This window comes from Malus sylvestris, chromosome 13 (assembly GCF_916048215.2).
Source record: "Malus sylvestris chromosome 13, drMalSylv7.2, whole genome shotgun sequence".
Classification (NCBI taxonomy): Eukaryota; Viridiplantae; Streptophyta; class Magnoliopsida; order Rosales; family Rosaceae; genus Malus; species Malus sylvestris.
In genome coordinates, this window is record NC_062272.1 from 16,541,229 (window position 1) to 16,613,015 (window position 71,787).

The 71,787-nt window shown below is 37.0% G+C and overlaps 5 protein-coding genes across 5 annotated transcripts; 3 read left to right on the plus strand and 2 right to left on the minus strand.

The window, feature by feature from the left end:
- Window positions 1-18,314: 18,314 nt before the first annotated feature.
- On the plus strand, window positions 18,315-23,506 carry LOC126594780 (protein tesmin/TSO1-like CXC 2). Its single transcript, XM_050261036.1, has 10 exons — window positions 18,315-18,708; window positions 19,818-19,978; window positions 20,062-20,797; window positions 21,071-21,555; window positions 21,679-21,756; window positions 22,088-22,268; window positions 22,351-22,446; window positions 22,522-22,588; window positions 22,725-22,881; window positions 22,963-23,506. The coding sequence occupies exons 1-10, from the start codon at window positions 18,658-18,660 to the stop codon at window positions 23,312-23,314; spliced, it is 2,364 nt and encodes a 787-aa protein (XP_050116993.1). The 5' UTR covers window positions 18,315-18,657; the 3' UTR covers window positions 23,315-23,506.
- A 5,926-nt stretch (window positions 23,507-29,432) lies between these two features.
- Window positions 29,433-37,911, plus strand: LOC126596001 (protein NETWORKED 1A-like). The gene is made up of 5 exons (XM_050262422.1): window positions 29,433-29,694; window positions 29,801-29,850; window positions 30,456-30,681; window positions 31,424-36,069; window positions 36,537-37,911. Exons 3-5 carry the CDS (start codon window positions 30,582-30,584, stop codon window positions 37,746-37,748), a joined length of 5,958 nt encoding a protein of 1,985 aa, XP_050118379.1. The 5' UTR covers window positions 29,433-29,694; window positions 29,801-29,850; window positions 30,456-30,581; the 3' UTR covers window positions 37,749-37,911.
- Window positions 37,912-38,847: 936 nt separating this feature from the next.
- LOC126596002 (40S ribosomal protein S3a-2-like) lies at window positions 38,848-41,404 on the minus strand. Its single transcript, XM_050262424.1, has 7 exons — window positions 41,253-41,404; window positions 41,088-41,135; window positions 40,824-40,929; window positions 40,063-40,200; window positions 39,786-39,971; window positions 39,361-39,561; window positions 38,848-39,062 (listed from the first exon to the last, which is right to left on the minus strand). Exons 1-7 carry the CDS (start codon window positions 41,261-41,263, stop codon window positions 38,973-38,975), a joined length of 780 nt encoding a protein of 259 aa, XP_050118381.1. The 5' UTR covers window positions 41,264-41,404; the 3' UTR covers window positions 38,848-38,972.
- Window positions 41,405-42,050: 646 nt separating this feature from the next.
- Window positions 42,051-47,368, plus strand: LOC126597021 (uncharacterized). Its single transcript, XM_050263770.1, has 8 exons — window positions 42,051-42,403; window positions 43,589-43,682; window positions 43,811-43,861; window positions 43,970-44,143; window positions 44,471-44,650; window positions 44,884-45,003; window positions 46,087-46,220; window positions 46,804-47,368. Exons 1-8 carry the CDS (start codon window positions 42,228-42,230, stop codon window positions 46,871-46,873), a joined length of 999 nt encoding a protein of 332 aa, XP_050119727.1. The 5' UTR covers window positions 42,051-42,227; the 3' UTR covers window positions 46,874-47,368.
- Window positions 47,369-47,700: 332 nt separating this feature from the next.
- Window positions 47,701-53,040, minus strand: LOC126597020 (sulfate transporter 3.1-like). Its single transcript, XM_050263769.1, has 12 exons — window positions 52,444-53,040; window positions 52,020-52,227; window positions 51,722-51,893; window positions 51,515-51,580; window positions 49,954-50,067; window positions 49,718-49,834; window positions 49,495-49,621; window positions 48,959-49,245; window positions 48,665-48,855; window positions 48,486-48,571; window positions 48,311-48,387; window positions 47,701-48,217 (listed from the first exon to the last, which is right to left on the minus strand). The coding sequence occupies exons 1-12, from the start codon at window positions 52,757-52,759 to the stop codon at window positions 48,029-48,031; spliced, it is 1,950 nt and encodes a 649-aa protein (XP_050119726.1). The 5' UTR covers window positions 52,760-53,040; the 3' UTR covers window positions 47,701-48,028.
- Between the last annotated feature and the right edge of the window lie 18,747 nt (window positions 53,041-71,787).

The following is a 71,787-nucleotide window of genomic DNA, read 5'->3' on the forward strand; positions in this document are numbered from 1 at the left end:
GGGTCTGCCACGCTTTTGTGTAGGGGCAGATGATTGGCTAGCCGCTAATGTACGTGGATCACCAGAATTGGCGTCCCGGGCTTCCAGGAGGGTAGTCCGTCGTACATTTGGTACATCCATCTTTGCAGGCGTATTCGCAGCTGGAATATGTGATCTTGTCACGCGCGCTAGATCGGTGAAAGCATCTGGCATGCTCTGAGCTATGCTCTGGAGATCTAATATGCGCTGCACTTCAGCTTCAGACTGAGCGGTGCGGGGATCTAAATGAGACAAAGTGGGAGTCGTCCACGATAATTCGCGTCGTTCATTAGGAACGTTGACGTTCTTATCTCCCCCTAACGACGGGAAGACTGTCTCATAGAAGTGACAATCCGCGAAACGAGCGGTAAACAGATCGCCTGTCAAAGGTTCTAAGTAACGAATAATCGAAGGAGAATCATATCCGACATAGATTCCCATCCTTCGCTGAGGCCCCATTTTTGTACGTAAGGGCGGCGAGATCGGCACATAGACCGCACAACCAAAAACGCGCAGATGCGATATGTCGGGTTCGCATCCGGTGACCAACTGAAGGGCACTAAATGGTTGTGTCGCAACAGGCCTCATGCGGACCAACTTTGCTGCGTGCAATATTGCATGGCCCCAAGCAGCGATCGGGAGCTTGGTACGTATGACCAACGATCGAGCAATCATTTGTAAACGCTTAATGAAAGCCGCTGCCAGGCCGTTCTGGGTGTGAACATGGGGTACAGGATGTTCAACTTCAACCCCAACCGACATGCAATAGTCATCAAAAGTTTTAGATGTGAATTCTCCAGCATTATCCAATCGAATAGATTTGATCGGATAATCAGGGTGGTGAGCCCTGAGCTTGATAACCTGAGCCAACAGTTTGGAGAATGCAGCGTTCCTTGTGGACAACAAGCACACGTGTGACCAATGTGTAGAAGCGTCAACCAAAACCATAAAATATCTAAATGGTCCGCAGGGAGGTTGAATCGGTCCACAAATGTCCCCCTGAATCCGTTGTAGAAAAATGGGAGGATTCGAACGAATCTTGTCATAAGAAGGCTTAGTAATAAGCTTTCCCATAGAACATGTTTGACATGCAATTTCATGGATCGAACCTAAGCTTCGGGTTAGTGGATGCCCGTGTGAAGTTTTGAGGATACGGCGCATCGCTATTCGTCCAGGATGTCCCAAACGATCATGCCAAAGTGTAATTTCGTGCGCGGTCCCTGTGGTAGGGCCGGCCACATAGTGGCATTCTATGGGGCGTATGGTCATAGTATACAGACCACTCGGGTTACGCTCCATCTTCTCTAGAATACGCTTCTGGCCATATTCGTAGGAAGTTACGCACAGAAATTCAACTCCGTTTTCTACGTGGGTTTCAGCGTGGTAATTGTTATCTCTAATGTCCTTGAAACTTAGTAACGTTCTTCCGGAACGTGGAGAATAGAGTGCCTCAGCAATGGTCAAGATTGTACCATTGGACAACATTATACGTGCCTTACCGTATCCTTCGATCAGGTTGGATGGGCCTGAGAGGGTTGTCAGAGGTGCATTCTTAGGTACGAAGTTAGTGAAATAGATGCGTTCACGCAAAACAGTATGCGTGGTTGCACTATCTGCCAGACAACTAACTTTCCCACTAGTCATACCTAGAATGAAAAATTAATTTGAATCGGTCACATGCATAAAAGTTTATAAAAACAAGTATCAATTCAAAATAATTTCATTTATTCAAGGAAAAAACTTAATATCCAAAATAAATCGCCAACTAATAATCCAAAACATAAAGGAAAATTGTTCAAAATCAACCAAAAAAACAAGGTGGGGTTCGGCCACAAGGTGGAATTCGGCCCCAATTGTCTTATTTTAACTGAAAAATAAGTCTATGTCTAAGATTCTAATCTTCCATAGGAGTGGTATCCTCCTGAAAATCAGAAACCTCCATCTTTGTAGTCTCCGGTTCGTCCACTTGCAGGAAGTTTGATTCAAACTTCGTACGACGAGAATGATATGCATCCACAACCTTCTTGGGAGCACGGTAAATACGGGACCAATGGTCATTTGAACCACAACGATAGCACATATCGTCATTCATTATGGCAGGTGCTTTGCCCTTATTCTTGAAGTTCGGGGCCTTGGGAGCGAGGTTTGGGCGCTTCTGGGCTTTGTTTCCTCCCTTGGATGGGCATTGGCTCTGTTGACCTTGGTGGGATGGCTTCTAGCCGCCCTTACCACGCCTCTTTTGGCGTTTTAGGTGCTGATTAGTGCTATAATGTGCTTCAGGCACGGCAGTAGCCCCAGTAGGTCGAGCTTGATGATTCTTCATCAACAGCTGGTTCTGCTTTTCAGCAAGAAGTAAAACAGAGATCAAATCCGAGAACTTAGTGAACTTCTGAGCTCTATATTGTTGCTGCAGGACAATATTAGAAGCAGAGAAGGTCGAGTAGGTCTTCTCCAGGAGATCCTCTTCAGTCAAAGTTTCATTGCAAAACTTGAGAAGTGATCGGATTCGACAAACTTCAGAATTATATTCATTCACAGACTTAAAGTCTTGGAAGCGCAAGTGCTGCCAGTCGTGTCTTGCTTCAGGCAAGAATATGTCCTTTTGGTGATCGAAACGATCAGCCAAAGCGACCCATAATGCACGTGGATCCTCCTCAGCAAGGTACTCAGTTTGTAGAGCGTCATGGATATGTCTTCGGATGAAGATCATAGTAGTGGCTTTTTCAGCCTCGCCAACAGGTTTATCTGTTGCTTCTTTAATAGCAGGACGCAAGTTCTTTGCAGTGAGGTGGAGCTTCACATCTTGAACCCACTTGAGGTAGTTCATTCCAGAAACCTCCAAAGCGGTGAAGTCGAGTTTGTTCAAGTTCGACATGGTCCTATCAAAATAGATGGACAAGATGTGGTTAGTGTAATGGAGAAAAATCAATCCATTCACATAGGAGTAGAACATACAGGTTCTAATAGACATGTATTGGTTTAATTTTGCATGAAAAACTTCGGGTTTTCATGGGTGATATGTTTAAGTGAAAACTTCGGGTTTTCTAACAAGGCATGTGTATAAGAAACTTCGGGTTTCAAAGTAATTATGAACTTCAGGTTCATATATTCCTGCAGGCAAACACAAATATATATGCAAACAAATATGCAAATAATATATGCAGAGATATTGTATAATGATAAGTGAATTAATTTATTTTTGGTCTTCGGGGCCAAATTAAAGTGTGGGTGAAAATATAAAAACCCATATTTAAAAAAATATTAAATAATAAAATCTCGGGGCCTAAAAGTATAAGCCAAGAACCCTCGGGTGGGATTACAGGCCCACGGGGTGAGAAGAGGGGAATGGGCTGCTGTGTGCAGCCCTAAAAATTTATTTATTTTTTTTTTTTTTTTCTTTTCGGGCCGTTCCAGGCGAGCCCAGAATTTTTTTTTTTTTGTTTTGTTTTGTAATTAGATGCATATATAATTCAATGAATCACATATTTACTTTGATGCATATGCAAATAATAGTTTCAATGCATGTACATATGTAGGATTCAATTCATGACAAATATCAAATTCACATAATTGTAGCAATTTTGATTATGAAGCATACACAATTTATGTAGAATCTAAAATACGTTAAACGTAAAGTTGGGTCATGCATCATGGTGAATGTTCATGCTATCAGGGCTTGCAAAATATCGAGTTAAAAACCGTTGTTTGGAAAGAACCTGATTGCGTGATGATATGGATGAACTGGTTTGATGCAGAAAAAAAATCTCCAACGTCAGATTCCTAAGCGCAGCGGTAGGAGCGTGCTGATAACGTGTTGTGGTCTATTTTATCTGACAGAGGGACTAGGGCCGGCGGCAGAGAGAGAGAGGAGAGAGATGTGTGTTTGTAGAATTGTAGGGGAATGTGTGTGTTGTTATCCCTCCTACATTGTGCCTTTATTTATAGTAGTAAAGGGAGAGAAGATATTTCTTCTCCTCCAAGTAATACAAGTTGTAATAGGAAAGGATAACTAGAATCAAATCTTATCTAGGATTTACACAATCATACTTAAACTAGGAATGTTTACAACATTACATATAAAATTATTATTCTTACTATCTTATTATACCACATTTAAAGTATCATCATATGTAGAGCTTAGGTGTACAACCCAGTTGTAAATTTTGTTTCTTTTATGCTTAAATCTCAATAATTATAATCTTTCCTTGTCATCTATCTTCCCCTCGTGGCAGACTCCACCCGACATGGTTTTTGGCGATCAAACATAAATCCAAGCCAAAAGCTTTTGCAATATGTCAGGAAAATTTTCATTCCTTGAGGATTAGAAAATTTTATGACGTTACAAACTACAATTCCGAAGGATTTAAAAAAAAAGTTGTTGTCTATGATTGGTATTTGTAATCAATCTTCTTCCTTTAGTAAAATTCCAGAAGTAGAAAAGAAATATTGTATACAATATTTCTTTTCCTATGTATCTTCAATGCCGATGAGATTAAAAACGCAAAGAAATCCAAAATTTGGCTACAAGGCGTAATTAAACGCATTGAAATTGAAAACTTGAATTTAGAGACAAAAAAGAATAATCACCATCAATTGCCGGTGGAAGGGAAGGGGCACCATCAGTTGCCGGAAAAGCAAGATGACGGTGGAGAGAGGAGAGGGAAAAGGAGGCAACGGCAAGGATAGTAAACGTGAACAATAAGGTTTCATCAACTTCCAAAAAAAAAAAAAAAACACTATTATGACAAATTAAATTAATGTGACTATTGGCCACAGGTGCTATATTAAGAGGGAGGGGATGAATTTAGCATCATAATGAGCTAGTAATAATGTTGTTCAATTTCGCATTTGGCGAGAATCGAACCTAAAATCTATCACTTACAAGTGAAGATAAATATCACTAGACCAAAGTACTAAGTGACGGAATTGTATATTTAGATGGTAAAAATAACATTACTCGGGTACATATTTAACAATTAAAACAATACACTATACAAGTGAGGATGAGACTAAGAGTTTGGATGACTTTGGTTGGGCTCAAGGAATGCTGCTAATATAGAACGAGTTCACTGCTATAATAACATCTCAATTTATAATAAAATGTCATGTTGAAAGACACTTCAACATGACTTTGTATGCTGGATCAAAACATGATGTTTGCTATTGTTGGCCCAAGCCTGCTTATAACTTGATGTCCGTGACCAATTAGTTTACAAGTAACTCTTAAAACATCTTCCAGGACATAGGAAAGAGAAAGAACACACCATCATACAAACAATTTCTCCAAAAAAAAATATTTAAGTAATTAGTGTATCTGTATATATAGGATAATTCTTTTTGGGTGGTGTTATGGCAACTCAAAATAGTGAAATTGCACTCCTCTTATTAAAAATTCGAAGAGATTCGAATACTAAGAAATTATAATGTTAACTAGCACTCCTCACATTAAGTAATAAGCATATATGATAATTTTCTATAGGGTGAAGTAGACTTGGCAGTTTCTGATACAAACACGGTGACACGATACGAAAATAACGGATTTCGGATCAACACGATAACTAATCAGGTCATTATCAGGTGACCCGTTAATAACGGATATACACGCAGGTAACACGTGGGTAACCTGTTTCGACTAGTTAAAAAAAATATTTTGATAATTTTAAAGTTTAATTACTAAAATATTGATTATAAAATACAATAGCCATATTAATATATTCAATATATTCTATATTAAATATATAGTTTTGTATTATTATTCTATATAAGTTTTTAAAAAAAAGTTTTAGTCATTATTTATTTTTATTATGAGAGTTCCTTATTATCATTATTAGGATAAATTTTACTTAACATGTTGTTGTCCAAAATTAAAATAAACTAGTATAGTATTTGTATATGCAAGAACTAAGAAAACATACATACAAGTATAAAAAATGTGAAAGAATATATAAACACTCGTGATTTATCATTATTCCTCCACTAACAGATAATGATTACACTTACATTATCGTTTAGATTTTTAAAATCCTCCAAACCCTCATTAATAATGTTTTTTATTTGAGGGCAAAATTAATAATAATTATTGTAGAAGTGTAAAAAGTGTAAAAAAAATATATACAACCACTCATAGTGACAAACTTTACAACTTTTATGAAGATGTCAGCTTCGAAACCCAACACTATAACCCATAAACCTTAAATTTAAATTTAAATGTTGATTGTCATTTAGCTTTATTCTTCTTACTGAATTTCATTTTCAAATTTTTTTTTTTTTTAAACATGATCATCTGGCGGATGTAAGAAGATGAACGGTCAGATCTTTGATATCACGTTTCGATATTTATGGTTAACTAAAATATGAGTCGATGTTATATAGTTTGTAGAAACTTTATAAACATCAAGCAATATTTTCACTAACGTAAAACTCTGAACATAATATCAACGATTCAAACTGTTTATCTTCTTCCATCCTCTAATAATCTGTTTCTCTCTCCCCACTCCCGTAACCCTCTCCTCTTCGGCAACACCACAACCGCCGACAACACTGCTACCGTAAGTCTACTTCTCCAAAAATTGAAAAGCTGGGATTGGGTCCATTGGGATTGGGATTTCAATATGAGTAGGCATTTTTTAATTTAATTGGAATTTGGATCAAGAACTGCATTTTCAGATTTGGGTTTTTTCTTCTTCTAGTTTTTGTTAAGGTTTCATGTTAATTGATGCTTAAACCTGCCAAATCTAAACCTAGTCCTTCCCAAATTTTACATTATTTCTTGTGCTAATTGTTATCTGGGATGGATTGGTATGTATGTAGTTTAATCCATTGGGAGGTATGTAATTCTAATGTGGGTTTTCGATTTGAATTCGACTGTAATTCTTGAGCTAATTGTTATTTGGTTTTCATTCTTCACGCAAGGCATTTTCTCATTCTTTTCATTTGAATGTCAATATTATACTGAAAATGATCCTTTTTAATCAAATAATTAGACTTTCTCTTATAATATATTTAGCATCAGTAACAAATTATAAGGGAAAAGTGAAGTACCTGTTGAGAATATCCAGAGAAGGCTCCAGGAAATTGCTCAGCCATGATATCCATGGCTGGATGAAATGCCACAACCTATTCATAATTTCATACCAAACAACGATTAGGATATAGTAGGACAAAGCTTAAGCAAACTGAGGTAGACTGTGAGTTCTTGAAGAAGTTCTGTGAAACACTAACAGATTAAACCAACCTTTGTACATGCATATGCCAACAACCACCCTCACTATGTGTCCATCTTGTGAAAGAATCGGATGTGCGGAAGAAAATGTGCAAGGTTCCAATGTTCTAATGTTCCAATGTCCTTAATTTTGCAAATCTTTTGAACATTTGATATTTTGTAATGTTCTAATATTTTTTTTATTATGCTCTTATTTTGGGTATGTAAATATATACTTAAAAGAAAATTGCTATTTTATGTTTTGGATGTGACAATATGGTATGTATATACTTATTTAGTATTATGTTTTTCATTTGATTATTTATTAGTTTAAAATATATTTTCCTTAACGGGTAACAGGTCGGGTCATATTACGTGTTAATATTATCAGGTCAATTTCGGGTCGGGTTATTTTACCCGTTTATTTTAACGGGTGTTACACCTAATTTACCCTATAAACTCATAACATTTCATATAGGTTGTGAATCTAACATCTAATTTACCCTCCAAAGTTAACTCCATACATTATTTCTTTATAAAAATTACCAATCTACTTTCCAATGTGTATCATATGCAAGTAACGTGACTCAAATTGACGGAAATTTGAATATAATATCAGTGATGTAATTGACAGATTTTATAATTGAATGACTAATTTTTCTGAAAAAAAAAATAGTTTCGGAACTTAATTTTCACTTAAGTGATCATTCAGAAACTAAATTGATAATTTACCTTTTTTTTTTAAGAGTGACAATAACAACTCTCTTCTTTTTATTGATAATTATTGCCAAGTTTCATTAATTAAACAAACACATAACATAAAATAGTACTTTTATTCACGAGTTCTTCTTACTTGATCCTCGCGATTGTTGGCCCTTGCCTCATCCTCTTCAGCTTTCGTTGGCATGAAATTGTAGTAGGATGTGGTCTTGATGTTATTAGGGTTCTTCTTATTTCCTGTCATTGCGATGAGAGAAGGTTGAATATTGAAAATCCAGATTGTGGTATGGATTTTATAATGATACATGCATGGTGCGTTATTAAAAAAGTTGTTAATCTTTATGTTAACCAAACCTGGAGCAATTTCGAGAAGACATGTAAAGGGAAGTTTTGTGGGTAAACTTATAAACTTTTCGTTACTTCCGCAGTTTCCAGATATTTATGATTTGTGATGGATTCTCATACAAAAACGAATTTAATTTGTTCACAAATGTTTACACTTATCACAATGTTCATATCACATTTATACCACCTCTAATACAGGTAGGGCCTACAAATACAAGTGGACCCCACCTCTATTAGTACAAATGTTGTAAGTGTAGTATTTTTTTGTTAATGAATTAGTTGCATGTATAAGGGTACGTATTTAACAACTAAAACAATACACTATACAAGTGAATGTGAGACTAAGAGTTCGAGTATAGTATCATTCCGATTTAATAACATAATGTTATGTTGAAAAAGACTTCAACATGACATTATCTATTGGATTAAAACATTAAAATATAAATTTTTATTATCCCAACTTTTTACATATGCATATAAAAACCTAATATCCCTCACATACATAAACTACTCATCTAGGCTCGCTCTATAATATTTTTAATAACTTGAACCAAGCATCTTTTAAGTTATTACTAAAAGATCATCTTACAAAATCGAAACACGTTTAGTTATCTAAATATGACCTGATAAAATATATATCATTTTACATTCTTATATTTATACCACTAGTGCTACAACATAGAAATATTTCTCTTCACTTGTAATTTTAGGTTCAAAACCAGTAAATAGCAAATTTGATATGTTTTAATGTTTAGTTTTTAGGATAAAATATTGTTGTATATAAAATTATTAGTTCTAAGATTAATTGGTAAGTTTACGATATAATCTTGATTTATCCCATAACTTGAAATAATTAAATAAATTTAATTAAATAATCACGTTTACTTTTTTTATTTATTATTACAAACAATATTACTATCTCAAATTACACTGAAAAGGAGAAGAATGATTTAAAGAATTGACCCAATGATTTAATAAGGAAGACTCAATTTTGCCACGAGAATCCACGACTTCTTACATTTACATTTTACTTTTAATAAAATGTATAATGGGGCATATAATTTATTGAAGGCCTAATCGGATAAATGGTCCCCGTGGTCATAGGGTATTCGGATGATAGCCCATGTGGTAAAAAAATTCGGATTTAAACCCCTGTGGTCTAAATCTGTTAGGATTTATGCCCTTCTGTTAAATAATGCTGACGTGGCTGCCACATATATGCCACGTGGTCTGCCACGTGGCAAAAATAATAATAATTTTTTTTTTAAAACCTGAATTTTTACAAAAAAAAAAAAAAAAAACCAGTTTTGCAAGGAGAAGAAGCAGAAGAAGGAAAAGGGAGAGGGAGGAGGGTCGCGCGGGGAGAGGGCTCCGGCGAGGGGGGGAGCTGGTCTCCGGCGGGAAGAAGAAGAAGAAGAAGAAGAAGAAGAAGAAGAAGAAGAAGGAAGAGGGAGAGGGAGGAGTCGCGCGGGGATACCGGCGGGAAGAAGAAGAAGAAGGAAGAAGGAGAGGGAGGAGGGTCGCGCGGGGAGAGGGCTCCGGCGGGGGGGAAGCTGGTCTCCGGCGGGAAGAAGAAGAAGAAGAAGTCCAGAGGGGGGGGAACGGGCGGAGGGCGGGGGGAGCTTCCGGGTTTTTATTTTTTATTTTTTTTTGTAAAAATTCAGGTTTTAAAAAAAAAATTAAAAATTATTATTTTTGCAACGTGGCAGACATTTGGCAGCCACGTGGCATATATGTGGTAGCCATGTCAACATTACTTAACAGAAGGGCATAAATCCTAACAGACTTAGACCACATGGGTTTAAATCCGAATTTTTTTACCACAGGGGCTATCATCCGAATACCTTATGACCACGGGGACCATTTATCCGATTAGGCCTTTATTGAATAACAAAGCTAACAATTTATATACCACTATTACATACTTCTTTTGGGACTTTTTCTTTTTATTCGAACAAGAAAGGGAGATCATACTCAATATATGCGGTGCAATGGTAATACTCCTGACCAATTTAAGTTACAATTATCCCACTAAACAATAAACCATACAAGTGAGGATGAGACTAATTAAGAGTTTGAATGGCGTTTGTTAGGCTCAAGGAAAACTACTTCTATGGAACGAGTTCACAGCTATAATAATATTTCAATTGAATAATACAAAATCACATTGAAAGACACTTCAATGTGAAAAATTAAGAGGTTTGCAATTGTTGGCCCTTGCCTGCTTATTACTTGATGCTCGGGACCAATTAAGTTACAAGTACCTCGTCAAACATATCTCAAGACTTAGGAAAGAAAAAGGACACACCATTATACAAACAATGTTTCCCAACAATTTATATAAGTAATATATTAGCGTATATGTATAGGATAATTCTTTTTGGTGGTGTTATTCGCAACTCAATATAGTCAAAATGCACTCTAATTAAGAATTCTAAGAGAACACTAATACAGTATCAACTCTAGCACTCCTCTCATTAAGTAATAAGCATATATATAGGATTTTTTTTTAAGAGTGTCAATAAAAAGTCACTTCTTTTTATTGATATTTCTTGTCAAGTTTCATTATTAAATAAACACATAACATAAAACAGTACTTTTATTCAAAAACTAGAAAACATCCCAATATCCATGAAACTCAAATTATATAAAAGTAAAAATAAAATTCCAACCCCACTAGCTGAACGGGGAAAAGACCAACACTCATACTCTTCAACTTCTAAGAAGGAAGAAAATCCTTTGTTTGTGATGGCATTCTTAGATTATGTGGATCGCTTGATTCTAATATTATTGGCTGCGGTGAAAGCTCTCTGATTTGCACACTAGTTCTTCTTACTTGATGCTCGCGATTGTTGGCCCTTGCCTCATCCTCTTCAGCTTTCGTTGGCATGTAATTGTGGTAGGATGTGGTCTTGATGTTATTAGCATTGAGATTTGAAGAGTTCTTTTTTCCTGTCATTGCGATGAGAGAAGGTTGAATGTTAAAAATCCAAATTGTGGTCTGGATTTTATAATGATACGTGCATGGTGCATTATAAGAAAGTTGTTGATCTTTATGTTAACCAAATCTGGAGCAATTTAAGAAGACATGTAAAGGGAAGTTTTATGTGTAGAAGTATGAAACTTTTTTCGTTACTTTCTTAATTCACAGATATTTATGATCTATGATAGATTCTCATACAAAAACAAATTTAAATTGCTGGCATATATTTACGCTTAACACATTTTTCATATTATATTTGTACAACCTCTCTAATGCAAGCAGTGACAGGGCCACTTTTGGATCAGAATGATCGTGGACCAGTCCTTTTTATTTTTTTATAGCTGATATATGCATATTAGATTAATCAGTTCATTATTTTATCTTAACAGAAGTAAAATAGCCTAAAGGAATATATTGAGGACTTGGGAACCACACAAAGAAGTCAGAAGACTCGGAACACAATAAGAAAACTGTGCATCAGACCAATACTACGCTGAATATGGCAATGACTCATTGGACCGCAAGTATTTACAAACGTAATTATTTTTAATAAACATAATTGTTTAGATATCTCAACCGTCCTCCTTTAGTTGCCACTTAGTATTACGGTACGGTCTAGTGATATTCTTCTTTACTGGTAAGAGGTCTTACGTTCGATTCTCGCCAAAGACGAATTTGAACCACATTATTGTTTGTCCATTATGAGGCTCAGTCCATATCTTAGTGTAGATAATATCGATTATTAAAAATAAAAATAAAAACTGCCCTCCTTTAGAGATGATAAAAAAATTCAAGGAAAAAAAAAAGGAAAACTAACTAAAAGTTTTAAAAAACTTTAGTTTTAATGAAAAATGAAAAATAAAGGTATAGTGAATAGTACCAAAAAAGATAAAAATATAATTTTTTATTAAAAATGAATAATACCAGAAATATTTTGTTAAAACTCTTATAAAAAATACCTAATACTGCATAAGTCATAGGATACTTGATCACTTTTGGTAGGCCTCTCATATGGGCCCCTTTGGACTCAAATAACTTGTATTTTTGGGCTTCTAGTTCAGTTTTTAATGTGAATTGATTATCTTAATAGTGGTTCTGTTTACCCCTAAACGATGATTCTGCCAAATAATAACATCTCCTACTTAAGAGTTAGGGATGGTCTTGTTAAGTAAGATGTTGTCAACGAAATATCAAACTATAATGACGATTCTACCCTCCTTAAAAAGGAGAATTCGACCATAGGGTATGGCGCCAATATGAATACTGGAGCAAGCAAAAGTCCATGAGAAACAATAAGGTCTCGTTTGGCAGCTCGGACTGTACTGATTATTTATGTCGGATAAGATAAATAACCACTGGATAGTATTGACTAAATTAATCGGGGGTTTGGTGCAATATCGGACTAATGGCCGTATTATTCATACTGTATCGAATATAAATTTAATGTAATCATCTAAAAACCCAAATAATTTTCAAATCCTAAACTTCAAAATAAAAAGCAAATTAAAAGACCCCAAATTAAGCAAAATCTAATTTATTTATAAAAAAAAAAAAAGCCCAAACAACAGTCAGGTTGCAGACAACCAAATGAACAAACAAGCCCTCTGGAATCTCAGCCTCTTGCAGTGCCACAAGGTAGGCCTCATCAGCCTCATTCAGTGCCAACACCGCGTGGCTCTGGAAACGCAGATCAATCTTGAAATCCTGGGCAATTTCACGAACAAGCCTCTGGAATGGCAAATTCTTGATCAAGAGCTCAGTACTCTTCTGGTACTTAACGGATTTCACGAAAAGCAACAATACCAGGAGAGTAGCGACGAGGAGAGCAGTGATGAGGAGAGCAGCGACGAGGATAGTAGCAACGAGGAGAGTAGCGACGGCGAGAAAAGGCGACGGGAAGAACGACGACGGCTATAAGAGACGACCGGGAGAACGATGACGATGAGAGGGATGACAGCGAGAGAGACAACGACAAGAGGAGGTGTCGTGGAGAACAAAGTGCTAGAGAGAGGAAATGTTTATACCCGACTAATAATCCACTCCTTTTGGAAGGGTTTATTAAGAAGGTGTATACCCAACTATCCTATTCGACTGCTTAAATTAATCCGGCAACTATTTAATACGAGAGGACACCAAACGGTTGGGTCCGTATTATTAGTCCTATTTGATCCCTTATACAACATGCCAAACGAGGCCTAATCTTCAAGATTTCCACGCATAATGATTTTTGAAAATGAGTTTTAACGAAACACTCTCGGTACTGTTCATTTTTAACAAAAAATCACATTTTTACTTTTCTTTGGTACTATTCACTACACCTTTATTTGTCATTTTTCATTAAAACTAAAGGTTTTTTGAACTTTTCATTAGTTTTCCTTTTTTGAAATTCAGTTGAAGGAAATATGTAGGGTGAATGTGAAGAAAGTTGGGGTTCCAACGTAAAACCAATTGATAACATGTGGAAGTAGTCTAATTAGTTATAAGCACATGCACGGTCATTCGTTTCCTCGATATGAGATTGATACTCTCAACATAATAGTTCTATATTACAAAGGAAGATGTTGAGAAAGTTTGATAGCATGTATCCTTGAAAGAGTTTGTTGTGTTAAATGTGTGTCCTCTTAGTTGAAAATCAGAGTACTCAAAATGGACAAACAAACGAAAAATACACTGAACATTATTTTATTAATGGAAAAAAATTACAAAGACGGCTACAATTTCAAGAGGACTACACGAGTTCTAAAACATCCATTTATATTGAAAACTAAAGCAAACCCTAATACTGAACGAAAGCCTAATTCTAATAGGTTGGGTTTGAAACTCAAACAATAAAATAATCCTAAATATTAATATTTTCCAACACTCTCCTTCTCTCTAAAGCCTCTATTTATACTAGTTGAATCCCTATATCTTCTCCTTTGTAACCTCTATTTATTTGAACTCAAGTTCTGGTTCTAACTTGTGTATCAAAGGGTCTTTGTTACATACTAGCACAACACTAGTGTACTTAGGCTTTTTTTGGGCCACTCCAAACAACTGCGGACACAAGTGAATCAAACCCATGCTCGAGGTTGTTTGACTTCGTTGGTGGCTAACTAAAGACATGCATCAACGCTTTAAGAAAAATAACCTTAAAATGAAAAATAAAAAACAAACATTGATCTCATAAGCCATAAGCTAATTTTCTAACAAAGTTTACTTTTGTAATTTGGCTTAGGCAGCCCAGACTCTAGATCCAAATTTTTTAGGTTTTAAGCTTTAAAGTGAAAGCAGATCGTTATAGTTTCAGTGGTAGAACACTAATATCTACATTTAGTGCTAAAATCCTCCCTTCCTCTCATCGTCGAGTCAAAAGTGAAAAACAAAACTTGTAGCAAAAAAAAAGAAAAAGTAAGTGATCAATCATCGATGCATGACTAAAAAAAAGCGTACGTAACTTTATAAAACGGTGAATTGAGCTAAACAAAACTTGGAGCACGAAGCAAGTGATGAATGTATAGGCTAAAGATAAGTGGGAAAAGGATGACCACAAGCCATATATTATATATGGTAGGATAACATACACATTCACCCCACATTAACATACCTACAAAAATAAAAATAAAATACTGACTTTTACCTAGTATTCTTATTTATGGTTTTAAAAAAAATAATAGGCAAATGGCAGTACATATTTGTCAACAAAAGAAACTTCCTAGTGCAACACAACACAAAGAAAAACAAAACAGTTTCTGACTGACCCATTTCCACAAGATCTCATTTGCAGAAAATAAATAGATAGATAAATTAGCCTCACGTAATTTGTATTGATTCACATTTGCATGAATCATTAGATTCATTACTTTAATTTTTATTATCTTTTCTGAATTTTCTTCTGGTCACTTGCGGATTACAAGAGCATCTTAATCTTAATTAATTAAAATCCTAAGTATTTTGGTCAACCCTAATAACCCACAATCTGACACTCACTAATAAAGCCCTAACAGGGCTCCAAGAGTACTCAAATCTAAATCACAACCGGTCATCAAACTTCAAATAATTAATCACAACTATACCTACTAATGCGCTTATCCAATTACTAATTTACTAATTTGCTTGTCAGTCAATAATTAAGAAAAAAATAAAGTGAATAATAATAAAAAAAAGACCAACTTATATTGCAGAATGCAGATGCAGAATTTGTGTGGTGTGATAAATTAAAGTACGCATGTAGTAGACACTATGATTTCGCATGAACTTCCGCTCTCAGGGAATGTGGGGAGTTGGGAAAGAGCAAATTATAAGCTTCTTTTTTATTTTTTATTTTATATTTATTTTGATTTTCTGCATAGGTTAAAAAACCAAAATTTGTGGGGGTGAATCACGTGACACTACGCCTTTATTTTTTATGGGACCACATGCCCTAATAAAGGACACCTAGTGAATACCATTATACCAAACTTTGTAAAAGTGGTGTAAAGTCCAACGGTGAAAATGGAATTATCAATAATTACGAGCCTCGTCTATTTACATTTTGGTTAATTTTGATACCTTACTTGCAGGTGTAACATTAATGTAAAAGTTTATGATGGGACTTTGATCACACCTTACACAATTATCAATGTTGATTCTTTACTTGGCTTCGAAACGGGTAAACTTTGAGGTTCGTCCATCAAACCAGGTGTTTTTTTTTTAATTTTTGAATAAATGATATTATCTTACAATTGGTTAGTAATAACGTGGTTCAAATTTAGTTTTGGCGAGAATCGAATATAAAACCTTTTATTTACAAGCGAAGATTAATACCACTAAACCGTAATACTAAATAACATCAAACCAGGTGTCTTAGCAACAAAATAATTAGATTGGGCTGTTATATTAGGAGTATGATTCTCTCCCTTCTAAATTCCGTTATCCTTCAATCCTCTCTTATTTGAATGATCATGATTAAATCATGTCAACATTTTGTGTTGACTTCTCTATAGAAAGAGAAAGACAAAAAGGAAAGTGAGAGAGAATGGAAGGAGATTTGGAGAGGAGAGAATTCTACTTCGTTATATTAGGTAATTACTAGCAGCATTATCCTTGATCCTACGTTTGTGAGAGAAGTTTAAACACATGCGCTCGTTCATATAGAAAAACTTGCTCCAAAGAGAGACTGCGAAAAAATTTTATGATATGAGACGTCATTGTGATGAGGATATACACATACTCTATGAGACAAAGAGGGTTAATTTGGTGAACCCCTTGAAGTGGAACACTGGAAGGGCCAACAAAACATCTAACGTCTTATATTGATGTTCTCTTGTGTTTGGTAGCATAATTATTGTTAAACTAAATTCATAATATACAAGCTTGCAGGATCCAGAGAGTGGTGGACCTCAATCGAAGCAAATAACCTACCATTTGAAACCGTTGCGCGCCAAAACAGCATAACTCGCTGTCGTTACGTCAGGCACCAAAACTAACGGTAGAGAGTAAATGCTAAGAATTATTAATATTTTGGACATTCTCCAAAAAGCCCTTTGGCATAGATACTAAAAATCAGCTTCGACGTTCAATCATAGGGCTAAAAATGTAATATCAACCGAGATGACGACAAAACGTAAATAGGACCAACAATAAGTTTCATCATGCAGTTCACGATTTTTATACATGCATTTATTTATTTACGAATTAATTTTCATACAAATTAGAAGCAACATAAGATTTTAGGGCGTTATATTTCTAAATTGCCTTGTTGTTAATTAACTTAAGGAGGGTGTGTAAATGTTTATATATCGTAATCATCATCCCTAATTACGTTTATCATTTTTGGTAATACACATATTACATAACTAATGTAAGAAGTATTGCATGATTTCCGTTTGGTCTTAAAACAAACATTAAAATGCTAATGAAGTGAAATGTATTTTGTATATGAAAACATTTGCGATGAATCTTTGCTAAATATGTTGTATATATATTTTTCTTTCTAAATAGGTGGTATTTGGCCACCACAATCCTTGAGTTTTTGAATAATCTAATCGAGGTACTTGCCACTACATTCTAGTTGATAATTAATTATAATGGCAAGTACTTTAACTCACGTTTTTGAACAAAATATATCGTTCAAATACCCTATTGTTTTATGAAAAATGTTATTCAACTTAAAACATAAAATATTCATTTTTTACATTAAGTTTAATATTGGATTAGTTTTGTTTGGATGTCTTTTGTACTATATTATGATGTTTGAATAAAACATCTTATCCAAAGATAAAATAAAAAACTTAAAACATAAAATAAGCTTCAAAATTCCAAATAATACGTGTAGGGCCCATTTTATTGAGAGTTGATCCTACTAATCCAAACAAATTACATTAGGATACAACATGTATCTGGCTAATTAATAACAATATTTGAGAAGTCGAACATACACTGTAATGTCATATCCACCAATTTTAACTACGTGTCAGGTGGTGCATAGACACTTTTAACCCTGTATTAGATGTTAAAGTGATGGTTTTAACCTTGTAATGCATAGACATTTTTAACCCTGTATTAGATGTTAAAGTGACGGTTTTAACCCTGTAAAGACGATATAATTTACACCAAAATGGAAATGTAATGTTGAATTGGAAATGTACATTTCCCTTAAGAAGAACACTCACATGTAGATAGATCTATGATACTCTTCTGTGCTTTAACATTTAAAAAAATTCTCTGGCATTGACTGCCACAATGGGTGATTCCAAAAGGCCAAAACTAGTTTTTTTTTCCAATTTAGATGGAAGAGTGGCAAAATAGTCAATGACTCAAAGGACAAGTACTACAGTTTACAAAGTCAAGTAGTGAAAAGAATGCAAATCAAAGCAACATTATTAATATAAAAAGCCGAAGACCCGAAGTGCCATAGACCAAAAAAGGGTGAAGAAGGAAGTGAGAGAGTGAGTGAGTGAGTGAGTGAGAGAGAGAGACAGAGAGAAACTGAAAGAAAGAAAGATTTGATAAAATCCCTGTACGTGACCTTTTTTTAAAAGCTGGGTGGTGTTGGGTTGGGTGGGTGGTGGTGGTGAGAAAATTACACAAATATATATACATAGATAGATACAGCTGTTGAGAGCAGTGGGGCTTTGGGGTGGTGGTGGTAGGGTCAAAGTTATCCCCACAAGAAAAGTCTATAGCCCTGCTTGTTTCCAAAATCTCCCGCCTTCCCGCTTCTTGAAAATCCTAGACCTATTTTCCAAATTCCAGCAGACCCACCTCGCCATTTCTTCCTTTTTTTTACAGTTTGGGCTTTAGAGAGAAGGAGACCAAATTCAGCACCAAAACGTAGAGAGGGAGAGAGAGAGAGAGAGAGTAGCGGTGGTTGTGGGCTGATGGAGTGGCTGAGGTAGTGGTGGCATGCGGTGGAGCTGCCTCTCTGGAAATGGACACCCCCGAGAGGAACCAGATCGGCACCCCCAAGGCCAAATTTGAGGTCAGGCTTTGTGCCCATTTTGTTTTTTATTTTATTTATTTTTTAATTCTGAATTTTTAAGGTTGTTTCTGAACTGGGTTTTTGAGGTTGTCTCCTCTGTGTTTCTAAAGCTCGTGAATTTCTTGAGAAAGTTGACCAAGGATTTTTTTGGTTTTGTTTTTCCCATTTTAGTTTCATGGGTTGCACCTGCATCACTGCATGTGGGTTGATGTTTGATTTTCAGCTGGATCAGCTCTCATTTTTTTGGGTGGTCAATTGGATATTCTAATCCTAAGAAGGATCACTTGATAATTCTATTGAGATATTTAATTGTCAGTTTTCTCATTTTATTTTCTGCTTTTATTTTGGAAACTTTATGTGGGATTGCAGAAATTTATGATTTGGATCTCAAAAATGACCTCAATTTTATGGTCAATTGTCACAATTTGGCTTCTTGAGAAATGATTTTCTTTGCAAAAAAAAAAAAAAAAAAAAAAACTCAATTTGGGATTGCTTTGGACCTTATTTTTACCATTTTACCCCCTTTTTTACTGGTTTGCAGAAGGTGATGGAATTAAATTCGAAATTTCTTTTCTTTTATTTTAGATTGAATGCATAGCTATTTGTTTTCTTGAGGTACTTTGCGAGTCACTTGTTACTTAATTATTTGTTATAAGATGATAATCACATTCTCCAGCAGATTTGAGGTCATAAAGCCATAATTTGGTGAGGCAGACGTTTCAGTAAAGTTATTAACAGATTTGATTTATAGGTTTTCATGCAAATTTTCAGATAATTAGTTTTGTTGACATTCATTTTCCCAGATTTCGTGGTCAATTTTTGCTTGATTGTGATTTATATGTAATATGTGGATCTTCTTTTCTATTGCTAGTGCAATTTTTTAGATATTATATTATTAGTTGTGTATAATTTCTATATTTTAGACCGGGCTTAAAGTGCGAAGAAATATGTGTTTTCGTAGGAGAGTTCATCTGGTTCAGGATTTGGCCATAACATCCGAGAATGTGTATACCTGGAGTACATGACCCATATTCATGTTATGATCGTTGTGTGTGTGTGTGTGTGTAATTTTTTCATCCTGTAAAGTTTTTTGTTTTTCGTAAGTGCAGGATTCTCCAGTCTTTAACTATATCAATAGTCTTTCTCCTATCAAGCCGGTTAAGTCTGTGCACATTACTCAGACGTTCAGCTCCCTCAGTTTCGCTTCCCTTCCTTCCGTTTTCACTTCACCCCATGTCAGTTCTCACAAGGAATCCAGGTTCCTGAGGAGGTAATTGACTGCTTTATTTCTTTTTTACTTTTTTTTTTCTTTTACCTATTTTGCGTGGTAAATTATTCTTGCATTTCTTTCAGGCATAACCCTTCAGATCCGTCAAAACCTGAGTCCTCTCTGGAAAGCGGTAACAAAGTCTCTGTGAATGAAGATGCGGCTGAATTCTATATTAACGCAGAGGAGCTGCATGAGAGTTGTGTTCCAGGGGATTCTGTAGGAGAAGCTTCTGCGGAACCACCTAGTGAGCACTCAAAGTTTGTGATTGAGCTGCCGCGAAATTTGAAATATGACTGTGGTAGCCCTGAATGTGACGCAGCAACTTCTTGTGGTACTGAGGCAGGTTGTGAGTCGGAAGCAGCTGCCTTGTCAGCTCCACTCGTTCCATATGCTCAAAAGACCTCTGAAAATGGTTCATCTGATGGTGAAGCACATCTACAGAGCATATGCCAGAGTGGCCAAAGAAGAGAAGGGACAGGCTGTGATTGGGAGAGTTTGATCTCTGATGCTACCGACCTATTAATTTTCGATTCCCCCAATGCCTCAGAGGCTTTCAGGGGGATAATGCAGAATCCTCTGGACTCCGTAACAAGATTTTGTAATTCTCTTATGCCGCGACTCTCACAGAATGACATTAATGATGAGCAAAACGTGCTAGTCCTTGATACAGTTGGTTCCGGAGAACAACCTGAAACTGAAGATCCTTCCTCTCAATATGGAGAAGCTAGTCAGCCGGAAGATACAGAACTGATGCAGGACCATTTGAATAGTTGTATGGGTAGCAATCAAATCGAGAAAGAAGATCAGTTCAATTGTAAGGTAAAACATTCACTATGCCTTCACGATAGTCCTAATAATGCCGATTCCAAAGATTCTTGACTACTTTGTTGTGAATTGTTGTCCTTACCTTATTTATTTTACTTATTTGGTTGTGCTAATACTTGGGAGTAGCCTCTCCATAAATGGGGGTAAGGCTAGCCGACATTCACCTCTCCCAGACCCTGCGTAAAGCGGGAGCCTTGTGCACTGGGTACGACCTTTTTTTTTTTTTATTTGGTTGTGCTAATACTATTTTATCTGTTTGTGCATTAGCCTGGTTTAAATTTGCATCGTGGCTTGCGAAGGCGCTGTCTGGATTTTGAGACGGCAGGAGCTCGCAGGAAGAGTTTAGACAATGTTCCAAATTTTAGTTCTTCTATGTTATCTCAATCTGATGAAAAAATCACTACAAATGATAAGCAACTGGTTCCAATAAAACCTGGTGGTGAATCCGCCCGGTGCATCTTACCTGGAATTGGTTTGCACCTAAATGCTCTTGCAACAACCTCAAAAGACTACAAGACCATTAAGCGTGAAAATATGGCCTATGGTAGACAACTAAGTTTACCCAACCTCGCTGCCTCTGCTCATTCCCCCACAGCTGGTCAAGGACCTGGTCATGAATCTTTCTCTTCGGCTTCTTCTGAAAGGGACATGGATGGCACCGAAAATGGCGTTCAGCTGCTGCAAGATGCTTCCCAAGAACCTGCATTTTTAGCTAATGAAGAGTTTAACCAGAATAGCCCCAAAAAGAAGAGGCATGTGCTGTTGACCATATATTCTTCATTAACTTATTATGTCATGTTCATTTTCATTTTCATGTGATTGGTTAGATTTTTGTACCTTTATCTGACATCTTATAATTCTGATTGGATGTGCAGGCGCAAGTTCGAACAAGCTGGAGAAACCGAGTCTTCTTGCAAACGTTGCAACTGTAAAAAATCGAAGTGTCTGAAACTGTAGGTTCTTCATCTACCTTTTAGTGAAGCCTAAAACTTTTGTCACTTGTAGTGAGACAGCTTTTATTGAATGTTTGAATATTATCAGTCAGATATATATTGGCTTAGGAATTTCATTTCGCTCACTTTAGAATTGCATCCAATTGTCTCAATCAACATTGTCCTTTGATACGAAAAAGCTTTAAAACTGGTGGTTGTTACACGTTCTACATGTAGAGGAGTTACCTCCTGCATAAACTCCTGAGGCGGATAAACTGTTGTTCTTTGATTCTGTTTACCTCTTGCACTGGTCCTTGAGTCTATAATTTGACTTCTGATACTGTTCGTGCAGTTACTGTGAATGCTTTGCTGCTGGTGTCTACTGCATAGAGCCATGTTCATGTCAAGAATGCTTTAACAAGCCTATTCATGAAGATACTGTTCTTGCAACTCGTAAACAGATTGAGTCTCGCAACCCACTTGCATTTGCTCCGAAAGTGATTAGGACCGCTGATCCTGTTCCTGAATATGGGGTTAGAAAATGAATCCAATATTCTATGCTCTGTTTGCAGGTTGAACAGAAATTTAACCAGTAAAAGTTGCTTTCACTTGCAGGAGGAGTCCAGCAAGACCCCAGCTTCTGCGCGGCATAAAAGAGGTTGCAACTGCAAGAAATCAAGCTGCCTGAAAAAATACTGTGAATGCTATCAGGTTCACCGTCAGCATATCTTGTTTGCTTGTAATATCCTATATAAATGTTATTCACACTTGAATTTTTTTTTAAAGGGCGGTGTTGGATGCTCCATTAGCTGCAGATGTGAAGGCTGTAAAAACGCATTTGGTAGAAAGGATGGTGAGTGAGTTGTTATGCTCGACTTAATTACTTCTTCGTGGATTTCTTTTTATCTGCATTCCCATCTGAATTTGATGTCCTTCAAGTGTGCTTGCCAATTATGTTGATATTTGTTACTTATTCCTTTGCAATTCAGGATCTTTTGTAGGAACAGAAACTGAGGCAGACGAAGAAGAAACAGAAGCATGCGACAAGAGTGTGGCTGAAAAACATCAACAGAAAAATGAAATTCAGAGAAATGAAGAGCAGCGCCAGGATTCTGCTCTTCCCTCAACGCCATTACGGCTTTCCAGGTTTAATTCTTAAACTATTTGTTGGTTGAGAAGTTGATGTATCATTGCTGTTAGATGTTTAACAATTCTTTTATGTTCCAGACAATTCTCACTGCCGTTTTCGTCAAAGCACAAACCGCCAAGATCTTCTACTTTTAACATTGGATCGTCTTCGGGATTATATACAATCACAATCCAGAAACTCGGAAAACCAAATATTCTGCGCCCTGAATCCAAGTTAGAGGGACATAACCAAGCAGTTGCAGAGGATGAAATGCCAGAGATTCTTCAAGGAGATGGGTCTCCTAGCACTGGCATGAAGACCGCTTCTCCGAATGGTAAGAGGGTGTCCCCTCCCAATAATGAATTTGGGCCATCACCTGGTCGAAGGGCGGGTAGGAAACTAATTTTGCAGTCCATTCCTTCGTTCCCGTCCCTCACTCCCCAGCATTGAGGTGGTTGGACTTTCGCGAAGCTAAATCTTTTAGTATACCTTGTACTCCAAAGATATTAAGTTCAGTTCTGTATGCCGTTTCAGTTAGTTTTTTTTCTTTTTTTTTTCTTCTGTACTTGTATAATAATAATAAGGTATCCCTGCTCTCTTGGTTGTATAATATGGAATTTCAGTCTATAGTTTCTTCTTTTACCCCTTTTGTTTCCAACCTTACCGTTTTTATCTGGTAACTTTCATAGACCATGCTATAATTTGGTTTCCATTTCACATGTGCATTGGTTAAATATGGCCTGGCATATTTCCTCTTTGAATATGATTTTCCCTTCAAGCTCATGACAGCTTTGTGAAATATGCACCTGCACAACTTAGATCATATCAGTGTATCGTATACGTTGTCTTGTATGTAGTAACGTAGTTTAAATTCACTTGTTTAGTGTTCTTGTATTCTTTAGTACATATTTAACTGTTAAATTGTAATGCACACGGTATGCCGTACATTGAATTCTTGCACAATTGTAAAAGTTGACAAAAAGAGCAACCACTATCCTAAATGAGAAATGAATAGTTGTACTCATAATCATCACGTCCAAAAGGAAAAACAAAACCATAATCTCCAAAAGGCCATAAACATTTGCTGAACACATTCTATACTACATCAATGTTAACTTGAAAAAATGGGTATTTGGATCTCCTTAGTCTATTATTCTCTCTCACAAAAACATTACATCTTTCGAACTTAGAAACAATAATTTGCCTAGGGTATAAAGGAATGGTCTCAGCTACAATTTGTTGGAAAATTTAATATTATTTTTATTATATTAAATTAATTAATTAAATGGAAATTAGAAGTGATGTTTTTTGGTAGAAATATATGTCTATCCTAATGAAGAGTGGTAGCTTTTGTCTCTTCATGAATGGTCACATACTTTCCAAGAGATATCTCATATTCTATAAATAGGAAAGCCCCCTATAAACATAAAATAACTTTACATTGTTTACATAATCATACATAGAGTGCACTAATATTAGAGAGTCTCATCGAGTCCATATGAGAAAGTTTTCAACACAATCGTGGTTCATGGAGGCTTGTGATTTGGAGTGCTACTATTACAAGGATGTGATAGTTGTATCTTGGGAGACAAGCGCTGATCAACCATCAGCACCATAGTGGGGCGTAAACTTGTCTTAAGGACAGGGTGTCCAACACTTGCCTCGACCATGTTTTCTAAGTTTTTTTAATTCATTATGTCATGTTCATTTAACGTTGGTAACTCATGTGCATGCATTACTTTGATATGTAATTGCATGAATTATTTTTTGATTTTCTATGTGATTTAATATAGCAATTAGACCCTATTTTTCCAACACAATTTGCCTTAGTATTTGCGAGCAGTGTCCTAGTCAATTAACCTCGTGTTTATTATAATATTCAAATCATGGAGCGACATCACCAACCTAACCCTTAGATGAGGAACACAAAGAAGAAGTCGATGCAATCAGTAGACGACCATTTATAAACTATATATTATTGTTGTACTTCATCAATGTGTGATTGTGCACATCATCCCCTTTGTTAGTAGCAGACCAAACTACACCAACTTATTTAGCCACTGACTTGCACGTATAGAAACAACAGGAGCTCGTAAACGGTCTCAGCGCTAGAGTATTGACATTGATCATAAAGAGTTCGATTCTCGCATTTTCTCTCTTTATGCCTCATATCTTGTACCAATTTGAATGCGAAGAGAAGTGCAGTTAGGATGACTTTGTTGTGAGGTTGAGATGTCACAAATGATCGCACATGAGTGAGAGCATGGAGAGTGACGTTTACCCAACAGTGAAGGGGAACATGAGGTGCCATAGCTGGCTAGCTTACTGTTCCATTCGCTAAAACACAAAAACAAAAACAAAATCTCAAACATGATCATGTTTCGGTTTTCGGTTGGGGTCCATTTGCAAATTCCATTATTATTTCTCCATCCATCTCCCCACCCCACACATTGCTTTTCTAGATTTGTAAGACGATTCGTTTTAGTTAGTTGGTGGAGAGTTTGTTTTGGTAGCGTGATTTAAGAGAGGTCATATATGAGATTTTACATTGCCAAATTCCACAATATTAATGCTATACTAATCACATTCGTACTACATTTCTAACAAAAGTAAGACTCACTAATACATATGGATCTCATTTCTATTAGAGAGGTGATACAAATATCGTATAGAAAATGTGGTAGGAGTAGCATATGTGTGTCTATATATGTTAGGATCCGCGAGTTCGGAAACACGCTTTTAACATACATTTTGATATACGTATTTGTGAGCTTACTCAGTAATCTATCTTTTAACATTCAATGATTAGAGCTATCTATCTTTTAAGTCTTTCCTAAAAGGTTATGACCACTAAAAACTCAAATACGAAATGGCGAAACCATATGACCGTTGAATTAATAAATTTAGTGTTTCCTTATAAAATCATATTCGTCTGCTTTCTTCACTACAAATGAATGTTTTAATCGTTTTGAATTTGTCTAATGATTTGAAAAAATTATTTATAAATGATGTACTCATATATAGACGGTAGGTTATAAAGTGGGCTCTATAAAAGGTGTCAAAATGTATATAAAAAATGTGTGTCTCTAGAACCTAACATCTAACATATATATATTCATCTCCAATAATGAGAGAGAGAGAGAGAGAGAGAGAGAGAGAGAGGGGAAGGGAGGGGCACATCATATTAGTCGGTGACCGACAGCTCTAGTGTCTTCAAAGCATTGTAGCTTAAATTTCGTGGGCAGTAACATCAAAATTCAAATAGAAGGAAAAGTAAGGTGAATAGGGATAATGCTCACTGTCTAAATCAATACAAGCTGTCTTAGGAAGTGTTACAAGCTCCAAAACTCCAACATGATTTAAGTAATATACGCACTTTCTATCGCTTCAAATAAGACCGAAAGGGTCATATTAGGATCTATGAACCTCCAAATATCTATAGGGTTTTTATATCAAAAATTTCCGTTCAATTAAAATAGAACTGTCATATAATATACCCTTTTATGAGAGAGGATCATTGCCGGATCCTCTAATCACATCCGTTTATCGTACATTATGGGGCCAATTTTTATCAACTACTGTTTATATTCAATTTTAAATAAAAAAAATTAAAATAATTTTTGATTACACAATATACGATGAACATATATGATTTGAAGATCCCCAAGATTCTTACAAAGAGGATCCAGCGAGGATCCTCATTCCCCTTTTATGAGTTGTCAATTTCTCAACGTGAGACACTTGTAGTTTTTCTTCCATAGTTCTTAAACCAGGAATGCACCAAGAAATTATACATGGCTTCACTATGTTTTTTTCCTTGAGATCACTTTTACTATAATGTTTGTATGTTGAACATGTCATTATGTCTGGTAATTGCAAGTATTGTGGGACCAAATAGTTCATAAATATTTTGTTAATTAATTATGTGCTCGATAATATTCAAATATTGCTACATGTGGTCTAAATGTTCATAATATTGCTATATATATGGCATATGCTAAGAGGATCTAGGGTTTCATCAGAAGGAACTTTTGAATTAAGTACAGTACTGTTGAATTAACCAGTTAAGCTGACCCACAATCACAAAGGATATTGTTGAGGCAAGATTTTTTTAGGGGCGGGAGGACTTTCTTTTTATTAAACAATAATCTTCACCAGTCTCCTAGCTACTACCACACCATTTTAATTAATTTAAGAATATTATCAAAGGAAGAAGATAGAAAATTTGGTAGAACCCAACCTAGCTAGCACTATCAACGTGGTCCATGACGATCATGACCATGCTGACCATGCATAATTAGGGTTAGGGTTCTACACTGGTACACATATCTCATGCATGCGATCTCGTATATATGGACATAGAAATGAATTATCAATGTGATAGAAGTCTTTATTTATTTATTTATTTATTTTGACAAACGATAATTGCTAAATGTTGGAAGAAAAGAGATCGGTAGAGATCGAACTCATATCAAAGTTTAGAGACATTATTGTTTTTTTGTCAATGTTAAAAAACGGATTGAAGTCTTTCCATGTGATCTATTCGCATGATCATTATTTCAACAGTAAACCTAGCTACATTCCCACACTCAGGTATAAGTGTGCATCACTGTGATTACCAGTCAAACGCCATTTTTAAGATGTAACTTATAATTAATATAGTACAAATGAACAACTTCTGCAATCATAAGTAGTACTTCATTTTCTTCCTACCTCCGCAATCATCACGATTTTCCTTTCCATTTAGCATTATGGTGGGTAAGCATTTGCTATCATGCTACTTACTTTCTTTGTAACGCTAGAAACTGTTGATGGTTGTGTTCCATCACACAGACATTTTATTATACAATTTGAATAATCTCTCGTCTAACAATTGATTAATACATCTTATGTTGTTGCAAAAAAGAGAGTGCAAGTGAGCACATTGTCATTTCAATGATAAAATTATATGTAATATAGAAAGTGAAGATGAAAAACACAAAGACGATAAAAAAAATCAAGTACTGTAATTTATTTTCCAGCATCATTTCTCATATATATTATTATATAAACATAGAATTTTATGAATTCAACACAACACAACAAACTAAAATGGTTGTGTTATTAGCCCATTACACTTAAAGGAGGGGTGATGAAATAATATTTAGGGTTTATATATATGTTTCTTGAAAGGGGCTAATGCCTCCCCTGTAGGGTTATGCTGTAGCTGTAGAGTTGTAGGAAGGATGAACGACAAGGGTTGGCCGAGGCTCCACCGTCCAGTCCCACCGGTCCACCATGAAAAGAGACGGCCCACCTAAAAAAATAGGTGACGGGTATCATCCACAATTTAAATTCCAGTAGTATCTAAATTCCAAAATTCTAATTTGGTGGTGTTTGCATACATTTTTAGAAGAAAATATTGAGAGTTTCTTTCATAGAGAAGGATGCTCTCCCATTCTAATCATTTTTTTTTCCTTTCCTACTTAAGAGAAATATGAGAGATTTAAATCACTATAATCTGTCATTGAATTTTTGATCGTACATGACAATTGGAAAAATTATTGGTCATTCCATCTTATATTTCACTTTCCATAATAAGCCTACAGGCATAGTAAATGAGCTAATAAACGAAAAATATGCACAAAAGTAATGTATCCAATTTTAGTAGATTTGTAAAAAAAAAAAAAAAAAAAAATGACAGTTCAACCAAAACTAGGTAAGTGTTATGTAACAAAATACATGGATGTACGTGTGAAAAAAATTATTGTATAGCACTGAATATTGTCACATTGTACATTAAAATTTGATTTAGAATATTGCTTCATGATTGTCCTACTGAAAAGAAAAGAAACAAAATGAAAAACATCGATAAGTATTGTGCTATAGTGTGAGCCCATCCGAAGTCTTGTAACATGTGATTTCAATGAGAATTTATTTTTATCGAGACCTACTTACTTTATATGTTTTTTAGCATATCTTGTAAAATGCAATTTTTGTTCCTGATGTTCACGTTGAGTATTATATTTGTCTTTTTCTAACTATCCACTGTACCATCTCATCTAATATTCCAACAAAAAAAAATATCAATAATTATTGTACACAAATATAAAAACTATATATGTATATATAAAATGGGATGTTAGTTTATGGGGCTTCATTTCTGTAACTATGTGGCACCTATAGGCATTTTACGATCTAAAACATAGAATTACAACAAAAGACAGCAAAAGCAAGTCGCACGAGCACTTCAATGATGCCACGAGGAAGAGACGTGAAAGATTATCAAAACTATCAAAAAGAACAGAAAATATTTTGCAAACCCCAAAAGAGAACATTATGGAGATCTTAAGCAGGGTTAGATTAATAATTTGGTTTATCTTAAAGTGAAAAACTATAACAAAAGTCGAAAAATGTTTCAAAAAGTTGGGCAAAAACGACAAACGACAGCAAAACTCTCGGAGTAACGTCACTTCCATTTTTTGAATTAGAATAGTGTTTTCCAAGATAAAGGAGAAAATAACAGTTTTAGTTACTGTTTTTACTTCCTCATTCTCTTTTTCTAGCCTTTACGGTTTACAGTGTCATCAAAGTATCGTTCCAAATCTGTCAAATATACTGCACAAAACCCAATAAATGGAGAAGTGTAGTGAGAGAGTATTCTGTTTAAGAGAGAGAGAGAGAGAGAGAATGGGGTGAAACTGTAATGTATGCAGCTGGAGTTTTCCAATCATAGCTGCTGAATTGAAAAACTCATTGGTTTTTTCCCATTGGTTTCTAATGTGAATGGTGAGGTTTTAATGAGAGATTTTGATGTTCTATCAGAACCCATCTCTGAAATCATTCACTGAGTAAGTTTTTAATCTTCTGGGTTCATAAAGGTCGAAGCTTTTGCAGTTTTTATGAAGATCCATCTACTCAAAACTAATGCATTTATGATGTTCCTTTGGTTTGTAGGTTCACTTGCTGATTGGAAGTCCCAGCACCTGCTATCAGTCAATCTACTGGTAAGCTCTTGATCTTGTGGTTAATAAAAGAGGGGGAAAAGTCAACTTTTTTTATCCATCTCTGCTGTTGTTTGGAACTGATTTGCATTATCTCCCATCTTTGGTGTGTTTATTTTCTCATGAACTCTTTTCTGTATTTGATCATTGGGGTGGTATGTGTTTTAATTTGGCTTCTTGTTTTATGAATTTTGTATAATTAGAAAAAGCTGCTGTGTACTGAGCTTATGCAAATTAAAAAAAGCTGCTTGTGCAGTTTGGCTTCTTGTTTTATGAATTTTATAAAATTAAAAAAAGCTGCTGTGTACTGGGTTTTATTGGGGGGTAAATTTATGGATGGCTGGTTTTTGTGTTTTCCAATTTGTAGCACTTACAAGATTTTTTTTACTTCTCATATATTGAAGAAAACTAATTTTCCAGATTGTTTTTGTTTTCAATGCTGTTTTCTTGCTTAGTGGTTACTTATTTCCTTGGATCAATTGTTATCTGTCTAATAGAGGAGGTAGCATGCAATTTCGTATTGTTTGTTTTGTCTTGATATCTTCTTGCTGGTGTGAACCTTATGCCATTCCGACGATTATATTTTCTTTGATGATTTTGGTGCACAGGTGGAAGGAGGGAGAGAGAGAACTGCAAATCTTCATCTGGAATATTGAGGGGTGGAAGTTTCTTGAACTGATATTCTGGCCTTTCCCAACTCAAAATAAGTTCTGTTGTTGTGCTGCGCCGGAGTCATGGCAACCATGTTACATTCTGAGTCCAGACGATTATATTCTTGGTGGTGGGATAGTCACATTCCAAAGAACTCAAAATGGCTTCAGGAGAATCTTACAGGTCTTCATATTTTTCTGTAAAATTTATCGTTTTAGTAGGACTTGGATTGAAATTTGATTTTTCAGACGCAGATATAAGCTATCAGTTGTATGTGCACTAGGCATATAGCTACTACTTATGTGTGATGGCAAGTCATACCAATAAGACACAGCATTTTTGTGGTAATGGCAACATAAAGATGTCAAGCAAGCCAGTTGCTTGTATTCTTCTCTTTTGGATGTTAATTTTTTAAAAGCTGAGTCCATTTCTTAACAATTTTGTATTTAGATGGAGATGAAAGGACAGAAGAGGTATGGTAACCGAGGGAGGAGAGTAGATAGAACTAAAACTAAATACTGAAAACCATTCTTTGCATGGCCAGCCGTGTTCATACCTGGTTAGCTTTTGCTTGGCCAACAAAGGACAGTATAAGACTCTCATGTCCTGTTACTTTTCTGTAAAACTATGATCAATAACATTCACGTTCATTTGAACATGAAACTAGATGAAGAATGAACATAAACAAAATATGGCGGATCTCAAGTTTTGTGATCTATGATATTAGCATGATGTCATTTCCAGCATATGAAATATGTTTTAAAAAATAATTCAGGTCAGGGATAAAGAAATGAATGTACTTGGAATTTTCTCAGTTTGATTTCTCTCTTTCTCTGCAACATGTGCAATTGAGTGTGTTTTTGCATATGGATATCCTTGGATTTTCGGGCTACATTTGTAATTGACCCTAAATCTTATTATGCAGACATGGATGCCAAAGTCAAAGCAATGATCAAGCTCATTGAAGAAGATGCAGATTCTTTTGCAAGGAGGGCAGAAATGTACTACAAGAAACGCCCGGAGCTCATGAAACTGGTGGAGGAGTTCTATCGAGCTTATCGTGCATTAGCAGAGAGGTACGATCATGCAACTGTGGAGCTGCGCCAGGCTCATCGAACCATGGCAGAAGCATTTCCCAACCAAGTACCTTATGTATTGGCTGATGAATCGTCCTCAGCCTCTTCTGGGCCAGACGTCGAACCTCATACACCAGAAATGCCACATCCAGTTTGTGCCTTATTTGACCCTGATGACTTGCATAAGGATGCATTGGGCCTCTTGTCAATCAATTCACAAGCTTTGAAAGGGAATGGAGGAAACTCAGCAGACTCCGACCCTGGAATAAGCAGAAGAGGTGGTCTAAAGCAGTTCATTGAGATGTTCACTCCAGGAGAAGTGCCAAATAGTTCAAAGGTTGCAGAGGGAATGATGGGACAAGGATTAAATTTTCATGAAGCAGAAGATTTCAAACAAAAGTTCCAAAATGGGTTTTCTCAGTTAACAAGTGAGAACCAGAGTCTCAAGACCCAGGTTCTTTCTCAATCTGAACGTGCTGCAAAAGCAGAAACTGAAGTTCAATCCTTAAAGAAAGCTCTAGATGAGATACAATTTGAAAAAGACGCAGTCCTTCTTCAGTACGAGCAGAGTTTGGAGAAGTTGTCTAAACTGGGGAGAGAACTAGATGATGCACAAAAGGCTATTGGAGGGCTTGATGAACGAGCAAGCAAAGCTGATATTGAAACTAAAATATTGAAGGAAGCCCTGGTGGAATTAGAAGCGGAGAGGGATACTGGTCTTCTGCAGTACAATCGATGTTTGAAAAGGATATCTAGCCTGGAGAGCAAGTTATCTTTTTCCCAAAGGGATGCAAAAGGACTTAATGAGCTGGCTGTTAAAGCAGAAACTGAAGCTCAAAGTCTCAAGCAAGAACTTTCTAAACTAGAGGCTGAAAAGGAAGATTGTTTACTTCAGTACAAGCAATCTCTTGAGAAGATATCTGCTTTGGAGACGAAAATCTCCGTCTCTGTGGAAAATGTCAGAATGCTTAATGAACAAATTGAAAGAGCTCAAGGTGAAGTCAAATATTTGAAGGAATCTCTGGCTACACTGGAGGAAGGGAAAGAAGCTGCAGCTCTTCTATACAAACAGTGCATGGATACAATAGCTAAAATGGAAAGCGAAATTTCTAAGGCTCAAGCAGATGCTAAACGACTAAATAGCGAAGTTTTGACAGGCTCCGCAAAATTAAAGAGTGCCGAAGAACAATGTGTACTCTTGGAGAGATCAAATCACTCTCTGCGGTTAGAGGCGGACAGTCTGCTGAAGAAGATTACAACTAAGGATCAAGAACTTTCAGAGAAGGATGACCAGATGGAGAAACTTCACATTTTGATGGAAGAGGAGCACTTACAGTTTGTGCAAGCGGAAGCGACTCTTCAAGCTCTACAGAAGTTGCATTCTCAATCCCAGGAGGAACAGAAAGCTTTAGCACTGGAGTTCAAAAATGGGCTTCAAATGTTAAAGGACTTGGAGATACGCGAACAGGATATGAAGGATGATGTCCAACGGGCAAAGGAGGAAAATAAGAGCCTAAGTGAATTGAATTTTTCTTGCACTGTCTCCATAAAGAATCTGCAAGATGAAATCTTCAACATCAAAGAGATGAAAGAAAAACTTGAACAGGAGGTTGCGGTAAAATCAGACAAAAGCAATGCGCTCCAGCAGCATATTTTACATTTGGAGGAGGAAATTAAGGGATTAAATAGAAGATATCAAGCTATGGTGAAGCAGGTGGAGTCGGCTGGTTTAAATCCTGAATGCTTTGAATCATCTGTGAAAGACTTGCAAAATGAAAAATCGAAGCTGGAAGATATATGCACAAGGGGGAAAGAAGAGAGAGAACTTCTTTATGAGAAGTTGAAGGATACGGGTAAACTTTCAAAGGAGAATGATTTTATGGGGAGCTCGCTGTTGGGGTTGAACGCTGAGTTGGAGGGTTTGAGAGAGAAGGTCAAAGAATTGCAAGCGTCTTGCCAGTTTCTCCAGGGAGAAAAATCCACTCTTGTGGCTGAGAAGGCTCTCCTGCTTTCACAGTTACAAGTTATCACTCAGAATATGCAGGCGCTTTTTGAGAGGAACACCTTGCTGGACAATTCCCTCTCTGTTGCAGACATTGAGCTTGAACGGTTTAGAGCACGATCAAACAGCTTAGAAGAGTTGTGCCAATCTCTCAATAATGAGAAGTCCAGTCTGCTTAATGAGAGAGGCACCCTGGTATTTCAGTTGAAAGATGTTGAGGAGAGACTGCGAAACCTGGAAAAGCGCTTTACAAAATTAGAGAAGAAATATTCTAACCTGGGGAAGGAGAAGGGCTCCACACTTAGTGCAGTAGAAGAACTATGGGGTTCCCTCCATGCAGAAAAACGAGAGCGTGCAAGTTATATACGGTCAAGTGAGGCCCGATTGGCAGGTTTGGAAAACAATTTCCACCTCATGCAGGAAGAAAGAAAGCTGGGAAAGAAAGAATTTGAAGAAGAACTAGATAAAGCTTTAAATGCCCAGATCGAGATCTTTATCCTTCAGAAGTTTATAGAAGATCTGGAAGAGAAGAATTTGTCATTATTCATTGAGTGTCAGAGACACGTTGAGAAATCCAAGTTTTCTAGTAAGCTGATCTCAGAGTTGGAGAGCGAAAATCTTGATCTACAGGTGGAAGAACAATTCTTGGTGGAAGAAATCGACAAGTTGAGGTTGGGCGTTCATCAAGTCCTCAGGGCTCTACAGATTGAACCAGATAGGCACGACGATAAGACTGAACCAGGGAAAGTAAATGTGCTGCACATTTTGAATACTATCAAGGACTTGAAAACTTCTTTGTTACGGAGCAAGGATGAGGAACAGCAGTTGCTTGTTGAGAAGTCAGTGCTCTTAACTGTACTTGGGCAGTTGAGATCAGAGGGTGCAGAGGTAGAGACGGAAAAACAATTCTTCGAGCAGGAGTATGAGATCGTGATAAACCATTGTTCTACGCTACAAAATGAGAAGCGTGACCTTCTAGAGATGACAAGGGAGTTGAGATTGGAAGTGACGGAGAAAGAGCAAAGGGAGGAAATATTAGAGGCTGAATTGTTAACTCTTCAACCTAAGCTGGCAAATTTGGAGGATGCTTATGTGGTTCTGCAGGAAGAAAATTCCAAGGTGCTTGAAGAGAAGAGATCTTTGCTTAAGGAACTTATGGACCTCAAAGAGGAAAAGCAAATGCTTGAAGAGGATAATAGTGTTAATTTCCACGAAGCACTAGCTTTCAGCACCCTCTCGTTGGTTTTAGAGAGCTTCACAATTGAGAAAGCTGCGGAACTAAAAGCACTTGCTAAAGATCTCAACAGTCAATTTGTAATTAATAACAACCTCAAAGAGGCTGTTGGAACATTGGGGGAGAATTTAGTGATGAAAGAAGTAGAAAACCTGCATCTGAATGAGACGGTCCAATTGTTGGACAAGGAACTGTGTGAAGCCAAGGACTTAAATGGAGAACTAAGCCGTCAAGTTTTAGTTGGAAACGATTCTCTGAAACAGAAAACCTTGGAGCTCTCGGAGGCAGAAGAGAAGCTTAAAAAGACGGAAGATTTGAATGTGGAATTGTGCAGAACAATTCAGGAACTGAAGATGGAAATTGAAGAATCAAATCTAGTGCGAGAAAATTGTGAGAAGGAGATTTTTGAACTATCTGAAAATAGCACAAATCAGAAAAAGGAAATCAATAGCCTTTGTGAGGCAAACGAAATTCTGAAGAACCAAATCTTGTGTAACGTAATTGAAAAAGAAGTAGAAAATCTACATCTGAATGAGACAGTTCAATTGTTGCACAAGGAACTGCATGAAGCCAAGGACTCGAAAGATCAGCTGAACCATCAAATTTTAGCTGGAAAGGATTCTCTGAAGCAGAAAACCATGGAGCTCTCAGAAGTAGAAGAGAAGCTTAGAAAGGCCGAGAACTTGAATGTGGAATTATGCAGAACTGTTCAGGAAATGAGGATGGAACATGAAGATTCAAAGCGACTGAGGGAGAATTGTGTGAAGCAGATTCTAGAACTATCCAATGATTACTCAAATCAGAAAGATGAAATCGAGAGCCTTCGTGAAGCAAATGAAACCCTGGCGAATGAAGTGGGTATCTTAAGTGAAGTAATTGAAGAACATAGAACGAGAGAGGAGTATTTGAGTTCCGAGCTACAAGAGAGAAGCAATGACTTTGAACTCTGGGAGGCTGAGGCTGCGACATTCTATTTTGATCTTCAAGTTTCTGCTCTCCGTGAAGCTTTTCTTGAAAATACGGTTCATGAGCTCACTGATGTTTGTGAGAGTCTTAAAGATGAAAGTGCTGCGAAATCTGTGGAGGTCGAACAAATGAAAGAGAGAGTTAGCTCTTTGGAAGGTGAAGTTGGAGGACTGATCGGCCAGTTGTCTGCATATGTTCCTGCCGTAGCCTCATTGAGAGAGAATGTAGCATCTCTTCAGCACAATGCCGTACTTAGATCGAAGCTTCTTGTAGCAAGAAATCAACAATACAAGGTAATATTTTCTCTCTTTAGAAACATTGATGATAGTGATGATTCAGCAATTAAGTCTGAGCTAGGTAGAGTCGACTCATTTTTGGTTTTGACAGCCTAACCCCAAGTTGTCAATAATGTAGAAGTGTCTGTCTGTGTTTCTGGCCTTATTGGCATGGAGAAAATGTGTATTTATTAACTGCTATCATAAGTACACATGAAAGTTCGATTTAATTCTAATCCCAAGTGTCCTGTTTATAACTGAAATTTAACGCTATACGTAAAACATTCTTGTTCTAGTGAAGACCTTCCTAACAGAAACAAATGTAGATCACAGGTTTGCAACTTGGATTGTGTGGATAATTGAAGTTTAATGTTAAAACTTGATACTTAATTACCATGTTTGTGTCTAATTGGACCACTCTAGCTATCACCATTGCTAGCTTCTGCTCTTTTTCTTTCCACTAATTAGCATGTCTGTGCCTCTAGGATGTGAAACCGCCAAATCATCTATATGAAAAGAACGGTCAAGATTCCACAGAAGATCAAAGCCCATTGGTACACGACGGAATTTCAGAATTGGCAGAAGTGCAAACTATGATCAAAGAAGTTGAAATGACGTTTGTGGAAGAGACGGAAAGGCTTGCGATGGAAGCCTTTGAAAAGGCAATGGTGGAAGAAATTGAAAGCCTTTCAACTCAGGAAAGTACAAAAAACAGCAACTCGTCTGTGGAGATTGAAGAGTTACAATCAAAAGGTGCCTTACTTCAAGAACAAGGCAGTAAATGTGAAGAGGTGAAACTTGGGAAGGAGTTCACTGGTGAAAATCGCAAGTTGCAGAAGACAAAATCTGCTAATGGGACTTTGATGAAAGACATTCCGCTTGATCATGTTTCTGATTTATCATCGTATGGAAGAAGCTGGAGAGGTACTGGTGGGGCTGATGATCAGATGCTTGAGTTATGGGAAACTGCCGAACAATACTGTCGCCAGGATCCAATTGCCAGTGAGAAAGAAAATCAGGCATCTGCACGCATGGAAGATGTTACCCCCAGCCATCGGTTTACAGATTCTGAGCAGATGATTCAGAATTTTTCTTCAGATGTTGAGGCTGAGAAGGAGTGGGGAATTGAGAAGCTGGAAGCGTCCTTTCGAAGGCCGCGTCATGAAGGCAAGAAGGAAAAAATCTTGGAGAGACTGGCTTCTGATGCCCAGAAACTGACAAGTCTGCAGACAATTGCTCGGGATTTGGATAAGAAGATGGAGACAAGCAAGAAGGGTAAAAGGGCCAACGGCATTGAATATGAAACAGTCAAAAGACACTTACTTGAAGTTGAGTCTGCTGTTGTGCAGCTAGTGGAAACTAACGACCAACTGAAAAAGAAGATTGAGGAGTCTCCGTCTTTGGACGAGCAGACTTCCATGGAGTTGGAGGAGGCTGGAAATGTACGCAGAGAGAGAGTAGTCGAAGAGGCAAGTAAAGGGTCAGAGAAGATCGGAAGGCTGCAGTTTGAGTTGCAGAACATTCACTACATTTTGCTCAAACTGGAGGATGAGAATAAAAAGAAAGGGAGGCACGGATTTTACGTGAGCAGAACGGGCGTTCTCCTGAGGGATTTTATTTACAGCGGCAGAAGCACCGAGAGGCGCAGGAAGGGTTGTGTGTGTGGCTGCATGAGACCCTCCACCAAGGGAGATTGAGGCAATAATCACTTGAGAGGGAAGCATGTTTTATTTCCTTAAATGATCCTAATGGTGTGTTTAGCGAATCATTTCTCGGATTGGTTGGCGAAAACACGAGTGCATTACCCCAGATTCTGTGTAAAATAGGCTTCATCTAATCAAATGAGCTGCTTCCTTCGTATTGTCACCTCCCACTAACCATTCAAAACAAGCCACTCATTTTCTTCTTGTTTTAACTTACGATGCTTCAGTAACTTTCGATAAGTCGGAAAATTCAAAATGTTGCATTTAGTATATTTATCCAAGGAAATTGTAGCAATGGTCTCTCATTGGTCTCAACTCGTCAAAATGTGCATCTATGGTCATTTTCTTTAACACCATCAATAATTCCGTTAAATGCAGTCACGTGCGTGGCACACGAAACTGATTGTAGGGGTAATTAAGCGAACTGCTTGCTCCTCCATGCCTTCTCGATACCAGTCTATACCAGCTGTACCAGTGCAGTAAAGCTCTTCCATACCACATCGTCATACCTGCTTCGAATTCACCGATATTTTGCGTTCGATTGAATTCAATTGGGTATGGGTTCTGCGTTCGATAGAATTTAACCCACAAGAAATATTATGTTTCCCTAATTGCCCCTACAATCAGTCTCATGTGCGATGCACGTGACTGAATTTTGACCAATTGCCCCTACAATCAGTCTCATGTATGATGCACGTGACTGAATTTAACCAAACTATGTTAACGAAAAGAACCATAACTGCACATTTTGACAAATTGAAGGACCAATGGTTAAGGAAATAAAGTTGAAGAACCATTGTTCCAATTGAATTAAAATTGAGAGATCATTGCTACAATTTTCTCTATTTATCCAATCAAATTTCTCTTGGACCAGTTTCCAATCCATTTTGCACCACTAATTGCAACTGCCATGGAAGCGATGTCCCGGAAAACCGCCAAAACTTAGAGCCGAGGGACAACAGGCATCGCCGCGGCACCTCAAACCCTCCAAGTTCAGTCCAAATGTAGAAGTTGATAATAGAATAGAGGATGTATAATAAAGCAAGCCTCAATCATCTTCTCAAAATTTAGTATTTAGATTAAAAGCACAAAATTTCGATCAAGCAACTTTCATCTTCTCAAAAAGCTAGAACAAAACAAGCACCAAGTAATATGGTCTTTGTAAGTTCACAACATAAATTGAACAATACTACTTAAAGAAAATAACAGAGGCAGCACTTAAGCACCAACGATTTCTTGCTGCACCTCAGGCGCTGCTTCTTCGGCGGGCCTCTCAACCTTCACACCAACATCTTCGCCACCATAAACCTAGTTACACAAAATTCATTCCACTAAAGTTTAGCATACGACCGCAATACGAAAAACTATTTGCACAATTTGCACCATGATGCAGAAATGCTACTAATCATAATGAAAGCATGCAAATGATAAGGAGTAAATAGCACCAAAAAATTCTGATGCCAAACCCTCAAATGAAATACGTACATGATAAATAAGGCCAAGTACTCTCGGAAGTACTATGACCACGGTTCATCATTAACTATATATAATATTTCAAATAGAAAAAATAAAAAAAATTGATTTCCAAGACCTAAAAAGGGTATACCTCCATGAGCTTGGTGAGATCAAACTTGGGTGCCTTCAAGATCTTGACCTTCCTGATGAAGACATTTTGCAATGGATAGATGCTCATTGTTGCCTTCTCAATCTCTTTACCAATGCTCTCAGCAATGAACTTGTTGACCAAGCCCTTAAGATCACTTGAAGTTGCCTGGGCAATCATGATCTCACTCATCTTACGGCGAATCTGACAATAAATGTAGCATTACGGCGTCAGAAACAAACACTACCATGCATAAGTACATAGACAAAATTCATGGTAAATTCAAATACATCATGCAAATTATTAAGGTAGAGCTTTGCTCACTCACACCTTTTTTTTTTCTAGTGTGAACGGTTGGGGTTTAACTCCGTCCACTCGTGAAGAAAAAAAGTGTCAGGGGAGAGTTTCCATATTAAGGTACACATTACCTGTCTGACTTGGCTAGACTGTGCATAGCAGGTCCTCTTGACCTGATTTGGACGTCTCTTGGTGAAGCCAATGCAGAACATCCTTAGAGTGTAGTTGTCAGTGGTCTTCACATCCACATGAGCTTCAATCAAGGTTTGCCATTTGCGCACCAAAGACCTAAGCTTGTCAGTGGTGAAGTTCATTCCCTGAAGAATTCAATAATACATGAGCACGGGTTCATAAGAAATCATACAAATGATACCAAAAAATATAAGAACGTATATAATTCAAGCATACCCAGAAATTAGTAAGAACAGTCTTCCCTTGGACATCTTCAGCTCTCAACCGCATCTTTCTGTAAGCATGCTCCTCATCACCCTGAAGGTCAGCGAGTGATACCTCAAAGACTCTATGCTTGAGTCCTTCGGAAGCAATCTGTTAAAACCAAAAAACTTGTTAAAAGCATGCAGTGTGTCAACAATTTAAATATATATACAAAGTGTGTTATCATGTGGGAAAAAAATTTGCTTAATGCTCAACAATTTTTTCAAACAAGCGATGTATGCATTTGAAAGTTTTCTAAATAGATAAAGCAAAATGTAACAGGTGTAACAGTCATTCTACTCGACATAAACATAAGCAAGTGATTTCAGCACCTCACTGCTCTACCCCTCAGCACGAGTTTATTTATGGCATTTGGATAGAAATAAACATAGTGCAGAAGGAGAACACGGTATGCAGAAACCATTTCCCAAAATAAACTTAATTATGCAAGCCCAAAAACACCACTCTAAATACCAGCCTTCCAGAAAACAGAAAATTGTGCAGTACTTCAACACCATAATTTCAAAACATTTGCAATCCATAAGGACACAACAAATGCATGATTCGACAATAACATCAGTCTAATAAAAACCCCCACCCGCTAATCTATTTCGTCGAAAGAAAAGCAAAATAAACTGATTCCACAATAGCTTTCACCCTACTTAATATGGTATTCCAAAAAACTAAATCTAAAACGGAAAGAAAAAACAATGATTGATAGATAACATCAATACCTTGGTACCCTGAGTACGGGAGACGAGAGTTTTGCCCACATTCGTGTTGTTGAACAGTTTCGGGGCCTTGATGTCGTACCAATCCTTCTTGGCAAACGGATCAACCCTATATGTTCGTTTCACAAATACAAATTAATTAATAAATAAATGGGATTATCACATAATTAGCAAATCATACGAAATGACAAATAAGAACAAAAATAAAAAAACCCCAGATCTATATAAATCAGTGTGTATGTATAGATGTAAAAAAAATAAGCTTACGCTTTCTTCTTTCCTCCTTTCTTCGACTTGGAAATCCTCTTGTTCTTGCTGTGTAATACAAAGGTTAATGTGTCAGTCACTGATCGAGAAATCCATGTGCTGAAATATGTTAGTGTGTGTGTAGAGAGAGAGAGAGAGAGAGAGAGAGAGAGAGAGAGAGAGTACCCGACGGCCATGGCTGAAAACTTGGAGGAGCCCGAGAGCTCTGCAGAGAGATGAAGGGTGAGGCTAAAAGCGGCCGAGAGAGCAAACCCTTGTCTTTGTGAAGCACAAAACCCTAACACTCTCTGTTTATATAAATGCAATAGATCTTGCCTCTGCTGAGATGGGCTCTGGTTATGCTCGGCCCATAAGTTATTTTCATATATAACACGTGGGCTCCCAAGTCTGGACCTTTTTAGAAGAAGCCCAAGACTAAAACCCTAATTTGCCACGTCTCAAAAGAATTTTTATTTTTCCTTCTTTAAAAAAAAAAGACAACTGGTGGCAAGTTAAGGTTATTCACTTATTCGGACTTGAAGAGGCTATAGGGAATTTCATCATGCCCGTGCTGAAAAGAATTATTATGAGATTGAAAACAAAATACATTTAAGAGTGAATGGGTCCAAAATCCGAGCGCTAAATTCGGGGTTTGTTTATAGGGTTCGAGTTCTAGTCCAGCTACAAAGTGTGGCAGCAAAAAAAAAAAGAAAAGTGTATATACTATACTTAGTGTAGTGCACATACAATATTATGGACAGGACCCTACCTAATTTAATTTAGCAATTTCTGTTGATGGCATAGTCTCATTTCCAAGGGAAAAAAATCACTAGGTCCTTCATGATAATTTTATGTATGGATATAAGAGTTTTTTTTCTTTTGGGTCAGACAACCACTCCGAAAGTATAATATATTTAGGCCGTGCCCTTTTAACTCCAAACTCCATTGGACCCAATTAGACATAAATGGGTTTAAACCCAAGTGCCCGACCATTTTCACTTTTGAAGTCCAGGTGGAAGTGAAACCATCGCTCGGAATCGCCGTTCTGGGGTCGTGTCAAAAGAAAGCGGGGGCAGGAGACAGGAGCTAGGAGATTTGCTTGCAGTGAATCATAAACCCTAGTGAGCACTTAGCGGTGACAGTCAGTAGAAGCATATAAGAATGGCGGAAGCAGAGGGGGGAGGATCAGGTAGGGTGGGCGCATCGGCAGGAGGTGGAGGAGCTGAGTCTCTGAAAGCTAAAGGAAATGAGCAGTTCAAAGCGGGGAACTACCTCAAAGCCGCTGCACTCTACACTCAGGCCATCAAGCAAGACCCCAATAACCCCACTCTCTATAGGTACATTAACCACCTCAAATTTCCATTTTTTAAAATAATTTTTTTGTTGGGATTTTATAGTTTTCAATTTGATATGTAATAATCAAAATGCAATTTTGATTGGTTGGTTATGTAGTTACTTGACTTCTTCACATGGGTTTTTGTTGAATATTTTTCGTAATGGAATGATTTTAACAATTCCAGGAATTTGAAGTTGTGTGCTTTGTTTATGTACAAAATCAGATGAATTTCTATTGTTTATGTTTGCCCCTTTGAACTCCCCCAACATTTTGTAATTTGTATGAACTCCAAAGTTACATGAAGTTCGGGGTTGATATACTAGCTTGTTGTTCGTTATTTTGATTAACAGAAGTTATAGTATTCAGATGCAAAGGAATTCTGGCACTTTCGTAAACAAGATGTATAGAATTTTGTTACCGAAAAATATCTGCATAACCATTATGGTAGATGAATTTTTTTGAGTGATTTAAGATGAGATGAACCTCATGTAACCTATCTGGGGCGCCGTTAAAAAATTCTGGATTGTTTTGTTAAAGAAGCTCATGTTTCGGTTAACATTTCACTTATTTGTGTGGAAAAGTATTTTGAGATCTTATGAAATTTGGAATTTATAGAAGAAGGCAAGGCCATTAGGAATAAAAAGGGGATATAATTGTGAAAACAAAACCTTGTTGCGGCAAAATACTTTGATACCACATTTGTGACTATGCCCTTTTTATTTCCAAGTAAATATGAAAAGCAAACCTGCTCTGTTATGTCCAATGCTATAGTTGGTCTTAGGGTCTACTATGTATTGTTCCTGCTTCAAGTGCTACCACATGCATAGTGTTTATACAATTTATTAAAACAAAGGGCTGATCTGTGAAAGATGTTAGAGAGAGCTTAGATAAGCTAGGAATGGTTTCTGAAGAGGTTGGGTGCCTGCTGTTTCATAATTATTGAATGATAATTGGTCAACTTTCTTTATGTATATCTTCATTATTTTGTTTATAACTAGGATTGTTTCTGCTGTTTAAAGGTGTTTAAAGGATGTTAATGAAAACATTGAAGTTTTCCATATGAAGTAGCATAGTAGTAATGAAAAATTAAAATTTTCAAGGATACACGGTCTTGGCTGAATGTTCTCGTTTAACAATCATTGCATGGTGTACTGATGCATCTTCTTAATGTTCCATTGTTGGCCAGCAACCGTGCTGCAGCATTTCTTCAATTGGTTAAGCTTAGCAAAGCCCTTGCTGATGCGGAGACAACAATTAAATTGAACCCCCAGTGGGAGAAGGTACTGTTGTTTTATTTTATTTTTCCTTAAATTCTATTTTGCTTCAATAAGCTTGTACTTTTAGAAAACCAAAAGTCTTGATTTTTGTTATTTATTCCTTTAAAAGAATCTTTTTTACGCATCTTCAGGGATATTTCAGGAAAGGTTGCATATTAGAGGCCATGGAACAATATGATGATGTATGTCTAGAAGTTCTTTCAATCTTCCCATTTTTATGGCCTTCTGGACTAGACCACATGATATTGGTTTTCTGCTGCTGATATCCTTCTGTTCAACGTATGTTGTAGGCTTTGGTTGCTTTCCAAACAGCTTTGGAATATAACTCGCAAAGCACAGAAGTATCAAGAAAGATAAAAAGGATTTCTCAGTTGGCGAGAGATAAAAAACGTGCAGAAGTGGTGGAGAAAATGAGATCCAATGTTGATATGGCGAGGCATTTGGATAAACTGAAATCTGAAATGGTGAGTGTATTTATCAAGGATTCGTGACTTTCAGAAAACACTGTTGTTCATTATTATTCTCATTTTGATACCTTCTATTATCTTTGTGCATGAGTGAGAATTATAATTGCCCAGTCATTTATATACGTTATTCTTGTTTCAATCTGCTTTATCTTTCTTCGTGTGAATGGTGCAACTTGCCTACTTTCATATATTATAGGTAGAAGCTTTCTTATCGCCCTGAAGGTTAACACGTTGAGTTCCAGAAGCTTATAAAAAGACTTAAGATCACCTACCCTTGGATTGTTTTAATCAGTCCTAAAATTAAGTTACACTTTCTCTTTGCAGTCTGGGAAGCGTGGATCTGAAGAATGTTGGGAAGAAATGTTTTCTTTCCTTGTCGAGACAATGGAGTCAGCTGTAAAATCATGGCATGAAACTTCTAAAGTGGAGGCTAGAGTTTACTTTCTCCTAGATAAGGAAGAAACAGACACCGAGAAATATGCTCCAGCTGTGAATATTGATAAGGTATTAAGTTTAGAGTTTTCATTTTTTTCTTTTCAAATATCCCTTTTGTGATTGGTTGAAAAGTTTTTTTTCAGCATTTTTGGTCCTATGAACCCTTTTTTGCTGTTCCAATAAAACAATTTATTGCATTAAGTATATCCTTTCCGAGCCGTGAGCCAGCATTCTCTGCTACTGTTATCCGTACAAAAGGTGAATTTTTTGTTTAACTAATCAATGCTTGCCTGTTATTCCAGGCTTTTGAATCGCCCCATACACATGGCAGTTGTTTTTCATTTCTTAGGCAGTATGCTGAGGATTCTTTCTCCAGAGCAGCTTGCTTGGTGACTCCCAAAAGTATCATGTCTTATCCACAGGTACATTTCACTTCATTTGTATTTACAACTATAAATCTTAATCTTATTCTGTAGGGAAGACAATTATTAAGGTTCATCGTGTGACCTCGACCACGAGATTCCCCCATCAGAAATATCTCACATTATTTTATCATATTGATCACATGACTAATGAGTTCCATAAGGACATATATTATATATCTTGGATGTCTCCTGACTATGTTGACTAAGGTTTATCCGAATATGCTGATAAGGCTTTTCAATTAATGATATAGTCAGAGTCTAGCTGCTAAATGTGTGATTAAGGTTTGTTGAACTATGATGATGTATATCAGAATTGGTGGTTAAGCTTTATCATTTATTTTGCCCACGATATTTTTCATGATTTACTTTTATGCTTGGGTCTTGGCCTTTGAGATTCACTTGTTTGGCTGCTGTTTCTGTTGGAATTACGGATTGAGAAAAATGTATACATACTTATAACTTTCTTTAGACATAAGCACGTGGGCAATTCTTAACACGCAATGTATTGATGTTTCAATTTGAGTTTGGGTGCTTGCAAGGCCCAAGAAAAAGGTTCTCACAGATGCTTTTGCAATGTGCCATGGAGTATCTGTCATGCATTTTCGATCGTTACCTTCTTGAGTTAGTTTTAATTAAGGAATTAATAGCATTTTCTTCTCAAATAAAAAAAGGACTTTAATGAGCAGTTAACATAAGTCATGTCACATTTGCGTGTTACATGTGCCTAAGTCTCTGTATCTTTGCGTGTGGTGTACTTGTGTGTGTGCAAGACTAGAAGTGTTTTAATTACTTTTTGGAGGTTTGACCTCTGACATGGGTTCAAGACTTCAAGTGCTTAAAAGACTCGTGCATGATGATTGCATAGTGTTTTTGGGAAGGTTAAGCATTTATTGGTATGTCTCAGAAAAAAGAAAGTAGTTAGTTGGTCTGTTTCAGATGTCTCTTGCTTTCTCTGGTTCCAATTTGCTAAATCCAACTTTTATTCGCAGGTGATCTAAATTTAGGGGGAATTATTGACTGATTCAATAAAAGGTTTTTGTTGTTAACAAAGAGGTTTCAATGATCAAATACTTTTTGCAGGTTTGGAAAGGTCAAGGTTCAAGGAAATGGAAACACGGGCAACATGATGGCTTCTTTGTGCAATTTGAGACCCCTTTCCTGCGGAAGCTGTGGTTTATTTCTAGTTCCATTGAACTGGGCCAGACATTGTGCAGGTCTCTCTCTATCTCTCTCTCTCTCTCTCTCTCTCACACACGCACGCACAGTGTTCCTGAGGAAGTGCCAATTTGTAACTAAATACGAACTCAAGTATGGATGACTTTTAATTTTATTATTTAAATTACCTAGAATGTATTGCAAAGTCTGAAGTTCCATCACCAGTCACCTGCTTCATCAGAACTTAGGTTATTTGGTGGTTGCATTTTGTACCACCTTTAAGTTGAAGCTTTAGGTTATCTTTTATTACCACCTTGGAGTTCTAATGTTAGTTTCTTTCTTCAATGTGCAAACCCATTGAAGTATTGTCCCTTTTGCTTTTAAGAGAATGAAGAAATGGAAAACTTGAACATATGGATGTGAAATTAATAGTGGGAAGTGGGTTTTTGTTTTTATTTTAATCTACGTAAGTTATAGGATGCTTGTAGGAAAATTTCAGGGAAGCTGCATCAATGTGGTTACTCAATATTTACTATAATAACGTCCAACTAACCTATTGTACAAAACCTATCTGTTAGAATATTGATCACATCAACAGCAGAGTTTTGGAGCTAGGTAATCTAATGTCTCTGTTTATTTCAGGGATCCGGAGGATTTAGACATCAGTGCCCATGAATTGATTCCACGCCTATTCAAACAGTCCGATTCTTAAGTTTTGTTGGAGCAAAGTCTCAGGCCCATTATAGCGAGAGATTGTGTATTCTAAAGAACCGACAGCACTGGTGACAGTCTTTTGCCTTTACTCAGTTTGCAAGGTTTCCTTTGGCCCTGGTTATTTGCAGGAAGGTGCTTTCCATAATTATAACATGCATTTACTCAAGGTTTTGTCTCTTTCTAAAATTTTCAAGCCTTTTTGTTTTGAGCGATTGCGTTTTACTGAGAGACCTTACTGTGAAGTTGTTAGCCTGTTTTTCCAGTGTAAGGAGTAGTTTGGCCCTTGAATTAAGTTGGGTATCTGCTGCTTATGTGGTGAAACCGAAAACTTGAAATTAGGTCCTACAGAACTAAGTTTGTTTGTAATTGTCCAAATAGCAATGTAACTGTTGAATAGGTTTTTGTGCATCTTTGCTGCCCCTGCCCCCGTATGAATGCTCTATGTATGGTCCTTTTATATTATTCTGATGTGAGTTACACCATTGTTCAAATATCTTGATGGATGCATAATTCATGAGTACTAGTCACGACGCTTCTTTATGCATTACCTTGAGGTTGCTTGACAGTGACACTTTCATTTGCTTGGATGAATAACAGCGAAGTCTTCTTCATATGGTGCATTTGTTAATAGCTAGCCAATTCATCAAATAGCAGATTATTCATAGTTATTTTTAGTTTCCCCTCCAGATTGTATGGCTTGAACTTGACGAACTGCTGTCTTTGTTGAGAAGCTTACAATTTACTGTGTTATCTGGCGTAAGATTTACAACCGGAGTGTCGTAAAGTGTCTCTGTCAAGTTGGTGTTAGTGTTAAACTACCTCAGATGCTGAATATTATGCTTCATTGATAATGGAATATTACACCGTTAAACGATCTGCACACAAGGCCTTCAGGCTTGACTAAAATAGAAGCCTGGCCTTGAGCATCATCTGCATTCTTCATACTCTCTTAATTTTGTGTATGGTAGCAATAATAATGCATAAGCTTAATACTTATATAGCACCCTAGCTATGTCCCCATCTGCTAGGAAACCCTCCTCCCTCCATCTTGGGGATCAATCATGTTAGATATACATACATAGAGATTCTCTTTTGTTAAAGCCACTGCCACACATAGCGTAAAACTTTCATTCATTTGATTGATCATCGTAGATTAGACACTGTCATCGTGTCTGTTTCCGTCTATTTCTCCTGGATTCGGTTTGCAGGTGTGTAGCGTGAAGTTACATGCCGATACAGCCTCTGCCACTGTAAGATAGATCCATTCCTGACCGATTTTCTCGATGAACTTGGACTTGTCGAGCTTCTTGATCACCTCGCTTCGGGGGTTTGCTATTACAAGCTGATAGATCAGAAGAAAGAATAAAACATCAGCACATGATCAAACAAAAATGTGAATCATATCAAACAGAACTAGTCTACCATAATCTCATACCTTGAGACCCTTTCTATCAACATTTTTCTGGACCTCTTCAAGCATGGTGATCCCGCTTGTATCGATGCTTCCAACCGCTGTAATTTGATTTTAATTTTAGCATTAGACTTGTGATAAAGCTTAAAGCCAGAGATCGTACATGTTAATTTGTGACTGTTGCAGATTGATCACTTACTCCCAATGTCTAGTATAACATAGTGTAAGCTTGTTTGTCCACAAGATTTTATCTTGTCTTCCTCCTCGTATATCCATCTTGAGATTCTGTGAACCAGATTTTGAGCATAGATTAAAACTCTACCACGCTGGCTACGTCGTTTTCATATATCGATATCTAACTTTAAGTATTTTATGTACCTTTCCCTTAAATAGTTTGCATTAGCAAAGTAGATTGGTGCATCAATTTGAAGAATAAGAACTCCTGGAATATTGTTCGCAACCGGGTACTGATCAATGCTTCTATAAATCGACGAGTTTGGAATGTTGCCTAAAGCGAAAGTCCTTGGCCTCGCCACGAATAGCAGAACCCTTAGCAGTGAAACTGCAACCTGCAAATACATATAAACGTTACATATGCATCCAGAAATGTGTAAAAAGCAAAACTTTCTTGTGACGCAAGAAAGAAAACCCTTCCTATACTCTCCTACTTACTGCAATGACTAGGCCAATTTCAACACTGCCAAAGACAACGCCAAAGTATGCACCCAGGCACACAATGCAGTCCACCTTGTCTACTTTCCAGAGATGGATGACGGCTTCGTAATCGATGAGGCCAAGCATGGCTGCCATTATAATGGCGGAGAGCACCACAAGTGGAGTGTAATGGAACAATGGCGTCAAAAACAAGAGTGTAAACATCACTGCAGTCGCCATTACAATGTTAGAGACTGCAGTTTTGCATCCTGCATTGAAGTTCACTGCAGTTCGCGAAAACGGTCCTGCAAGTAATTGCAGCCATAAGAGACGCATATGATTGGTGAATCTGGCAAAAACTACTAGCTAACTTATACATGTGTTTGATTAAAGACTGTTATGTATAAAGCAATGCCCTCTTGCTAGATTTGTGTTGCCAGACATATGCTTATATTGTCAAACTATGAATATGAACCGACATTCATACAAAAAAAAGCGCATTTCTCGTTACATATATATTGAACGCTAGCTGTGGCCATGAAAAGGGTATGTACCGCCGGTCAAGTAGCACGAAGTGCAAGAGCCTGCAATGTTCATCATCCCGAAAGCGATCATTTCTTTGTTACCGTCAATATGGTAGTTTTTAAACGCAGCAAAACTTCTTCCGACAGCTACTCCTTCCTGCACATCCACCATCAGTAATCTAGCAATGTTAGCCTAAAGCCTTCATTATATACATTGTGTGCTAACCAAATACTGAGGAACGCAGGGACCTACAGCAAGGCCGATGACACCAGTGACGATCCCAGTTTTAATGGCTGTTGAAAGATATGGCGACCCGAAAGCCAAGTCAGACACGGATGGCGGGTTCAACCCTTTTTTAAGGTGTCCAATCTGCAAAAACAAAGGGTCTATCTAAGTTAATTAACATATCATACAAAAATAATTAAATAAAAAGTAATTATTATGTGATATATATTGTATATATGCTGGAGAGAGAGTGAGATGCTTACTACTAGAACGCCATGTTTTTCAGCATGGGTTAGAAAAACCAGAAGGCTTCCCAAGATCACAGAGCACAGTGGCATCATTGCGTTTATCCAAAAGAAGGCCGGTTTTCTCTTGCTCTAATTGTCATAAGCATCATCATTAAAATAAGAACTGATAAAAATAGCAATTTTCTTTTGGGTACAAAAAAGATAGCCATTTTAATCTCAACGTAAGGTAAGAATTAACTAGTCATGGGCATGCATGGAGAGAAATTTATACTATTCTAAGATATTCTATTTTACTAATTTAAACTGAAACATGGTGACTAGTAATTTTTTTATGAAAAATTTATTTGAACCCTTATAACCTTTACGTCCAATGTACTCTCTACACCTATATTAATTTTAATTAAACTATCAATATTTCTTTAAACTCAAATTTACTACCTAAATTATTTTCACAAACCCAATTCAATAAATAAATTTATCTTTACACCTAGTAAGAAAAAATAAAAAACCAAAATTTAATATCGAAGCAAAGTGAATAGGAACGGCGTAGGAAAAATTTCTGAAAAGTCGCGATTTCTCCACCAAATTAACCCCGGCATTGAGGTATTCAAAATATTTTCTTAGTTTGCAAAAATTTAGCATTTTTTAATCGTACATATAGTGTTTGAAGTGATTTAGAAGTTGAATTAATGGACATTGTGAGAAAACTGGATTGAAACAGCGGTGGGTTATCCTTTTAACAGACAAGAAAGAAGATAAAAGTGAAGATATTGAGACACTTAAACCTATGCTAAAGTGGTGAAGATATTTAGGTTGTTTAGGTTGTGAGACCATCTCATGCTAAAGGTGCTAAATCCAAAGTTTAGGACCTCAAAATCTATTCGCATCTCAGGTATACGAACTGTTATATCCTTTTAAGAAACTTATGATTATGTTTATTAAACTGTGAATCTGTACCGGTAATTAAGTATCCATTTTTTTAGAATTTGTCGTTCACAATATGTTAATATTATATTTACTATAATGAAAGATTATCAAGATTAAGAGAAGGAAAATGATTTGAACTTGAATCCCACTGTGTTGAAAAAGATGTCTTATCCAGTTGGGCTATCCACCAATTATAAATATGTTAATATAAGTCTCTTTTGATGTGTAAACAATTTGACAAAAGAATATTAAGTATATGAATTTTTAACTTCTAGATGTTGTGTGTCCGAAGAGGTCAGATAATATATAGCATTTGGGAAAAGAGAGTACATATATATCACTTCACAACAAGAATATATCTTGTTTGACAACTTTCTTACGGTTCAATAAACCTTTTTTCAACTTAAGATCGATGGAGTTAATTAATTGGTTCATGAAACAACTGAAGTAACTATAACTGGCGTTGGTGACGTCTTAATTATTAGTTTTGGCAAGCCAGTAAACAACATGCATGAAAAGTTTTTACATGGAAATAATTCCTTAAATCCTTCTTCAAGTTTAGAGAAAATGATCAATTATAAACAAAGATATAATGCTTCGAATAATGGATTGTATATATCTCAGAAAGGTACGTGGTGTATATACTTACAAAGTATCTTGTGAGCAATAGAAAGAAGAGGAAACAGCATCCCAGCACAGCAGTTTCCCACCTCCACTGCAACATAATTTACATTCATTATATGATATTAACTAATAATGTCCAAAAAGGCATATGTAAAAAAATTGCCAACATTTGTGGAAGTGGTAAAGCATTAGCTAGAAAATAATAGATTAGATTAAAAAGAGAACTTTATACCTTGTGCACTTGAGAAAAGATAGATTTCATGACAGATATAACATCTGTCTCATGAGTGAAATGAATCAACCCTAGTACCCCTTTAAGCTGCTGGAGACATACAACAGTGGCTGCTCCACCCATGAAACCCACTATTGTTGCATGAGACAGAAAGTCCACGACAAACCCAAGTCTGCAAATACACATATACGTGCATACAAACATCGTTTCAGAGGGGTTGCTTCTTGATTGCTTTTTCATTTTGCTTGTATCCATACTTTGTAACAAATATAAATTGGCAGCAAATTAAATTACATACCTTAAGAAGCCAAGAGAAGCCTGGAAAGCTCCAGCAAAGAAGGTAGAGGTGAGAGCCAACTGAAAGTAGAGCTTAGGGTTCTCAGTAGGGCTAACAACCTTCCCCAACATGGAAGATATGAGGAGGGATGCAACCGCCAGAGTACCCACTGCCAAATCTTTTGAACTTCCAAGCATGGCATACACCAATGGAGGCACAAAGCTCGAATCTGCATTCATTTTTCCAAAAAAATAAAAAATAGCAATGAGATTTTTCCGAACACGATTCCATCGTAAAGTAAGTACTTTTGTTTTTACTATGAGACTAGAGCATTGATCTTGTTTGTTCTTACTTGAATGCATAACTGACCAGAATCACAATTTGGCAACGTAAGTTTGGTGTAAGAAGAAAATGTTTGATTACACATAATTTTTTGGGTACTCACATAGGCCAATAATTGGGGGCAAGTTTGCTAAATTTGCATAGCTGATCCCTTGAGGAACTGCAAGACTGGCAATGGTGATTCCAGAAATGAGATCAGATTTGAAGAAGTCAAAAGTGTAGCGAGGAGCCCATTCGATGATTGGCACAAAGTGTTGCAATCCTAGAACAAGTTTTCTAGATGTGGGTTGGTTCTTAAATTGCCTGAAAGGGTCATCGGGAAAGAAAGTTTCTTTCAGAGATGATTTCAGAGCCTTGAAAAATGACTTGGAAGGAGGAATTTCGACATGGCGTGGGCACTCGTAGTCTGCGTTGCCCATTTCACCTCAGGAAAGAGAACACTTGAGGAGGCTAATGAGAGGCAGCTAATTAAGTGAAGATTAACTAAGCAGCTAGCTGATCGGGTTTGGTTGATGCTGCTAATTGTAGGAATGGTACGTAAGTAGGTTTTTGTTTAGGGTTTATGGGCTGGCTAGATTGTATTGGTTTGGTGAGATATGGTTTGCATGCTAGGTAGTGAAGGAAATGGGGCTTTGCCAGATAGCTATTGGAGGCAATTGGTGGTTAAAATGCTTAATTAGCTCTGGCAATGACACACATGGTGGACTGGGGTATTATATAATGTGGTGCACTACTGACACAGAGACAGGGAAGGAAGGATGTAGGGAAAGAATCTTTGAGTGCCTTGTGGGACCCACACTAGGACTCACACGTAGCTCATAAATCGTGTAAGTCCATTGACTCCCTCTCTACCAGGATTCCTTTTATTTGCGAGGGTTTCAGGAGTGATGAGTGACAGAGTCTATATAACACGACCTTTTTGCTTTCTTCCATTCAAGTTAGATATTTTTTTCTCTCTCTAAATTAGAGTGTTTTCAAAATTTTCTTTGTTAAAAAGTTGAACTATATTTAACTTTAAAGAAATATATTCAACATGTTGCAGTCATATTTAGAATAAGAATGTGATTGTGTAAATCCTAATAGATATAAGAATGTATCTTATATTTCTAGGAGTAGATTACCTATTAAATGTTATAATTCTAAAAGGAAAGGTTTTTACCTATCCTACTACTATAAATAAAGGCACAATGGGGTGAATCAAACACACATCACAATTAAATCACTCTCTCTTCTCTCTAACCATAGCCGGCCCCCTCTCTCTCTAAACCCTAGATCGTTCAATCAAATAGGCCTACAACACGTTATCAGCACGCTCTTGCCAGAAGCTAAGGAATTGATGCATCGTAGGAGGAGGCTATCATCCACCAAATTCAAAGGCTTATTTGTTTTCTGCTAATCAGGAACGCTTAAAATAAAAGAAGATATTTGAAACGTCCACGAAACATGAAAACATTCCTCATGATGCATGAACCCCTCTATGTTTATATTTTCCTTCCGATATATATATATTTGTTTCATGCATCGCACAATTAAATTGTTATGTGGAATATGTGAGTCAAATTATATAAAATAAATTAGAAGCATATTTAGAGTTTACTAAAATTGCACACCACCATGACACCTTGTTGACAACTAGGCCGTGTGCCTGGTTTGGGTTTTCTCACCACGGGTATGCAGCCCTGCCCACACTACTTCTCGCAAGCTTTTGTGCCTGCATGGGCCTCGTTGTTGCCCCGGCTTGTAGCCGCTCCCACCAGCCTAGTTGGCTGAGTTTTTTTCCCACGGCCCACGTCAGCCAGCCCACGGGGCTGGGCTTTGTCCTCACGTGCAGCCTTGCAGCCAGCCCATTGCGGCTGGGCTCCCGTGCCTTAATAGGCCAGTAAACGTGCTGGGCTTTGCTTCCGTGCCTACCCCCTAGTCCAACACGCCAGCCTTTATGGCTGGGCCTACACCCCTGACCCGTGGCCTGCAGCCTACTCCCGAGGCCTTTAGGGCCTTGCCCACTCACGGCACCCAGCCCAAATATTTTTGGGGCTATATTTTCGATTCAATAATATTAATTTAATATTATTTAGCTTCTACAATCGACCACGTATGACTCGATTTATTGAATTAATTAAAAGTGACATGCAGTCCATTAATCTGATAATGAATCCAAAATTATTGACCTGAAGATCACTTTTGGACTTTAACGATTCAATAATTTATTTTTATACTTTGAACCGTAACATACTTTCGTAGTAACGAAGTTCTCACACTTGAGTTCCCGAAGAACCTCAAATCCACTATATTTAAATTAGTATATTGCATTATGTGTTTCTTGCAAGAACCTTTCCTTATGAATTAATTGTTCATAAAACTAAATTGAACCTGTAGTTTCAAATTTAGTGTCTTTGAAACCTTAATTTTCATTCAAAACATACCACATGAAACTTATAGTTTTCATGCATAAATTAAACCAATACATGTCTATAGAACTTGTATGTTCTACGATATATGTCTATGGCTTACCATATGACTAATCACGTTTTTCCCTTTGTTTTAAGGACATAAGAACTTGAACAAGCTCGATTTCTCTGCTCTAGAAGTCTCTGGAAGAAACTATTTGAAGTGGGTTCAAGATGTGAAGCTCCATCTAACTGTAAAGGGTATTAGAGCTACCATCAAGACACCTATCGCCGACAAACCTGTTGACGAAGCTCAGAAGGCTACTGCAATGATCTTCATTCGAAGACACATCCATGATGCACTGCAGACTGAGTATCTCGCTGAGGAGGACCCACACACCCTTTGGCTTGCTCTGACTGACCATTTCGATCACTAGAAAGACATATACTTGCCTGAAGCAAGACACGACTGGCAGCATCTTCACTTCCAGGACTTTAAGTCTATGAATGAATACAACTCTGAAGTTTGTAGAATCCGTTCTTTGTTGAAATTCTGCAAAGTGGAACTAACCGAATCAGATCTCTCGGAGAAGACCTATTCAACCTTCCATGCCACCAATATTATCCTGCAGCAACAATATAGGGCACAAAAATTCACCAAGTTTTTGGATTTGATCTCTGTTTTACTTCTTGTTGAAAAGCAAAACCAGCTTTTGATGAAGAATCATCAAGGTCGACCGATTGGCTTGAACGCTGCGCCTGAAGCGCATGCGATTAATTCTAGCAGCCATAAACGACGAAAGAATCATCGTAACCGTGGCAATAGGCGACAAGCCTCACCACTGGCCCAAGGTCAACAGAGTGCCACACCTAAGAAAAGAAATGTGACCCAACAGCGTCCACCACTCGTCCCCTAAGGCTCCAAACTTCAAGAATAAGGGCAAAGCTCCCGTTCAGCCTGTTTCTACTGAATTGGACATGTGCTATCCCTGTGGATCAAGGGATCATTGATCACGCGTATGTCGAGCTTCCCATGAGGCTATTACTAAGTATCATTCATGTTGTGAGTCTAACTTTGCACATGTGGATCATATGGAAGATGCAACTACATCAATGGAGATATCGTATTTTCAGGAGGCGTTAGCGCCTATGGATGAATAAATTAGACATGTTTTTAGGATGTTTACCCCTAGTGGCCGAACCCACAAAGAGTGGACGGCCCTACCCCCCCCCTTATTTTCTAGGTTTATGGTTTAATTTTAAACAATTTTTCTAAGTATTTGGAATAACTTGTTTGGTTTTGGTTTGTTTTGAATTATGGATTGTTATTTGAATGGATATTATTTTCTTGAATTGCTTAATTGAATGAATGGACTTATATTTATGCATGTCACCAATTCAATCAATTTATTTCTAGGTATGTCTAGTGGGGAAGTTAGTTGTCTAGCAGATAGTGCAACCACGCACACCATATTGATTGAACGACACTATTTTACTAACTTAATACCCAAGAAAGCTCATTTGACAACTCTCTCGGGCCCATCCAACCTGATTGAAGGATACGGAAATGCACGCATCGTGTTGTCTAATGGTACAATTTTGACCATTAAGGAGACACTTTATTATCCACGTTCCGAAAGAACGTTGCTGAGTTTTAGAGATATTCGAGATAATCAATATCATCTTGAAACCACTGAAGATAATGGTTCTGAATTTCTTTGTATCACTTTATACGAATATGGCCAGAAGCATATTTACGAGAAGTTGGAACGTCTACCGAGTAGGTTGTACATCATAACCATTTGCGGCATAGAAGCCCATAGTGTGGCCGGCCCTATGCATGAGTTCTAGGACACTTTGTTGCTTTGGCATAACTGTTTGGGACATCCTGGATGTGATATGATGTGCCGTATCCTTAAATCTTCACACGGGCATAAGTTACATCCCTATGTTGGACTCCTGCCATGCAAATTGCGTTCTCTAAGGAAGTTGAATGCTCAACCCTTCCATACAAAGATTATTCACGACCCCACTAAATTTCTTCAGAGGATTCAATGGGACATTTGTGGACCTATCCTACTAACCTGCGGACCATTTAGATACTTTATGATGTTGGTTGATGCATCGACTAGATTGTCACATGTTTGCCTATTATCCACACGTAATGCCGCGTTTGCTAAACTCCTAGCTCAAATCATCAAGCTAAGGGCTCATCACCCTAATTATCCGATTAAGTCGATTCGAGTGGATAATGCTGGAGAGTTTACGTCACAAATTTTTTACGATTATTGCATGTCAGTAGGGATTGATGTGGAACATCTTGTACCCCATGTTCACACCCAAAATGGCCTGGCAGAAGCTTTCATAAAGCACCTTCAATTGATCGCTCGGACTTTGGTTATGAGAACCAAATTGCTAGTATCTGCCTGGGGCCATGCAATATTGCACGTAGTTATGTTGGTCCGCCTGAGGCCCACCGCTACCCAATCACATTCACCATTACAGTTGATCACTGGATACGAGCCTGATATCTCGCATGTATGGGTGTTTGGTTGCGTCATTTATGTGCCAAAAGCGCCGCAACTACGTACCAAAATGGGACCTCAGAGAAAAATGGGAATCTATGTCGGTTATGATTCACCATCAATTGTTTGCTACTTAGAAACCTTGACGTGAGATCTCTTTACCACACGTTTTACGGATTGTCACTTTGATGAGATAATTTTCCCGTCGTTAGGGAGAGATAAGCATGCTAATGTTCCTGTAGAACACCGCAAATTGTTGTGGTATGTTCCCATTATGTCTCATTTAGATCCCCGCACTGTGTTTGAAACTAAGGTGCGACAAATTATAGATCTTTAGAGCATTGCTCAAAGCATGCCGGATGCTTTTAATGATCTAGCAAAGGTGACAAGATCACATATACCCGCTGCAAACATACCTGCAAGGATAGATGTACCTCGCGTTCGCCTGGGGAGGCCGAACCATCCCCAAAGGTGGGGAGGCCGCACCCTCCACCTAGCAAGGTACATTGGTGGCTAGCCAATCACCTACTCTAACCTTGAAGTGTGGCAGACCCATTGGTTCAAAGGATTCACAACCTCGGAAAAGGAAAATGGCATAAACTAGTGACCCTAGTTTGAATCTGACCATCGCTCACTCATCCGTTCCAACGCATGAGGTTATTCTATATTATGATGATACTTTAAACGAAACATGCCGGCCTTTCGAGAATCGTGAGATTTCGATCCATTATGTAGTATCGGATGAGGTTTAGAGTAGGAATGAAATAATTGTCAACGATGCATTCGCATACTCAGTAGCTATTGACATTATACTTAGTGATGACATTGAACCACGTTCTGTCAATGAATGCTGACGTAGAACCGATTGGTCAAACTAGAAATAAGCAATCAAGGTCGATCTCGATTCGCTCATGAAACGTAAAGTATTTGGACCTATCGTTCCTACACCACCAAGCGTGAAGCCTGTTGGCTATAAGTGGGTTTTCGTGAGGAAGCGTAATGAGAGGAATGAAATAGTACGATACAAAGCGCGCCTCGTAGCGCAAGGCTTCTCTCAGCACCATGGGATTGATTACGAAGAGACGTATTGCCCTGTAATGGACGTTATAACATTCCGCTACCTAATCAGTTTGGTAGTTTCTGAAAAACTGAATATGGAGCTTATGGACGTGGTAACTGCGTATCTCTATGAGGATCTACATGCGAAAATTTACATGAAAGTTCCAGAAGGACTTCCATTGACTGGTTCGAATAGTTCTAGACCACATAACACTTTCTGAATTAGGTTGAGGAGGTCACTCTACGGATTGAAACAATTCAGGCCGATGTGGTATAATCGTCTGAGTGAATATTTAACAAGTTAGGGTTATGTGAACAACGAATTATGCCCATTCATGTTCATAAAGAAGTCACATTTCGGATTTGCAATCGTTGTAGTTTATGTCGATGACATGAACCTCATTAGGACTCCTGCAGAGCTTGAGGAGATTGCTGCACACTTAAATCAGAATTTCAGATGAAAGATCTTAGGAAAACTCGATGCTGTCTCGGCCTGGAGATCAACCGTTGTTTGGATGGAATCCTAGTACATTAATCGAACTACACCCAAAATGTGTTGCGTCGTTTTAATGAGGATAAAGCGAAACCTTCGAGTACACCCATGGTCGTTTGGACTCTAAATGCTAAACGAAACCCTTTCTGTCCAAATGAGGATAAGGAAAAGTTTTGGAACCCGAAGTTCCTTTCCTTTGCTGTGAATCTGTTGGCAAGATACAGCATTGCGCCCACACGCATGCACTGGAATGGTGTTAAAGACATTTTCCACTACCTCAAATGTACAACTGATTTGGGCTTGTTCTATACCCACAAATCTATGAGTATTGCCGCCCTTATGGTCCTCAGATTGATTCTCTCCTTGTTGGTTATGCAGATGCTAGATATCTGTCTGACCCACATAGAGTACGTTCTCAAATGGGTTACGTCTTTACTGTTGGAGACATCGCTATATCTTTAAGGTCTACCAAGCAAATGCTAGTTGCGACTTTGTCTAACCATGCTGAGATTCTCGCCTTGCATGAAGCATCACGTGAATGCTTCTGGTTGAGAGAAGTTATGGGACATATTCGAAGCATTAGTGGTCTTACATCAATCGTTAACCTTTCTACGACGATCTTTGAAGACAATGCGGCATGTATTGAGCAGTTGAAGAAAGGATACATCAAGGGAGACAACACCAAGCACATAGCGTCGAAGTTCTTTTACTCACACCAGCAGCAGCAGCATCAGAACATTGAAGTCAAGCAAATCCGTTCCTAGTACAACCTGGCCGATCTCTTCACCAAGTCATTGCCTAAGTTTACATTTCAGAAGCTCGTTCAAGGAATCGGTATGCGTAAATTATCTGAGTTGAATTGCTTGTAGTTCTCTTATTTAGAAGTTATGCCTAACTCAGGGGGAGTATCTAGAAGCATACTCACATGATCTGAATGTACTATTGTTCCTACGATTATGAGCATTTTTCCCATTAGGGTTTTGCTACCTAACGAGGTTTTAATGAAGCACCCATCCTGGGATGATCATACTTCGTTGAGTTCACTACTTTCGTCTTGTTTGAGGTTTGTTTTAGACATTATGCATACTTCTCACTTTTCTCCTTAGTCTATGGTTTTTTTTCCCCATGCCTTGGGTTTTACCATAGTGAGGTTTTGTGAGTTTTACTACAAATGCATACTTCACTTAAATTTGAGACTCGTGATCACTCGTTGTGCCGATGACTTCATCAACTATTCTACCTTATCTGCTGAAGATCTGATGCGATGGTTTGTTGAGTATTTACACACTCAAAGGGGAATGTTGCAGTCATATTTAAAATAGAAATGTGATTGTGTAAATCCTAGTAGATATGAGAATGTATCTTATATTCCTATTAGGAGTATATTACTTATTAAATGTTGTAATCCTAAAATGGAATATTTTTACCTATCCTACTATTATAAATAAAGGCACAATGAGGTGAATCAAACATACCTCACAATTAAATCACTTTCTTCTCTCTAATCATAGCCGGCCCCCCTCTCTCTCTAAACCCTAGATCGTTCAATCAAATAGGCCTACAACACAACACGTTTTTTATTTTTGCTCTCTTTCACTCAATTTTGACATTTTTTTTCTCTCTCTCTAAATTAGAGTGTTTTCAAAATTTTCTTTGTTGAAAAGTTGACCTATATCTAAATTTAAAGAAATATCTTCAGCACATATTAATTTTTAACTGAACAAATCTACCACCTATAACAAAAGCATAGGCAAATTGTACTAGCTCACCACTAGCAGTGTGGTATGTACCATGTAGGACACTTGCTCCAATCTCATTGGGTTGGAGATTGTTTCAAGTTGCTATCATTAAGATCGTATGGTCCTAAGTTATGGCTAGAATAGGAAATATCTAGTTGTTAGTAGTGAAAACTTTCATTTACGATTTATTCAGGAGTGTTTTTAAAATGACTGAAAGTGATTTCGGTAAAATTGAGTTTGGGTTTTCAAAGAAGCACCAGATATGTGATTCCTGCAAGAAGCACTTAAAAGTGCTTTTTCAGTATCTATCAAGGTTTTAAAAGACACTAGGCACTACTCGGGTGGAGGTTTGAGGCCTAGTGCCTAGACGACTAGGTAGACTAGGCGGATTTAATTAAGTTTATTATATAACATATAAATAAGTGCCTTCTTACACTCTAAAAAATAAAAATTATACTTGTATGAGAATTTAGAAAAATTAAAACTTAAAACTTAGATCATCATGACATTGCCATCATCAGAGACTAATGCAGTAAAAATAAGCAAAACCCAAAACCAAAATTGAAAATTCACTAATTCATGATCTAGGTTTTTTTAGCAGAGGTTACCTAGAAAACCCTTTAAGTTAATTTAAAAAAAAACTTAAAAACAATAGAACCGTGTAGACACCACCTAGCCGCCTAACCCATCTAGGCGGCCACCTTTACCCGATTTTTATGCACGTTTTGGACTAAATCGCATCGGTTCTCCACCGCCTAGGCCGATTTTTGGAACAATGGTATCTACTTGAATTTTTATTAAGAATTGGTTTCAAAAATATTTTCACTAAAAGCGCTTTTAATAATTTTAAAAGCACTTCTAAATGAGCTATTAGTCAAATAATTAAGAAGTGTTTGTGCCAAACAACGCCCACCAATTTTGATACTTTAGAGAATGTTTGAGATGTTTGGATATTACCTAATTAATATTAGAATATTTTTAAACTAGCAGTGCTACTTGAAGGGAAACATTAAGAAAGCAAGTGGCTCTTTACCAGAGTAGTGGAAATGTGTTAAGCCCTTACATGACAACGTGTGTTCAAACTCCGTCAGTGGCTAATCTAACATCTAATATAACAAAATCTATCATTTGACAAAAAAAAAAAAAAAAAGAGAAACATTAAGAAAAAGAAGTTGGATTTTTAATTCAATTAATGGTACGTAGGAACACTTGTTTATTTGGAAATTATCAATTATTTTATTACAAGTGATATTCAACACTAGTTTACATTAAAGAGTAGAGAAATAATTTGAATTTGAGACTCTAGTAAATTAAAAAAAAGGAACTTAATTATCAGAACAATTCATCAATTGCAATTTTATATATGCATGGTGGAGATTAAAGTAGAGCAGTGGACATAGATGAGATGACGATCCCTTTCCGTAATTTGCTTTGTCTATTTAGGCATATACTTTTAGCAGAAAAAAATGCAGGGTGCATGCATCCATGTTAGGAAGGGAATATTATTTCAACATCCTTCACCATAGTTAGGTGACCATTCACCATTCACTTCTTGGTATTACCAATCACACTCCCACTACAATTCCTCAATTATTACACAGGAGGGCTCTAGCTATCATGAAGACTCCTTGTAAAAGGAAAACTATTTTGTTTCTTAACGAAAAAAAGATGATGTTCAACTGAATCAAAAATTAAGAAATGAAAAGAGGGGAACATTTTTCTGTAGCATATATGCGTACACAAATGTTTCAGAAAGAATTTCACTATTATAGCAATGAAAATAATACAATCAGACAAATATATATTCATTTTTTTAGATCAAATAAGATTTTATTGAGAATTATCAAGAACGGAGAATCACGAACTTTAAAACATATACATATACAATTTTACAATTACAATTCTTTCTCTCAGTTTCTCTCTCTTCTCTCTCCTTTCTTTCCATAACAAAGCATAAAACAGTTTTGTCTATCTCTTCTCTTTCAACAATGTACTAGCGAGTTTGCTCTCATGATTGAAGGATCATATCCCAAGAGAAGAGATCCGGAGAAAATCTCATCACTATAGACCCATTTACAAGGTGCATGAAATTTTAGTAAAGAAATTATAGAAAAACAAATTGATTTCATTTTTATTCGGAAGGATGAAACAAAGGAGAAAGGTTGGTGTATACCAAAATTACATCCTCACTATTATCTTGTTGACAAGTGTCTATGAGACCCTGACCTAATCTTGTAGGAGTGGGGTTAACTTTCTAATTTTAGGATGAGGAACAACGTGGATTTGGAAGCTAGACCACAAGTTTGTTGGAGCAATATTAGAAAATATGAGAAATATAAAAGAATTCCAATAATAATAATAATCATAAAGAAATTTCACAACATCAATTATATATGAGATTAATATAAGCAACTAGAGATAAAGTTAGAAAAACTGACAAACTTGAAGATTGAGGCTTGCATAAATGCAATGTCCTAAAGATAGAATTTCGCCTCTACTCTTGTGCTTGTAGTTTGATAGGCGTCCATCTCTCAAGATTCAACAATCTATAATCCGAAGTCAAAGCACTTCAATCTTCGGAATCTGGCGAACTTTATATATTCCGTACCCTCAAGACACGACTCGGAATTTGACACACGAAGCATGAGAGAAACAAAGTGGGGAAACACTATTTCTCAAGAGTAAAAATTAACTATAATTTTTTATATTTAATACCAATGGTTTCATGGGTTTATATAGAATCAAATTTCTACTTATTAAAGAGATGTAACTTTTCATCTATGAGTATGCATCACTTATCAAGGGAATACACCTAAACAACATAACCTTTCTAAGAAATTGATTAACACTATTTTTCATTCAATTATTAAAATTATATTTTACAATATTTCATATTATAATATATAATTTCCAACAATATCAATTATATAAACAGGTCAAACCGTCCAACTTGCTGATATCACAAGTTCACAACTAAATATCAATGGAACGTATAAAACAAGGGAACTTTAACGAAAAGCACCCGGTACTGTTCACTTTAACGAAAAACCACATTTTTACACTAAAAAGTCAATCCTGGTACTATTCACTTTACCATTTATTTTGTCCTTATCATTAAAACTCAAAGTTTTCAAGCCCTTTTCATTAGTTTTCCTAAACCCTAGCCGTTGAATGTCCCGTTGACGAGAAAAGCAGAGAAAATAAAACCTAGGATACAGACCATTGCCTTCCGCTTTATGTGGACGACAATTCCTCTTAGGTTCTTCCCCAACTCTGTTCCTCTTTATTTTTTCCCGTCTTCTAATCATTTTCATCTTCTATTGTGGCGACTCTTTTGTCTATTTAATAGAGCCCTAACATCTATTACTTACGACTCAAACTTGGATTTTTTGAATAGCTGCTGTTGTTCAGAGTTCAGGTGGGTGCATGATAAAAGACTATGAAGAGGAAGCTCGATATTTGTTGCAGATAGTTCATGGCAGTGTTTCTTTGGTTAGATATGGATCCTCTATAGCTGAAATATTGTATTGTACATCTTCACGTGAAACCCTTTAAAAAATAAAAATTAAATTAAGAAATTAGGTTCTCATCCTTCATTTTGCTACTCCATTGATTAAAATCCTATTCCTTTTCAATTTTTTATCAAGGTCCTTGGGTATTAATAACATCATTAATTATTTCAATAATAAAATATTTTTTACTTTTAGTTTGTACCCATTTTTAATTTGTAATTCTTTTTTAACTTGTACCAATTTTCTTTTCAATTTTAATTTGTACCCACATATTAATTTCTTTTTGTGCCCATACTTTTTAAAGTTTATTTGTATTTGTACCCATATATATTTTTTTATTTGTACTTTTTATTTTGCTAAATGTACCCATGCTAATTATATGTACCCATTCATGTAAAAAGTTTTAATCTTAAAATGTACTCATTCTTAAATATACCAATTTGTTATATGTAAAATGTACCTTATATATATATATATATATATATATATATATAATCTATTCATTTTTTTTCTTTTCCATTTTTAAACTTATATGGGTACATTCTTTTTTCTTTGATTTTAAAATGTATCCATGTCAAGTTTAATTGTAGAAATTTACTAATGTTATTAAACCTAATATCATTTTTTTTTGTGATTTTGAAAAATGTACCCATGTTTTGATACAATAAATTTTTTGGTTAATTTTGATGAATGTACCCATGTTTACACACACACACACACACAATAGTATATTTATATTTTAATATTTTTAATCCCACAAATTATGGTTTTTTTTTATTATTTAAAATCTCATTTATATAAACAACTAAAATTTCTAATTTTTAATTTAAAAAAAAATATAGTAACTTACATAGAAATAAATTATCACATTAATTTCAGGGACCTCAATCAAAAATTAAAAACCAACAAGGTTTCAATAAAAGAATATTCATAACTAAGGACTGCATCCAAAGTCTCCCAAATTAAATACTACCATAGGATATCCATCTAACGGCCATGATCAAATTGGTTTGAAGGCTCCACAACGAAAGTTCCGGAGATGATCCGAGTACCTAACCGTCTAAGTAGTAGTAACAAGGCATAATGTTATTGGTACTCCATCTTTTACTTCAATGTAGTTACTTACACTTTTTAAAATGTGGATATATCTGTTGTAGACATAATTTACTGAACAATTAAGGAGGCCATAGAGAGAGAGGGGGTGCGGCACATAGAGAGAAAGAGACATATGTGTAATTGTGGGTGTGTGTTATTCCACCCCATTGTGCCTTTATTTATAGTAGTAGGATAGGTAAAAACCTTTCCCTTTAGGATTACAACATTTAATAGGTAATCAACTCCTAATAGGAATATAAGAACTATTCTAAGATATACTAGGATTTACACAATCACATTCCTAATCTAATAGGACTGCAACACTCCCCCTTGAGTGTGTAAATACTCAAGTAAATGGCGCATCAGGTCTTCAGTGATGAAGTAAGTACAATTGATGAAGTAGTCGGCACAATGAGCAAATGCGAGTCTCATATCAACGGAAGAATGCATAAAAAGTAAAACTCACAAAACCTGGCTACGGTAAAACCCAAGGTGGGAGAAAAACTCATAGTCTAAGGAGAAAAGTGAGAAGTTGCATTAAGCCAAAACTATACGTCTTTTGGATGCAAGTAGAAGAGCTCACAAGGGTATGATCAGCCCAGAATGAGTGCCTCGTTAAAACCTAGTTAGGTAGCAAAAACCTAATGGGAAAAATGCTCCTAATCGTAGGGAAAAAGAGTACATTAAGATCAAGTGAGGATACTTCTGGATACTCCCCTTGAGTTTGACATAACTTCCAAATGAGAACTACAAGCATTGCATATGATAGTTAGGTATACCAATTCCTCGGACAAGCTTCTGGAAGGTTGACTTCGGCAGTGACGTCGTGTAGAGGTCGGCAAGGTTGTCGAGATCGGCTTGCATGACTTCAATCTCCTGATGCTTTGCTGATGTAAATGTGTACGCAATATATTTTGGTGTTGATTTTGTTGATGTATTATGGTTTGGTCGGGTGGATACATGCGGCATAATCTTCATGGATCGTCGTTGGGACTCAACGATGGATGAAAAATAGCAAGTACTTTGAATATGCTCAACAAGAACTCCTAACCATGTCTCACTTATGGCGTAGTGAAGTGAGGTGAGTCTTGAAATGATTCAAAGATTTTGCAACTAAGGTCATATCATGGACCTCCAAGATATTGTAATATCCCTAACGGTAAAGACATAACCATTTGGGATTTTGCCTTGTGTGGGTTTGATAAGTAACCTGCATTAGCATAACAAACAAGGCAAACATCATTTCGAGGATCAGGGGGGTTGGATCTGGTGAGATGCGTTGGGATTTGCCCATGTAATACCTTTAGGGTATGTCTTTAATACCAATTCAGTGGTTGCGTGTAGGCGCAGTGCCGCATCTTTATCAAGATCAACAGTGAAGAAGATGTCCTGTCTAAATACAAAAGCTAAGTACAATGAAGCACAAAGTTGAACTTTAGATATGGAATTTCGGATTCCATAACCTCTTTAAGGGTCTCATTTGCATATAACGTATGGACGATCAAAGGTATACTCAAAGGTAACACATTCAGGGTGTACTTCAACTAGTAGACCAAAATACCGTCAGAACAATGCTTCAACGTCAAGTCAAGGTATAAACGAGTTTTCCCAAGATCCTTCATCTCAAATTCCATCTTCAGGTGCGAGACAGTTTTCTCAAGCTCTTCCGGAGTCTTAGTGAGATTCGTGTCAACAACATAAAATGTAACTTTAGCAATTTGGAATAAGACTTCATAGTTTAACACGCAAGGGCATAATTCATATCCCTGACTGATCAAATAATCACTTAGACCGGTATACCACATCCGTCAGATTGTAAGTGAACACCTCAAAACAAGTTCGAAGGGTGTTCCGTGGTTTTGGAACTATTTGAAACAGTCAATGTAATTCTTCGGGAACTTACATGTAAATCTCCGTATTTATATCCCTATGGAGAAAACACTAACCACATTTTATCATGTTGTTATCAATCACATGAAGTTTTGAGAGAAACCATGCGCCGTAAGGCGTGCATCATATCGCATTATTTCATTCATCTTATAACGCTTCCTTTCCCACTTGTAACACAACAGGGTTACCTTGGGCAATGTAGGAACAACAGGTCCAATACACACTTTGGTAAGGAATTTAACATGGATTGTAACTTTAGTTGTCTAAACGTTGTCACTTAATCAACGAAACATGGTTCGATATCGTCGCTTTTCATTTATGTCGGTAGCTACCATATAAGTGAAAACATCATCGATGATAATCTATTTTCAATTCCATTTAGCTTATCCAAACTAGCATACTAGACCAAGAACTTTAAGTCTCAGGAGAAATTCGGATTAATCTCATGAGATGGAAATGATTTGAGACAGCGATCGAGTTTAGATTCATTGTTGTGTCGTGTCTTCCTCTTCCAGGGAAGTGAATCGTATGAACTGAATGATAGGTCATGCTCCAGGCCAAGACAGATTGATTGGCTATCTGCCGGTGTATCGGACCATCTAATAGGGGTGTCCAAACCATCCAACAGGGGCGGCACACCCGCTAGGGATGTTAGCTCGATGTCCGTTAAGTACGTCTATCCTTGCAGACATGTTTGTAGTTGGTATACGATCTCGTCATTTTAGCTAGATTAGAGGAATGCGTCTGAGGCAACATTCTAAAATCTAGAATTCATCGCACTTACTTATCACACTTGTGTGGTATGGGGATAGAGATGAGACATAGTGGGTAACGTCCATGTAAATTCGCATCATTTTACAAGAACGTTGACATTCTTATCTCCCCTAACGGCGAGAAGACTGTCTCATTAAAGTGACAACCCTTAAATGAGTGGTAAAGAGATCGCGTGTAAGAGCTCAAAGAGAGCTAATGTGAAGGAGAATCATGATTGAAAAAAGATACACATCCTTCTTTGAGGACCCATGGTGGTACGTTGCGGCGGCGCAACTTGGCACATGAAATGCACACCCAAATGCGTAAATACGAAAATCATCAGGTTCGTACCCAGTAACCAACTGTAACATCATATAGATTGGGTGGCAATGGGCCTCAAGGAGGACCAACATAATTGTGTACAAGGATTGCATAGCCCTAGGCAAAAACCGAAAACTTGGACGTTTACCAAAATTCGGTTGATCATTTAAATTACGCTTTATGATCACTAGGCGAGGCTATTTGGGGCGAATCATGGGAATTCGATGTTCTATTATAAACCCAAAACAACATGCAATACTTTATTGAAAACTGTCGATATAAAATCTTCGGCATTATCCAGTCTCCCGGACCTTATGGGATAAGTAGGGTCGTGAACCCTTAATTGGCCATGAGGTTTAGCAGCAATGTGTGTGGACAAACATGTGACCAATTTGTTGATTCATCAACCAAAATCATAAGTATTTATATGGTCAGCATTTTGGTTGGATTAGTCCACGTATATTCCCTTGAATCCACTGTGAAAAGAAAGTTGTGTCATATCTTTGCGAGGAATGATATAGAAAATCAATTTCCCTAATGAGCATGCTTGGCAAAGTGTGTGTGTAAGCACAAGATCCTTACTTCGTGTAAGGAGATGCGTTGTAGCATCATTGTTCGACCTAAGTGTCATAAAAGGTCATGCCAAAGCAAGTAAATTGCTCAATCACCCAACTTTAGGCCGACCACATATGGCGTGTGCCCTAGTTGGGGGATAGCCCAGTAGCCCCAAATGAAAGCTTCAAGCTCATTTTTGGAGGTGGTGCAAAGATATTTCACTCTATTTTCTTCAGTGGTTTCATTTACGATCATTGTCATCTCGAATATCCTTAAAAACTCAACGTCAGGGATAATTTAAAGTCCCTTAAATGGTGATTCAGTACCATTCATACAACGAGGAGTGTGCCAATGCTCTTAATCAGGTTGGATACCTGAAGTCGTTGTTAGAGATGTGATTTAGGTGTAAAGTTAGTGTACGTAGTACGCATTCATCCAAACAACTAACTTTCCCACATTCCTACCTAATCACGTGGTTAATTGAATTGGGTCACATGTATTAAGAAACATGATTCAATTAACTCATATTCGAGGACAATATCAATAAAATTATCCATAAGTAAAGCATACACAAAACTTGAATCCAAGAACATAGAAAAATGTTCACAAAGTAAATGGTTTACTAAGGGGATTCGGCCAACAAGGCTATCCATGTCAAAATTCCGCTCTTCCAACGGTGTTCGGTGGATCAAAATTAATCTCACATATTAACTACTAGAATGGTACTCCTAAACAACATTGGTAGGGGCACGACCATGTGCATAACCAATGATCTATTTCATTGATACAGAAGTAGATTCTGTAAGGGTTGAGGTTTGAGAATATTATCCCTTATTCTTATCACGCTTCGGGCATGATGCCATGCCTTGGCAGGCCTTGATTTTACCATATGTTTGTGGTACTAATCTGATCCGAGAATGTGGTAAACTTTCGTTTTCTACACTGCTGAGTCTTGGGCGAGATAGAAACATGGAAGGACGAGAAAAGTATTCTCTAGTCAAAATTCGATCGGATTTATAAACTTCATAATTGTACTCATTCATGGACGTAATCATGGTTTGCTTCAGGCAATGTTTTTCATGATTAGACGGTCCATAGAAGCAAGCCAAAGAGCCATGGAATCCTCGTTCGGGAGGTATTTCCATTTGTAATGCTTCGGGCATAAGTCTTCGAATGAAGATCATGGCGGAGGCTTATTTATCTCTTCCATGCCATTGTTGGCTTCAATGGTTTCTCAGCTTCTTGATAGTCAAGTAAAGATTCACGTCTTGTACCCACGTGAAGTGGTTTCTCTTAGAAACTTCCAAATCAGGAAATCAAACTTGTGACGGTTCAACGATCCACTGAATGGAGGGAACAAGATTGTGATTGGTGCTATGGGAAGAAATCATCCATAAGCATCAAAGTTAGAACAGTCGAGTTCTAAGACATGGTTTTCATGAAAAAATAGTGGGTTTTCATGGGTGTATTGTTTTATGAAATTTTCGGGTTTCAAAGGCACTAAATTTGAAATTACAGGTTCAATTTAGTTTATGAACGTTTAGTTCATAAAAAGAGAGGTTCCTGCAAGAACACAAAATGCAATATACAACTAAGTGTAGTGGATTTGAGGTTATTTGGGAACTCAAGTGTGAGAGCTTCGTTACTACGAAAGTATGTGATGGTTCAAAGTATAAAAATAAATTATTGAATCGTTAATATCCAAAAGTGATCTTTAGGTCAATAATTTTGGATTCATTATCAGATTAATGCACTGCATGTCACTTTTAATTAATTCAATCAATCGGGCCATAGAGGGTCGATTGTAGAAGCTAAATAATATTTAAATAATATTATCAGATCAAAAAAATAGCATAGCCCAAAAGGGGCTTGGTGCTGTGAGAAAAAAAAAAAAACTTTGGTTGGCTACAGGCCACGGGTCCAAGGGGTAAGCCCAAAAGCTTACAGGAATTGGAGAGAAACCCCAGTCAATGCTGGGTTTCATGTATGGGCCGAGATGGGGGCATGGGCCGTGGAAAAAATCCTGGCCAACTAGGCTGGATTGGATAGGGGGCTGCCGGTCGGGGCAACATAAGGCCTAGCAAGCATAAGAGCTTCCTGGCAGGCGGGCCAAGGCAGTATGATTGTGCTCGGGGATTCAGGCCCTATCGAGATGAACCTCAGGCCGAGGCCTAGTTGCTACGAGGGTCAGTTAGGCTACAGGCCAGTAACATTGCCAACTGTGGTGGTGCGGTGGTGTGCCGCACCATGTCCAATTCCTTTTTTTTCTTTTCAAAATCCTCTAGGGTTTAGGAAACCTTAAATATGCTTATAATATAATTTTATACTTTGACTCACAAATTCCACATAGCAAATATAATTATGTAATGCATGAAACAAATATATATATATATATATATTGACAAATATATGAACATACAATATATATTGGAAGGAAAATATAAACATGGGTTCATGCATCATGGGGAATGTTTTCATGCTTCATGGTCGATTCAAATATCTTACTTTATTTTAACCGTACATGATTGGCATAAAATAATAAAAGCCTTTGAATTTGTAGAGGATCGTCCTTGGAAAGCCGGAATTGCATCTCCAATGAGTTGTATCACGTTCAACAGAGAAAAATTAAATTGAATCAATAGCATGTAGATCAATTTAAAATTAATAAATTAATCATAAAATGAATGATTAAAACGTAAGACTCCCCTGATTGAAGAATAAACTCTCTTTAGCGCAGCGTTAAGAGCGTGCTGATAACGTGTTGTAGACATAATTTACTGAACAATTAAGGAGGCCATAGAGAGAGAGGGGTGTGGCACATAGAAAGAAAGAGATATATGTGTAATTGTGGGTGTGTGCTATTCCACTCCATTGTGCCTTTATTTATAGTAGACCTTTCTCTTTATGATTACAACATTTAATAGGTAATCAACTCCTAATAGGAATATAAGAGATATTCCAAGATATACTAGGATTTAAACAATCACATTCCTAATCTAATAGGACTGCAACAATATCATTATTATTAATACACTTATAGTTGTTTATACTTGTCGATAAACTTGAGTGACTTGTTACAATGTGTAATGGGCCAAATTGTTTTTGTAATCCTTGGTGA

Bases quoted from the DNA above. Each gene is read 5' to 3' on its own strand.
- LOC126597021 (XM_050263770.1), top strand. From the start codon at position 42,228: ATGGCGGAAGCAGAGGGGGGAGGATCAGGTAGGGTGGGCGCATCGGCA. The intron at 44,144-44,470 runs GTGAGTGTATTT...TTCTCTTTGCAG, and splicing joins ATAAACTGAAATCTGAAATG to TCTGGGAAGCGTGGATCTGA. The intron at 44,651-44,883 runs GTATTAAGTTTA...CTGTTATTCCAG, and splicing joins CAGCTGTGAATATTGATAAG to GCTTTTGAATCGCCCCATAC.
- LOC126597020 (XM_050263769.1), bottom strand. From the start codon at position 52,759: ATGGGCAACGCAGACTACGAGTGCCCACGCCATGTCGAAATTCCTCCT. The intron at 51,894-52,019 runs GTATGTAATTTA...GTGTATTTGCAG, and splicing joins GCTTCTCTTGGCTTCTTAAG to ACTTGGGTTTGTCGTGGACT. The intron at 48,218-48,310 runs GTATGAGATTAT...CTGATCTATCAG, and splicing joins TTGATAGAAAGGGTCTCAAG to CTTGTAATAGCAAACCCCCG.
- LOC126594780 (XM_050261036.1), top strand. From the start codon at position 18,658: ATGGACACCCCCGAGAGGAACCAGATCGGCACCCCCAAGGCCAAATTT. The intron at 22,269-22,350 runs GTTAGAAAATGA...TTTCACTTGCAG, and splicing joins ATCCTGTTCCTGAATATGGG to GAGGAGTCCAGCAAGACCCC. The intron at 22,447-22,521 runs GTTCACCGTCAG...TTTTTTTTAAAG, and splicing joins AATACTGTGAATGCTATCAG to GGCGGTGTTGGATGCTCCAT.
- LOC126596002 (XM_050262424.1), bottom strand. The intron at 40,930-41,087 runs GTAAGCTTATTT...ACGAACATATAG, and splicing joins AAAGGAGGAAAGAAGAAAGC to GGTTGATCCGTTTGCCAAGA. The intron at 39,972-40,062 runs GTATGCTTGAAT...TGAATTCTTCAG, and splicing joins CTGTTCTTACTAATTTCTGG to GGAATGAACTTCACCACTGA.
- LOC126596001 (XM_050262422.1), top strand. From the start codon at position 30,582: ATGGCAACCATGTTACATTCTGAGTCCAGACGATTATATTCTTGGTGG. The intron at 30,682-31,423 runs GTCTTCATATTT...CTTATTATGCAG, and splicing joins GCTTCAGGAGAATCTTACAG to ACATGGATGCCAAAGTCAAA. The intron at 36,070-36,536 runs GTAATATTTTCT...CTGTGCCTCTAG, and splicing joins CAAGAAATCAACAATACAAG to GATGTGAAACCGCCAAATCA.